A 64281-nucleotide genomic window follows, 5' to 3' on the forward strand; every position below is an offset into this window, starting at 1 on the left:
GAATACATTATCCAGAGGTGGCTGGATTATGCATGGACGGTAAGATTCTTCGGATAGCTAACCAACGACAGCTTGTGTGGTCCCACTGTTTGTGCATGGATAGTATTAGCCAAGTCAAAGTAAAAGATGAAAGGAGGCCCCTTCACATGGGCTATGCTCACAGAGGAAGCTGCTGTGAAACCCCTTCTCAGGCAGGACAGAGAAGTCACCAGCTCCAATTCTGACAGCAATATTTTTTGATACATATGCATCTGACACAAAATTTCCGTTTCTACCCCAGCATCATGAGGGGCTCTAGGCATTTTGTTGTACTGTGGAACACAGAGGCGCAGCAGAGGACAGTGGCACAGGGCTGACTTCAAGTTCTAAGCCCAGTAGTCACCAAAATTGGTGCCAAAACTTCACCTATCTTGAGAAACAGCAGAGTCTGGGCAAAGTCGAAGGCCTTTAGAAATCACTCCACCCATTATTTTTATATGTAAGAATAATACACAGGCTCTAATGTAGACTTTCCTAGTATTACATCTCACAGTCGTCTGTGGGCTTTAGGGCAGGCACAGGGAGGCTGGCGAATGCAAATGCTCTCACTTTACACGAAGAAAGCTCTACACAGTGATAAACCCAGGCTAATTTGTCAGCTACACAAGTATGCAGTCAGCAACATACCAGAGGAATGGTCTTTCCTGAAAGTTTTGGTGGGAGCTCAGAGGTACTGTGAGCTGCACTCTCACCTGTCAGGACACGAGTTGTGCCTGAATTTTCCGGCATGGGCCCTTGAGCTTGCGACTAAAGCTACATGGAGCCAATCTGCAGGTACCGTTAGGCACACAAGGTCTTCAAATGCAGACTCTGCCAAGGCAAGTACAGATTTCTGTGGAGCAAATACAGCTACAGCAGAGCCAAAAAGGGTAGCTAGATCCAAGTCTGTTCTTCCTTCCCCCTCGCATCCTATAGCATAATTAAACAAATATTCCCTCCTGTAAAGAGAAGAGAATAATTGGAGTCAAAGAGCATGAAGGGAGAGATCAGTATGAAAGGATACCCAGATGACACCAAGGGGTTTGGCTTATCCCTTTGGCTTTATCCCCCTTTTCTCATCCTGTCTGTATTAATGTGGTGCTAAAACCTTATTGTGTGACTGCATTATTATTAATGGCAACTGGTACCCCAGAGGTCAGGGTGGCACTGCAGCTTGCCATTCACTTTAATTATCGATGCACATCACCAGCTTCATAAATAAGAAGAGATAAGGTGAGGATTATTGAGTCCCATCTTATGCTGTGTCTTATCGTACACTCTACATCCTGATCAGTTCCTATCAGCTTTTCTCAGCTCACTGAGGGAAAGGAGGGGGAAGCAAGAAGGTTTTCCCTTTATATTTTAATTTTGCCCACATCTTTACAAATCTGGCCAAAACAAATTCTGACCATCACATTAATGGCTACATCTGCTCAGTGACTTGGCTTGTGGCCATGATATTTAGATCTTTAGATATCCAAATATGAAGGTATTTAGCTCTTTAGAAACCCCGATATTTAGATATCTCTGCAGGAGTTGTTGGTGTGCTTCTGGACTTTCACTGAGATAGATCATGTTACAAGTTCATGGCTTAGTCTCATTTGGTAGGACCAGATCAGACTAAAGAGAACTTAGAGATGTAGATAAAATTCACCATTCGCTGATAAAAAGTGCCATTCACTGTCATTTTACCCAGACTCAACACTGAACTAAGCAAGATGAATAAAGACAGGGAAAGGGATGGATTTTCTAATCAACTAAAAAAATTAGTAAGATCTCAAGTGCATGAAGTATTTTCCCAGCAGAGTCCTCCCAACCTGAAGATCAACATCTTACATGGCATATTCAATGAGAGAGAGAATTGTTGAGTGGAAAAAAAAACTAACAGATTCTCTGCATCTGCAGAGAGTCCCCTCCATATAGTGGGCATTCCATTAAAATAATATTAATATATTACTTATGGAAATGTATACAAAAGCCAAACAAGAGAAGCTATCCATATGCACTTAGCACCCATGCTAGTTTTGAAATGCAACTGAGAAAAAATGGTTGGCTCTTATCTATCCTGTCATTTACAAGCCATGTAACTCAGCTCTCAAGTTCCAATATGTGCACACTCCCAAACGGAACTCATCATGTTTGTTGGTGATAAAACGAGATTAGGAGAAAGGAGGATTTTAATAAAGCTTTCTGTGGGCAACACTGCCCACACCATTACATGGCTTCTCCCCATTTTCATGCAAGGCACACGTACCTTGTTAGCATTTCTTTTAATATTTCCAATTACGATCAAGGTGCAGGTAGGCTTGCCACATGAGTCAAAGCAAAGGTCTTTGACAACGCCCTTTCTGAACTGAAGCAATGAAATATATATATATATATAGATCCAAACTCTTTGCTCCCTTTTTAAAGCTTGTGATTACCTCTTACAGATGCAATGACAAGAGGCCCCTTTGGCAATCCCACGGTCCCCTTCTCCTTCTGACAACTGGCAGAATGAAGGGGAAGAAAAGCCCAGAAGCCTTTTTTAGCCTCCTTATTTTTCTTTGTCACATCATTAAGGGTTCAATGAATCTCCAATTAAATTTCCCTGACTGCTGTCACCATTTTGATTGATAGGTGTCCTTGGATCAACCTCAGTAGGGCATGTTGTTGCACCGAACCCCCCTTTCCACTCACCATCCATTATCAGCCCCTTGTCATCATTACCTTCACATGTCAGTTCATTTACCACAGAAACGGTGTCACCAACTGATAGAGGCAATAGAAAAACATTTGTTACAAATAAGGAAGAACTCTAATAAATCAGGTTGTGCTTCAGTCAGAAACTCATGGAGAAACAGTATTTCTCCAGCATGTTTGTTCACCAGTCGCCCTCTAAAATATTTTTTCCTGTCCTTATATAAAACTCTAAACAAAACACACATGCACATATACTCGTTCTTAGAAGGAACAACCAAACAGAGCAGAGCTATGTGCAGATAAAACAGGTTTTACAGCTTTGGACTTTCTTCATTCTAACCCCCCCCAAAAATATGAACTTCAAGACCCTGACATGCTAACAATATTTAAGCTACTGAAGATAAGAGTCCTTGCTACTGACTCTGTCTGGAGATTTTCTACCAAAACAGTTTTTCATCAGAAAGCAAACAGTTAAAATTAAAGCCATTTTTATGAAAGGGTCATTTGTGACCTTGATTGCAAAAAAAAATCAGGAAGAAGGGAGCAGGATATTTTAAGCTTCTTGAAATCTCAAATTTTTTCATTTCATGTTTTGAAAATTTATTATAAAAATGTATAGTTAAAAATTGAAATGTACAAAGCACAATATAAAATTTTAAGTTTATCCAAAATAAGTATTTAAATTTATTTAATCTGATTCAAAATTTACATAAAACATTCCTTCTGACTTTTGGCTTTATTTGGGAATTCCTTTGAAACTCAGAAAATCTACGTGGGGTGGGAGAACCATTACACATTTGGCACTAATTTAAGGAGCAGTGCACAAGACTTCAGGTTACGTGTGTACTATCCCAGTAACCTAGCCAGGACAATAGCCAGGTTTTTGCTTGCTATTTGTTCAGCATCTTGTGGAGAAGGAATCTGTCTGTGACAGACTTGCCTGTCCCTGCAGTGATTTATCATATAAAAAGGTCTTTATACATTTCACACCAAGGACTGTATCCCCAAGGACTGACACAGAACCACTGCTGCAATCCCTTTTTTTTTTTCCTCTGATCACCATGAAAGCATGGAAACACCCTTACGTGCCTGACAATTGACAACCCAGCAGGGGAGATCTGCCCTTCAAAAATAAATAAGCCCAGAACAGCCTTGCTAAATTGTTTGCAAATGAAACCTAACTGCAAGTGTGCTGCAGCACACCATTATCCCCATCCCAAAAGCAACTCCTGGTATGGGAGGAGGTCCGCACACATTGCCCTGAAGCCTTTAGAGATGAGAGAGCCACAGCTGCCTCTCATATGAATGAGTTTCATCCTTTGCTAGAGGTTTATCCATGACAGTAAGAGATAGATGTGTCAGTGCAACATCCTGGACAATTTTATTCAATCTCCAGTCCGGTCCTTACCCCTAGTTCCCATAAACTCCATCTATTCCAAGGGAGACAGCCAACCTCATGAAGGGGGAAGACTAGCTTTTTCCTTAGGGAATGTTTGGAAGACCATCTAAGCAATTAAAAAGCTTCGCTGCTGTTGAAATTAAGAGGATTAATGCTCTTAAGCCCCAGGGATCCTTGGTTCATCAATCCACCAGCACACACTTTTTCCTATCTGCTGGTAGCTGGTTTTAGCTGATGCATTCAGCAGCAGCAGGACAGAAAGTTCACACGGGGCAGCGAGTTCTTAGTGAGCAGAGACTGCAGGTTTGCAAAGGCCGCTCCAGAGCACCACAACATTGTGCAATTTGCACTGATTTATTATGCAATTAGCAATGGGTGCATCTCAGTGCACTAAGAGAGACAACACTGGCAGAGCTCATGTTTAAAGCTGACTTTGTACTCAGACACCTAAATAATCACCCTGATTCTCTTCACCAATTTCAACCAGAATTTTGCCTGAAAAGGAAGGTAACTTCTACAGGTTTTCAGTGCTGAAAATCTCAATCAAAGACCACAAAACTATGAACCATGATTTTAAATGAATGACTTTCATGTAGCCTTATTGGATGCTACACAGACACAGAGCAGAGACTTAGCTTACTCTAAGACCACAGTGCAAATGCTTACTATAGAATGAAGATGCATAGACAAATCAGAGACAAGGAATTCCTGTGGCAAATCAAGTCATATTGTAGCTAAAAAGCAGAGGCACATGAAGAAGGTTCTCAACACATACACATGGACCATGACAAACACTAGGCAAGCTAGGGCTGGGTGGATCCCATATGGCTCCATCTCATACCCAGACCACACCATCAGGTGGCAAAAAATGGGGTGAACGTAACCTTGCAAAGGTCAATGTGATTTCAACTGCCCAATTTTCTTTGTAGCTTGCTCTTGTTCAGTTGAAATCCTCTGTTTGCGTCAAAACTCTGAATTTCTGGGGCCCTTACAAGATGGATCAGAAACATGATAAAGTTACCCACTGCATTTCTATTGAATATTTGTTCCAGCGACTGCCACTTGCTTGGTGGATAAAGGGAGATTGGGCAAGATAATTAACTTGGAGGTTTTTTGGATGGGTATTCTGAGGTCTCTGAGCATGCCACAGCTCCCATAGCCTATTGAAGGTGCCCTCAAGGCAGCTTCCATTCCCTCTGCCAGTCACAGCAGTATCCCTGTTTTAATTCTTCCATGCACTGTTGAAAGCCTCTAACCCAGCAAATATTTTTTTAGGGTAGGATCACTCCCCTTTGACTAAAAAAAATTTCTCCCGGTCCTCATAGAAACACTGGCAAAACACAGGTGCAGAGAAAGGAAAAAATTAAATTAATCCTGAAAGAGAGTGTCCAGAGGTGAACAAGAGCCCTTTACTGCCAAGAATCGGATGTGATGCTGCTCTTCCTATCACAGGGAAAAGCTCTGCTCCCATAATATGTCTTTTTCCAGTATTTGTACATTTCTTCCTTTCCTTGCTAGCAAACTGAGAAGATTAAGATACAGAAATGCCAAGCCACTAAGAGGGCCAGACCAGACATTAGAGAAATAACAGTGAAATAAAACCTGACTGCACAAACCTTTTAGTGATACTGTTTGAAGGAGATTCCTGAATTGCAGGTATAAAAGTAGGAAGAAGCACCAAAGGGATAGCAGAGCCATCCATGGCACTGCAGGCCTTGAGCAAACTGGGGCTGTCCTAGGGGATCAGGTGCTACATACATTTTCCTCTTGCTTTTTCTTAAGTTACCAGTTTGACCACATGAAAAAAAAAAAATAAATAATTCAGCCTTTTTAAGAAAAAAAAATTAAAAATCAATTATAATTCATGGTCTTAAGAACAAATTTGTCAAGAAAGATCAGCAAGCACTTCCTCTTCTAAAGCCAAGACTCCACACAACAGCCACACATGGGTCCCAGGGACAAATGACCTGAAACAAGAAGGCTTGAAGGAGAATCTCAGCTTCTGGAGGACATTTTTGGCCAAAACTATCTGGAAAAGTGGCACGTTTGCACTGTCCTCCCACCACCATGTGCCTGTGGCTCAGTGCCGATGCCAGGTGCCTGCCTGAGAAGTGGAGTGGCCAGTTGAGTTCTGATGGCAGCCCCACAGCCGGGCACTGCACAGCCCCTTGGCTGTGCCTCAGGGAAAAACACATTCAAGAAAGGGCAAAAAGAGTGAGGGGGGAAAGTTTGAAAAACAGCCCCACAAGCACTGAGGGGAGAGCAAAAGGAGGAAGGGGAGGAGGTGATCCCCACGCAGCTTGTGGAGAAAAAGCCTCATATATACCCCTGAGCTGAGAGGTATTTCCTGAAGTTGTGATTTATTTAAATTAATCATAGTTAAATTATCATTTTTGAGTGATAGGAAACAAAAGATTATTCCTGATGACTAAGCAAGCCTAAGTGCCATGAAAATGGGTTGTTCAGCATCATCACTGCCAAAAATGAACTTCACTTTGGATGTGAAGTATGTCTGATGAGCATGATTAACAAAAATGGAGGATTATTTATGGAAGTGAATAAAATAAGAATTTTCTGACTATCCAGTAGCCATTTAATAGGGTATCTGCTATCAAATTAAGAAGTGTAAAGGGGGGTAAATCCAGAGAGAGAAGAGGAGTTGCCAAGCACAGCATAGTTCAGCTTTCCTGGACCTCACTCACCTTAGCACAGCTCAAACCATGAAGAGAAACCATTAGGAACGACAAAAAAAAAAAAAAAAAAAGGAAAAAAAGTATTACAAAGGTCTTCTGAAACTACTTTACTGTGTTAGATTGAAAGGAGATTTTGTATTTTTTCCTGACTCAGACCCCAAACTGAAGCTCAGTCAGGAAGAAATTTAAGGGTTTGAAAGCTACAAGCAGTGAGTAGGGAACTTCTTACCCAGCCATGCCTGCAGCTGGGCTGGAAACTTTTAGTCTGAGTCCTAATACACGTTTGAGAGAACACAGCTTTGCTGTAAAAACTTAAGGCAAAAGGACATGCACCACATCTTGGTGAGCACTCATTGTTAAGATCTGCCTTTTGTTTCGTAGCCTTCAGCTTTCAGCCTTCAGATCTCATCACACCCTTGTGTGCTCAACTGAAGAGCTCTTTAGCTAGAGAAAACATGGCTATATTCAGTCTTTTATCAAATCACTTTTCGGTTTGCTCTTTGTCTAGCTGAACGGGCAGAGCTTCTAGGCAGCTCCCACGTATTTCATTTTGAAGGGCAATCACGGAAAATGCAAGGTGTTATTCCAGAAGCAGCCTCATAGGTGCTTGATACAGACCTTACCCTCTTGGCTCTACCTCTTTTAAAAGACCATCATATTTACACAACAGTAACTTTTTGAGGGCAAATAATTATACTGAAAGGAAGAAGCTGGGCATTCGCCCATAATGGCACAAGATGCCAGCTATTTCATGCTCTGCATCTTACAGCATTCAGGGCAGCTCGCACACTGATCAGAAGGAGATTAACAGAGACCAAAAAATCTTACTTGGTTGCCCCTCCATCCATCCTGATACATTAAAAGAATAAAAATTATCAAAAACAAGAGGAAAAGAAAGAACAGTACATCAATGTGGGGAAAGAAAGCCAGCATATCAACTACTAAAAAAAAACCCTCACAAGTGAAAGGTTTGTCCTGAAGTGTTCGCCCGCTACATGTTTCCAAAGTCATGGATTGGTTAGCACTGTTTTTACAGGGGCTGAGAAAACCAAAAGTTGGTGAAGGCTGCTAAAGTGCCTTTCAGTGACAGAGGAAGCAGGAGCTTGGGCTGGGTGTGCTTGGCACATCCATGTTGGTCCCTGCCTTCTGCACCAGTAGATGAATAGATAACAGTACTGGAAGAAGAGACCAAACAAATAAAAATATTCAAATACACAACACAGAGAATTCCATTAACTTTAAAGCACTGCTTCATTTAGTGTCTGACTCCTTGGGTTTTTGAACATTAATCTTAACCCACTAACTCATTAGTATTTTCCTTCAAAAAATAACTAAAATAAAGGGTTCCCTCCTAGCTGAGGGTATGAAGGAAGGGACAGACTGGAATTGTTTGATGTCTATTTCACTGCAATAGGTGACAAAAAACAGAGATAAAAGTAAATGATGAAAAATTAACACCATTAACGCACTCTGTCATCATGCAAGTGTGCTGGTGGGTATACTGTTTATATTTTTTAATATCCATATATGAATACAATGTATACACATACACACACACACAAACTTGAATATAACCACTCCCAGACAGCAGATTCTTCAGGACAGAGTATCTCTCTTCGCTCTGCAAATGTAGTACCACAGTCCCAACTCTCTTGAAGCCTCTGGCTGCCCTTATAATATACCCATCAATGCTTAAGGGAGACAACAGATGCAAAGCAACCTGCAGCTTCCAGCCTCTTCAGTCCTCTGAGGGGTCAAAAGGGCTCCATAAGGTGACATCAGATCCAGAGACTTCTCTTTATAAGCATAAAAATAATGGTTTCAATACATGATATCCAGATCCTCCAGGGAAAGGCCTTCTGTTTTATTCTACTCCCATGATGTCCTGCAGCTGTGCCTTTGAACTAGACGTTTCTTTTTCCATCATTAAAGAGTTGTGACATTTTCTTCATTTAGCACTTGAGGTTTTATTTAAAAATACGAACCACGAAATTTGTAAATCTTAACCAGCAACAAGAACCATCTGCGCATATTTATAAAGTACTCTGGCTGGATATATGTTAATGATAGAATACAGCACACATGCATATTCCTGCTTGGGATATTTTTTTAAATGCTTTTTTTCTCCAGAGGAGGCAAATGACTAATTGCTTCTGTTGTTTAGGTGCTTGAAGTGGAAAATGGTATTTCTGCTGTCCTTCCTCCATTTCTAGGTGCTAAGCTCACACATGTACAATAAAAATAAAGCAATCCATGAATGTTTGGACCTTGGCAAAAAATCCCTCCCTGCCCCCTTGCCCCTAGGCTAGGGGCTGCCTGCATGTGTATGTCAAACTGTCCCAGCTGTTTTATGATTTACTGTTGCAAAATAAAAATCGATTTAGAAACATATGAATGAATCCAAGGTTAATCACACTTCTGCTACTGACTCCAACTTCTCTGCCTCACACCTTCAAAAGTAGGGATACTGCCCATGTTTTGTCCTCATCCAAACCCAAATTTAGCTGATTAAAGAGTTACCTGTTTGGAATTTAAAAGACCAAATTCTAATCATGATCCTGAAAAAACACCATACAGCTGTTGCCTACACAAAGGCACCATGCTAGACTGCCAGAAAGTTTCCAGGTGCTCCAATCCTGCTCTGCATGCTGGTAAAATCGAGGCCAAGCCACTGAATTTCTGCTCACACACAATCCTAACAATAGCCTCAAATCAAGGGGTACTCCACCCATTTCCCTTGGGCTAGATCTGAGACCCTCGTATCCTGGGATTTTGTGCCAAGAACAATGGGAGCTGTTGTTGAGAGAGAAATGCAGTTATAGTCCTTGTCCTCTTGTGATGGATCTGGACCCCACTGAGCAATCCCAACACCAGGAAAGAGCATTGCTGACTCTCCTTCCAAACAGTATAGCTGTGCTGGAAGAAATTAAAGATGTCTTTGGCCAGGCAGGTAACCAGAAAAATGTTTTGTTCCCCTTTCTATTTCATAAATAAATGTATGCATTGAAAAATAATGCACGGTTGGACTGATCCTTCCCAGCCCATTGGCTGCAGAAGAGTATTTTGAAAATTACTTTATTACATTTTTACTCAATGGACTGGAATTATTCGCTTTGGCACATGAATATGCCTTATTAAAAGCTGCCTACGTACAGGTTACTCAACCCAGCCCATTTTTTCAACTCTCCAAGACACATATGAAATACTTTGTTCCTTACATGTAAGTCTGGGGGACCTGTTATTTCTCTTATCTTCTGCTAGAGAAAAGGGAGTGCCTTAAAAAGAGCAGAATAAAAATGGTTACAAGGAGGGCGGCAACGGTATGAATTGGCTGAAGAAAGTCTGTCTATAACTGAAGCTGAGGGATCACAGAATCACAGAATATGCTGAGTTGGAAGGGACCCACAAGGATCGAGTCCAACTCCCAGCCCTGCACAGGACCATCTCCAGGAGTCACATCATGTGCCTGAGAGTGTCACCCAAATGCTTCTTGAACTCTGTCAGGCTTGGTGCTGTGACCACTTCTCTGGGGAGCCTGTTCCAGTGCCTAACTACTCTCTGGATGAAGAACCTTTTTCTATTATCGAACCTAAACTTCCCCTGACACAACTTCAGGCCATTCATTCGAGTTCTGTCACTGGTCACCACAGAGAACAGATCAGTGCCTGCCCCTCCTCTTCCCCCCACAAGGAAGTTGTAGACTGCAATGAGGTCTCCCCTCAGTCTTCTCCAGGCTGAACAGACCAAGCGACCTCAGTTGCTCCTTATACGGCTTCCCTCAAGGCCCTTTTCACCATCTTCATTGTCCTCCCTTGGATGGTCTCTAAGAGCTTAATATCTTTCTTATGTTGTAGCGCCCAAAACTGCACACAATATTCAAGGTGAGGCTGCAGCAGTGCAGAGCAGAGCAGGACAATCCTCTGCCTAGACCGGCTGGCGATGCTTTCCCTGATGTCCCCCCCCAGACACGGTTGGCCCTCCTGGCTGCCAGGGCACAATGAGTCATATTCAATTTGCCATCGACCAGGACCCCCAGGTCCCTTTCCATGACACTGCTTTCCAGCTTCTCATTCCCCAGTCTGTATGTACATCTGGGATTGCCTCATCCCAGTTGCAGAATCCAGCACTTCCCCTTGTTGAACTTCATATGGTCGGTGACTGCTCAGTCCTCTGATTTGTCGAGGTCTCTCTGCAGGGCCTCTCTGTCCTCGAGGGAGTCAACAACTCCTCCCAGTTTTGTGTCATCTGCAAGCTTGCTTAGTATCCCTTCCAGTCCTGCGTCCAAGTAATTTATGATGTTAAAGAGAACAGGGCCTAAGATGGATGAGCTGGCCTAGGGTGGCAAGTTTTTAGCAGGGTCTGTTCTGATAGGATAAAGGACAAACTGAAGGAAGGCAGACTCAGATTAGAAATAAGGAAGACATTTTTTACAAGGAGGGTGGTGAAACACTGGCACAGGTTGCCCAGAGAGGTGGTAGGTGCCCCATCCCTGGGAACATTTAAGGTCAGGTTGGACAGGGTTTTGAGCAACCTGATGTATTTGAAGATGTCCCAGCTCATTGCAGGGAGGTTGGACTAGATGGCCTGTAAAGGTCCCTTTCAACTCAAAATATTCTATGATTCTATGAACCTATGATTCATCCCACACTCCATATAAAGCTTTCTTCAGAGGGTGCAGCCCCCCAGGGTGCAGAGACCTTTTGCAACATGTTCCAAAAAGGCTCATTTTTCAGTGGGATAAGAAAACCTTTCCATTATCCTCATCCTTTGTGACAGGTCAGCCCACCTGCTACATGAGCCTGCATCGCTTTACATGTTGGGGCCAAGTAGCACCCGAGCAGCCTCAGAGAAAAGTGCCTTAATTGCTGGTAATGCAATAGCTCCACTTAGCACCCACAAAGCAATTAAAAAATGGAATCAAACATTTTCTGGATACACATTTAGGGAGCAGCAGGCTGTATTGGCATGTTACTCCATTACTTAACCACTGGTTCATATATCTGTGACTACAGATGGCTTTTACATCCGCACCTCTTAAGCAGCATCTGATACCATGACCAAACACTGGCCCAAGGGGAGGGATGCATTCATTCTGACCAGAAAGACTTTTTCCTTTAAATTAAACACCATCTCAGGCAAGGCATCAAAAGGTTTTCCTGCAGCCCCATTAGACCCATGGAAGCAACCTTTCTTATCTCCAGCATGGGAAGCATTACCCATCTGCAATTCAGCTGCAGCTCTGCCTTGTGAAGTCCAAGGATTGGCAAGTAAAGTGACTTTTCCCCATCAATCTCTCACCAGCACCCCAGGACACCCACACTGTTTCCCATGGAGTACTGCTAGGGATACTTCTTAATGATATTTTTCCTCCAACACCCCTTCACGTGAGTCTTTTCTTCCAGGCATCTCCAAGGAACCCACAGCCTCCGTGGGTGGCTGCAAAAACATCATCATGCAAGTATTTGCAGTGAAAATCTGCTGGACTTAATGCTGACATGGTTACAGCTGCTTAGCTGTTGGCTGCACAAGGAAGATAACACAGAAGATCAGCAAAAAGTGCTTTGGTCTACCCGAGCCAATGTACCAGCAAAGTCAGTGATAGCGCAAAATAAGAAAGAGAATCATCTTACAGTCAGATCCACGGGGAATCAACTTGCCAAGTATCAATAAGAAAGTATTCACATTATGGATCCTGCTGTGTACCAGGCACTCTGTGGTACAGAGAAGAAATGGTGCAGACCGTAAACTCATGGCCCCTGGGTTATTGTACTTAGGCTTCGACAAGTGCCTTGGTGAACACCTGTGAGCTCTCATCCCCATCCTCAACCAGAAGATAGGTATCCAAATGCCCCAGCTTTACAAGAACTACTCACTTGATTGAATATTTTGATGCTTATGGTAATACAGTGAAGGATTGTAGGATTGTTTTGTTCAAGGAAAACAATGATGGGTGAAAATTGCATAAAGCTCCTCACGACGTTTTTCCTTATTTGCATGCTTCCCATGCAAAAGAAGTCACATGCAGTGTGGCTTATTTTCCAAAATCTATTCCACTTGTAGAATAATCCAAGAATTATTCCATGTTATTAAGGACTCATGATGTATAAAATAAGATGTGAGCAGTATTTTATGACACACTTCAGGTTAACCAAAACAATTTGTTTTACTTCAAAATGAAACTTTTCATTCCATATTTGAGGACAGGATTTTCATATTGCTGAAAGCGATTGCTCCCAGCATTAAAAACCTGGGGCATTTCTTCCTGATTTCTCAATTTTCACCATGTTTCCATACAATTCTTGAAAATATCTGTCCTTTTTTTCACCCAAAACTGCTTCCAAAGCTCAGGACTCACTTGGAAATAAAACACCAGCTCAAACTGCATTTTTATAGCAAACATAGCCCTCACTCTAGTACACATACTAGACGTGACACACACATAAGGAGGGTTTTGCTTCCTTCCCATACAAATATTTAACTGGCTCAGACCCAATCTGCCTGGAGCGTCAAGCCTTTTCATTGATTAATTTGTTAATTTCTTAGTGCTGAAGATCATCTCCATATCTTTAGAAAGAAAGTTGGAATAACATTGGAAATGGAGAAGTGTTTACTGGAGAGAAAGAGGTGCGAGGCTTCACTGCTGGGAACAAAATAGGTTTGAAATCTTCAGTCTAAAGCAGGATGGAAAATAGGGAAGTTCCTGGGATTTTTTTATAGTTCCCTAACAAACATTTTTTCCTGTGGTTTCCTGAAACTATGAAGTGGGTTACCTCTCTCTTCAGTAATAGATCCACACACACAAAAAAAAGGGAAAGACTTAAGATGATGCAGTTTGTTTTCAGGGTAGGAAACAGAGCAGCAGTTAGCTTTAGAAAGTTAACTCTTGTTAGGTGCTATACAAATCTGTCCTTTAAGTGCTGCCATGTACCAAGCACTTTGTCCTTTACATGTCCCTTTCAGTGCTGTGCCCATGGGATCACATATTGTACGATCGCTTGCTGAGATTTTGCAAAAACATACACAGGACTTGGTGTCCCAAATCCCAAGGCAGAGAAATTTCTGAAGAGTCAGCTCTGTTTTGGGATGTTTCTTCAAAAAGAAGTCATTTTGGCTCAACACTATATGCTGATCCTTCCCCATGGTCAAAGTCAGAACTGTGACAATATGCCAGCTGAAGATGGACATAGGTAATATATTCTTAGCATGAATTCAGGGGCTCAGAGAGGCATGATAGGATGGACACAGCTCCAAACTGCTGATGAAAACAGAAATTTTCTTTTCACTGCATCCACCTCCATCCTTAAATAGGTGTTTTTCTCCAAAGCATCAACCTTTTTCATCTTACAACCTTGCAGAGCTTAAGCTTGGCATTTGGTATATTTCTTTGGGTCTTAAAAATTCATCATAGTTTGCAAGAACTGTAGAGAAAAGATGGGTAGACACTTCACATTATAGTTAAGATAGTTTGGCTCAAAATAACACATTGTTTCTCTCAGTGCATGCTGTGTGTAGGTAGTAAACCCTAAATCAAAAAAATGAACAATTTAATTTCTAAAATATGAAAAAATTCCTTCTATAAGATTAAAAAGCAGGTAAGAAATTCATCTGGGAGGGAAAAAAAACACAGCTCTGAAACAACCCTTAAGGGCTTTAGAAGGAAGGGTTGATCTTAGGTGACACATGTGGTCCTGCCTGAGGAGAGGGCGCTGGATGACTTATCTGGGGCTCACACAAAAATCCTTGGTCACCAATATCCTCAGTGCCAGCAAGCATGAGTTGGAGCCATGCTTTAATCGAGAGCTTGGATAAAGAGCATGTTTTACACTGGGGAGTTTGGGTGGTATAAATCTGTACTTTTAACAGGTTTGTGTCTCAAGGTCAGGCATGCTCCCATTGTGAGCACTTTTCCTAGGGGTAGATAACAGCCTCCCATAAATAAAGCTTTGGAATCTTCCAGGAGAGGTTAGCAATACAAATTTGGGCACGTGAAGCTCAGCGTAAGCAATCATTCCACAGATTTTTACCAGAAAGTAGATATATGGGAGCAGCAATGCATGATAAATCAACGTATCTGCCTCCTTACTGGCTTTTATGATAGGCATTAGCAGTAGTGACTGTCACAGAGATCATAATGCCTTTATTTCAACCATCTCTGTAAGACAAAGTCAAATACAAGCAGTTGACATTATTTTTTAAGTACGAAGTCTTTTCTCCTGCATTGAATGATGGAAAAAATGTCCCTAGTAAACATCAAAATTCAGGGGAGGAAAGAAGGGTGGAAGGAAGGAAGGCAGGAGAGAAAGAAGGTGGGAGGGAGGGAGGAAGGAAGGAAGGGAGGGAGGAAGGGAGGAAGGAAGGAAGAAGGGAAGGAAGGAAGGCAGGAAAGAAAGAAGGTGGGTGGGAGGGAGGAAGGAAGGAAGGAAGGAAGGAAGGAAGGAAACAGTGCTTCAGTGCTTTCATTTGGTTTTTTTTGGTAGGGTTTCCTTGGAACCTTGGAGGCAGCTGACATGCCTTGTCCAGTGCACCAGGGCACAGCCACCGTAGTGTCTCCCTGCCAAACAGGGTGTTTTGGGGCTGCTGATGGACATACAGGGACCTGCTGACCTCTCCTTTAGGGTTCTGGAGTGAGTTTTGCTCTTGCAATGCTGATATCACCAGCAAAACACAATGTTAAATCTTTCTCTGTTGTCTCCTTGAATAAATCAGCTTATATGTAATCTGATTATGCACATAATATAGACACATAAAGTAGATAATTAGTAAATACAGCTTTGCCAACAAAATTATTTTAATACAGGGTTAGAGAGGCTGTACTGTCTTAAAAATGTATCTCTCTTTCTAGGGTAGGATTTAAAAGACAATTGAAAGAGTTTTACACACAAACCTAGATCTGTAAAAGTCCATAACTGCTATTGACTTAAATAGACTTGTGGGAAACCAGGCATTTGGTTCTGACTGGGAACTCCCCAGAGCCCTCTATAAGCTTCAGAAAGAGAAGGCTCTTTTGTTGTATCAGAGTAATGTGTCCTTGCACCCTTCAGCTGCTCGCTCAACATGTACCATGCAGCGGACAACTTGGTGAGTTGAATGCCAAATAGACGCTTTATTTTGGAGCTACCCTTTTTGAATTCATGTTGTAGGCAAGACTGGAAGCAGTGCCATGTAAGACAGTAGCAGTACACAAGGTGAACAGTTTTATTCGCTGCTTTGTCTTCCATGGCCACATTCATTGCAATCCCACCTCTTTCAGACTCACTAGCTTTCCATAAAACAACCCATGGCTACCCTGGAGAATAATCAGACACATAATTGCAATCTTCCTCCTTTGTGGTTACTCTTGGTCCATATGTTGCTGCTGACACCACAGAAATGATGCTGCGGATTAATTACAGCAGGGGACACTTGGAGGGGGGAGTTTCATGTGCGTTTCTCTCCCACGAGGTGCACAGTTGCAAAGCAACCTGACACATCTGTGAGGGCTGTCTAAGAAACTATTAGCCAGTTGCTACCTCCTGTGCTCAAGAGCTGCAGGCAATTTCACAGTAATAGTTTCTAGGCTTCTTTCACGCAGGCAACCGTGGTGCTGGGATACTGACTTAAATATGTATCACGGAATGGCATCCTTAATAGAGGCTTTACAGGAACAAAATGTATATGGGTGATCTGCAAAGGCTGGTTGCAACTGACAGCTTTGTTATTGCTCTGAAGATGCACGGCAGGCACCACAGGCCAGGAGCAGGAAGCAGCCACAGGAATGGACAGCTTTGATTCATGGCCCAGGAATGATTCCTCAGTCCACCTAAATGGACTCAGGGGTAAAATCAGAAGCAACTACGTAGGGAATCCTAAAAAGTGTTATGTTATTGCATGCATTGCGTTTGTGTGGCCAGGTTGGGGGTGGGGGATGTGTGCTACAGGGGTGGCCTCTGTGAGAAGCAGTTAGGAGCTTCCCTGCTGTCCAACAGAACCTGTGCCAGTCAGCCCCAAGACAGACCCATTGCTGGCCACGGCCAAGCCCATCAGTGATGAAGGTAGCACCTCTGGGAAAACAGATTTAGGAAGGCAGAAAAAGTTACTGCTCAAGAGCAACTGCAGCCAGAGGCAGGAGTAAGAATACATGAGAGAAACAGCCCTGCAGACACCCAGGTCAGTGAAGAAGAAGGGGGAGAAGGTGCCTCAGGGCATCAGAGCAGAGATTCCCCTCTAGCCCATGGTGAAGACCATGGTGAGGCAGCTGTGCCCCTGCAATCCATGGAGGTCCATGGTAGAGCAGATAATCACCTGTTTTCTGTGGAGGACACTATGCCAGAGCAGGTGGATGCTCAAAAGAGGCTGTGGTCTGCAGGCAGCCCATGCTGGAGCAGGCACCTTGTAGGGACCTGCGGACCCATGTAAAGAAGAGCCCACACTGGAGCAGGTTTGCTGTCAGGACTTGTGATTCCTCTGCTGCTGAACAACTGCATCTCACGGAAGGGACCCATGCTGGAGCAGTTCATGAAGAACTCCAGCCTGGGGGAAAGACACATGCTGGAGAAGTTCATGGAAGACTGTCCCACGCTGGAGCAGGGGAGGAGTGCGAGGAGTCCTCACTCTGAGGAGGAAGGAGCAGCAGAGACAACATGTGATGAACTGACCACAGTCCCATCCCCCTGCGCCACTGGGGGTAGAAGATAGGGAATTTGGAGTAAAGTTAAGCCTAGAAAGAATGGAAGGTGGGGAAGGTTTTTTAAGATTTAGCTTTTATTTTCATTACCCTACTCTGATTTGACTAAATTTTTCTCCAAGTTACATCTGTTTTGCCTGTGATGGTAATTGCTGAGTGATCTCTCCCTGTTCTTATTTCAACTCATGAGCCTTTCAATATATTTCTTCTCCCCTGTCCAGCTGTAGAGGGGCCTGATAGAACGGCTTTGATGGACACCTGGCATCCAGCTGTAGAGAAGCAGAAGAGAGTTTCTGGAAACCTGGAGCACTCTGGCTTGCAGAAAGGACCACGAGCCAGTCTCTTCTGCAAACACAGACAGAAGGGAGACTTCTACACAGCAAAGCTGGGCCAAATATGGAAGCTATCTAGTATGGTCTGGCATAAAAATGAATGATTTACCTTTTTGCTTTTTTACTAAGAGGAAAACTTAACTTGAAAGCACAGGCAGTTTGGGTATGTGAATGTGCAGAAGTAGGTTTAAGGCTCATTGCAGGTGAATGAGGTAGATCATTCTGCTACACGTTGAGAAGTTGATTTAAAGCATCTGAAAGCTTAAATGACACTTAGTGCCTTCTGAAAACTACCTGAATCCCAGAGCAAGGGCAAGCTCTAAATTTTGACAACGCTGCCAAGATGCGTATTCAGTGCCCAGAGACATCTCCTCCTGCTTCACAGCTTCTCCTTCACAGTATTCCCTGCCCAAATGAAGGCAAAAAACCTCCCAAAACAGTAAAGGACTGGGCCCTGGAGAGATGCATTAGCCAGTGTTATTTTCTCCGTCGTCAAGTTTCAGCGATTCAGAACAAGTAGCGATGCCTCTCTGTATGGCTTTAATGACGTTTGCTGTCAGAGACGTGAGCCACAGGAAAGGACAGGGCTGTAACTTTATTTTAAGCCGGATAGGCTATAGCTAAATCTCCTGAATCCCTTTCAGCTTTGGAAATGGCTTTCTGCTATCTCTGCCTTCTACCTGGTGCCTTCACATTGTTTGTGCTAAAAGGGGAATGATACTCTTAATCTTGAAAATGCCTTTGGAGCTTTGGAGTGGATCATTCTAAAGTCAACAGGGTTTAAAGCACATTAATGAGGGTATTCACCATAGAACAGTTTTATTTCTGTGCGTAACTGATAAACACGAACGTGACTGAATATAGGGGAAAAGAGGTGGGAAAACAGTCGGGCTTGGAAAAGCAAACAAATTGTAGATCCAAGGTAAAAAGGTATCAGATTGTTACAACACTAAAGCCGGTTGTGAATCTTCCGGTGAAACATCTTTTATTTAATTTTTTTTTTTCCCATGGGAGAACACTCATTTGTCTCAGCTGGAACCAAATATCCTCAAAGGTTTTAATGACATTTTGCTGGAAACCAGGCAAGCTTTGTGACAGAGCATCCACCTATATCCTGAGTGATCTTCCAGAGCTGAGTGACAGCACCATCCTCTCCCTGGGATGCTGGTTGCCCTCCTTCCACTTGCTGCTCCCAGATTCCTGTTTCTCACTTTTAGGCAATGTCAGAGGAGAAGTACAGAGAAAAGTTTGTAAGAAAAAGTGGTAATAGAGTTTCTTTCTGGGTATACTTTAAAAATTTTCATTAAGTGGGGAAAACTGAAAGAGAGTAGGGTTTAGATTAGATATTAGGAAGAAATTCTTGACTGTGATGGTAGTGAGACACTGGAACAGGTTGTCCAGAGAAGTAGTGGGTGCCCTATCCCTGCCAGTGTTCCATACCAGGCTGGATAGGGCTCTGAGCAACCTGGTTCAATGGAAATGTGACCCTGCCCATGGCAGGGGAGTTTGAACTAGAAGATCTTTAAGGTCCTTTCCAATGCAAACCATTCTGTGATTCTATGAGAAAACAAGTTTCTGCCTAGATCTTTATGGTGACAATTTTGTGGCAGGTGGCATATGCTTTTTTTAAAATTATGTTTTCCTACCTAACAATTTTGGGTGTAAGTTCACGGCCCAGCTCTTTACTTGGTGTTTGGAGAATGATGAGTAGTCAGACTACACCACAAGAATAACATTATCTTATTGTATAAATTTTTTAAAACAAAAATAGTAGCTGATGCTCATCATCATGGCTTATTCCTGTGCCCACACAGGTAGTGCAAAATAGATGAGGGCAATAGCAAACAGGACTGGGTTTTTTTAGCAGGTAGAAAAATTAAAGAAAAATATTAAAGTTGTTTAAAAATTAAGAAAAAAAGCAGGTCAGGTTGGTTCTCAGGCATCATCCCCTTATGCTTTGACATTTGCCTCTATCAGGGTAGAAGACCTGAAAGCCCAAATGTAAATTTCATGTCTCTTAATGGCAATAAGTAAGTGCTACCCACCTTTGCTAAAACATACTGGACAGGAAAAAAAAATCAAGCAACTCATTTAAATTGGGCACTTGTTTGGCTCTTAAAGATGTACAATACGATTATCAAACAAATCAATAAGCTTTCAGACTTTCTGAATGTCATCACAAATGATTAGGTTACATGAATGGCTCTGAGCTCACCCTGCTCTGACCCCAGGGAAATCCAAAGTGCCATATTTGGACCAAATGGGGTGCACCTGGCTCAGAGATGTGAATTTTTGTCATCGTTGCTGTCCCCCAAAGGATGCTTATTAAGAGAAAAAGTATATATCATTCCATTCTCACTACCTACTTTTTTATCACCTTGCTACAGGTAGATAATAATGGCCAGTCTTCGCGAACGAAGATTTTGGGAAAGGTCTTTTACCTTTCCAGCCTGCGCAACGGATTTTTTAGGTGAGACACAGCCTGTGCTGAACTGAGCCCACACTTTAATCCTAAGGTTCATCAGCCGGGGCCAAGAGAGCTTGGACAATGGCAGTGAGGTCCTCAGGACGTAGGTTTGTTTAGAGTGACCTTCTCATAGATGGATGGCCTCACAGGGCTAACGAGCTCCATCTGCCCGGGGGACTGGGAATCGAACCTGGGTCGCAGCGGTGAGAGTCCCGCAGCTGTAACACATATCACCATAGTGATGTTCTTCTTTCAACATGGGTAGAAATCAGATTCTAAGAGCATAAAGATGCACATGAAAATGTGTTGGCTCTAGTGGGCATTCCTGTGGATTTTGGGGCTTGTGTAAATGGCATCCCACAGCAGGCACACTGCAAAAGGGAGCCATGTTCACCCTTGCAGCTGACTTCAGAAGTGCTTGTCATACTCACGTAGATACTTAAACCTTAAAGGCACTGTAGAAACACTCATCATGAGTGGCAGGATCTGACAAAAGTTGCTGTCTTCTTGTAGATCTGGCTTTGATCATGTGAGTCTCCACCACCTGGGCCCACCGCAGCTACTCATGCCTGTGCAAGGCCAGTTGGTTTTAGCAGGGAGAAAGCCCACTTCCCTCTATCCTGGTAGTTGCTCTGTCACAGAACAAAAGCAGAGAACAGTCTTAGATGGGGATGAAGCACAACTCTGACCAAAAAGTAATTAGCATTAGCTAATAATCAGACAGCCTGCATGTCCAGATTTTCTAGATCCCAGGCAAGGAGAGCCCACAGAAAAACAAAGCCCAGTATGAACTTCTCAAAAGCGGAGGTCCTAAGGCAGCAAAGACAGTCCACCTTCACCATCATTTCAATTTGCCTTAGGATATCAGTGATGTAAACAACCTCCTTAGAGGAGTTACTTGAAGTATACCAGAAAAATCAGCCCTACTTAAAGAAAAAGCGGTAGAAATAATTGTCCTCAAATGAGGGCAGAAGATTATTTCTTACATCTTCCACTTATTTCCTCATGAAAAATATTCAGAATAAATTTGGCCACATTTTCTTATTCTCTGAAATCACACAAACACAATATTGACCCCTGGAGGATTTAGGGCTTCAAAACTTTATATTTAACCTCTGCCTCTCCAAACATTTTGAGCTTTTTTTTTTCCTCTCCTGAATCTATTCAGACTATACTTGTCCAAACTACAGTTTAGCAAATCCATCTGCTTTAATTTTCATCTTAAAAAGAACACAGGAGCTATTTGGGTTGCAGTTACTACAACAGTCTTTTGGTGGACGGTAAGGAAGAGCTGGATTCTGCAGTTTCTCCTCCACCAGCCTACCCTGAAACACTGACAGGCCCCATTGAACCTGACCCAACCAAACCTTGAACCCTGAAGTAAAGCACAGCTGTGTGCACAATGCAGGCATGAATGATCCTCCTGTTGCAGAGCCAGGGCTGATATCAGGCCAGTGTCAGTCACTACAAGGGCCAAGTGGAAGAGGAGAGACCAAATCCCAGCTGAGATCTGACCTTTTTTCACAGATTTCCAGACCAATATCATATTTTGATGAGAAAGCGCAAAGAGGAGAACTGGGTGAATGTGCCATCTTGTCTCTTTAAATAGAAAAGACAAAACTTCTAATCAACCTCACACAAAAAAATAGACACCAAATAAACCTTGAGGGCATCAAGAATGAGATGTATTTACTCAATAACCCCAGCAGAATGATGTCCTGGTGTCATTGAACTCAGCATGCCTTTTGCTATTGACTGTGATGAGATCCTGAGCTTTCTCGTTATCATTTTAACCACAGTTTTCTGGGGCTGGCTTTGGAGAATCACTGAAATATTATAGTTAGGTGAAGAGCGAATTCTTGTGTATCTCCCTTGTGGAAAAAAAAATTGAAAGTTTAAAAAAAAGAATAACTATTCCACTTCAGCTCTCCAAACCAAAATGAAAACCAGTTTAAATTCAGGGGGGTTTGTATATATTTGTCAAAACCACTTTATATGGGGAAGGGGGGGGGGAATAGAAAGAACCACCAACAGCTTCTCCGAGACAAATTCTCATTTTTTATTAAATCTATTTCTGATGTGCTCAAGAATGAAACATATCAAGTCTAGGAAATAAATGTGTGAGCAACTTCAAAGAGTAATCAGGATTTACAATGACCTTTTATTCTAGGCAAGCAATGGCAAGCGCTATGATGGATACAGAAAAAAAATTAGTGAGAAACAAGGAAATTTGCATCCAGGACCAGCAGGAGCAAAGGGGCCACTGAATTGTGCTCGCTTTACACAGAGGGTTACAGTGCCCTGTTATTGCAGACAAATGAAGGGCTTGCATTAAAAATGCATAGTTTAATCAAGAGAAAAACTTCTAATCAGATCAAAATATGCAGACCCGATATTGGGGTTTTAATATTAGTGTTATTAAATTCCGCTATAGTTAAATGTGAATTAATATAAAGAGAAACAGCTAACAAAATTACAGGCCCAGATCAAACATTGCTGCTCATTTGCAAGCATCCTGCTGACTTGCGATATTGGGGATGGCATAAAAGGATTAGTATAAAATACTACCTGTGCTGATCTAATGGTACTTTCCCACATCAGAGCAGCTTAAAATGCACCCTGACACAGTTGTTGGCTCTAGTTGAATGGGAGCTGAGGACTGGTGCCAGCCTAAGTCTCTGCCTCTGCCCAACACAGAGCTGCCACCTCCACATGCCGTAACCTGAGCATGCCCAGGGGCTGCCAGCTCCACCCAAAGTCGGCCCATGCTATAAGAAGGAACCCTGGACATAATCAGCCTCTAGAATTAATGCCTGCCCCAAGAAAATAGGGCTGAACATTCCTCTAATTTAACATATTAAAAAGCATTAAAAATATCCTCCATTAGTGCACACACAGATGATGTGACAGTCATTGCCTCTGCTCAGTGTCTCTTGGACTTGTGGCACCTGCTTTTACCTAGGGTACTTCCATCAGTGGTGCTGAAGTGTGAGTTTACAAATTGCCCATTTCACATGAGGGTGAACAGCAGGGCAGAAAGGTACTGTCACTTGCCAAGGGAAATAGCACCTTGGACTTTAAGCTAGGAGAATATCCCAAGCCCCTTTTCTCATTTGAACATTTCTGATGTGGCAAATCTCAGCAGAGAGATGTGCTTGTTTTGAAACTCCACCAAGAAACTGGGTGCTCACATTTCTGACTATGCATCTTTACTCCGCTCTAGTTACAGCAAGGAAGTCACCCTGTAACATCATTCTTCAGAAAATGAAAAATTATTATTAATTATTATTAATGAAATATTATTAATATAAACTAATAATAAGAGTGCCTAGAGGCCCTGGTCCCTATGTTTCAAGGAGTGTAGAAACACCAGAAAAATTACACTTATGATTTTTCCCCCTTGTCAATTAGAACATAAACTGTAGAATACAGATTCTTTCTTTTCGTTTGCACAGCACCTTGTACCATAAGGTCGTAGTCTTTCAGGTACATCTCAATACAGACAAAGTGGCTCACCAATCCACTTCTATCATTTACCATCCTCATTAACCAGGGAGGTCCCAGTTGACTAGAGGCTAGCAAATGAGATGCCCACCTACAAGAAGGGTGAGAAGGAGGATTTGGGAAACTACAGGCCTGTCAGCCTGACCTCAGTGCCAGGGAATTTTAAAGAGATCATCTTGAATGCCATGACACAGCACATACAGGACAACCAGGGGCTCTGGCTCAGCCAGTATGGGTTTATGAAAGGCAGGTCCTGCTTGACCTATCTCATCTCCTTCTGTGACAAGGTGACCTGCTTAGTGGATGAGGAAAAGGCTCATCGATGACCTTAGAGATCTTTTCCAAACTTAACAATTCTATAATTCTGTTATAAAACAGGTACTGAGCATTTAACGTTAACACTGATATCCACTGACACTGTATTTGATATCCACTTATGAGAGAAAGAAAAGATGCACAGCAGGAAAGCAAAGGAAATTAAACAGCATGTGTGACCAGTAATACACAAAACTGCTCATTTTGCAAGAATAGCTGTAGACTTTTTTAGACTGAAAGCTGACATGTCAGTCTCACTTCCTACTTATTTTTCATTTTATGCTTTATATTGTATGAGTGTTTCTGACATTAGTCACACCAGGGGATAAATAAAGCCAAGCTAGATTCCCTCTGCTTCCTTTTTTCCCCCATTTTTGCCAGCTGCTACCTCTCCCTGATCGTAGGTCCTGCATGAACATAATACCATAGTATGGCACACACACAGCCATCGGCAGCATCAGGTAACAGCCAGGAAGCTGCTGCTTCTCTCAATTCCCTGCTGCGTTACACCAGTGTTAATGAGGAGTAAATAATAATAATAAATCAGCTTTCTTCAGTTGACAGTAAGGTGTTCAATATTCACTGAAGCCACTGGCAACCCAGGGTTGGTTTCCAGAGGCCTCTGTCTAGCAAATGGTGCAATAGTGAAAACACCATTTATTTTGGAAGAGCCAGGTACCATATCCTGTGGTATAAACTTCAAAGCAGCCCATCCTGCCAGATTAGTAAATCCTTCGCAGATGGCAGTAGAATGAAGTTGGAGGGGACAAACCCCCTCACAGATTACAGCCTGTCTCATGCAGCATGTGCCTGGGCTTGACCTCACCTCTCTAACAAAAGAAGTGGTGCAGCAGAGCCCTTCTGGCTTGCAGGGTGTATCAGGGGCTTGCACATGCTGGTAGATCTTTGGGGGCTCGTGGATGTGTCCTAGCTCAAAGAGTTGCATTAAGCCATGACACCATGCGATTAGAGCTGGCTCAGGCAACCCTCTGAGCTGCAATCCCACTTTAGTTTTGCTTCCTACCACAGCAGCATACCCTTCAAAAGGAGAAGCCCAACTTCCTCTTACGTCAGGTTTTCCGCAACCCCCGGAGAAATCTCTTGGGTCCAGGAGCAGCAGCCAAAGCACAGTGCTATAGCCAGGCCCAGCAGTGCAGCGTTGGAGGGAGCTTCCACATACGTGCCACTCACATGAGATGCCTGCCAGGCAGCAGAATCCTAGACAATCCTCCAAGCTAATGCACCAAGCAGTGCCTTCATCTTGCTGTAAACCTTTCTGGTTTTAATCAACATGTTAGGCAGCGTTATTCTTCACTGTCTTCAAACAGAAAGCATGGTCTAGTTCCCAGGTCAACAAACATTATCCCAGATGGCTTCTCTTGTTTGTGACACAGAGCTGGCACCACCTTCCTCATAGTTAAGGACTTGTGCTGTTCTGGCCCTCCTAATATCTGTGTAATAGGACAGTGCTATTACCCAGGATTGAGATATGACAGGAGGAATCAGGAGGCAAAGGCACTCAGGCAGAACAATGTCAGAGTGGGGACAGGACCCTGTCCCTCAGCAGGATGTCATTGGCTTGGTCACTGTAAGCACAAAATTTAGGAGGCTCTCCAGTAAAATGTAGTAGCTAAAGACATATCGTTTCCTGAAATTCTTAAAAGTCCAAAGCACTTGTATTACCCACTGTTTCCATCGCTTTTTTGATGTCTCCTTTATTCCATGGAGGTTGCTATACAGCTAACAGCTAGGAATTGGAAATGTGGAAGGAATACATACCAGCAAATCAAGAGGAGAATTCTTTACCTTCTTGAAGGTTTTGGAAAAAAACACTGGAAGGAAGACAGCAAGTGAATTCCACTTCATTAGAGGGAGAACCATTTCTAAAAGAAGAAATAATCATCGAGATGGAAATACAACAGTTCAGCAACAGGTCTGGAAGGGAAAAAAAGACGGGGCTTTCTGCTGAAAACTTTGCAGCAGCCTTGTCCTGCACTTCATTGGCCTCTAGTGGAAAACAGAAGCTATGTCTTGTGATCACAAAACTTCATTTACAGAGTATGGGGGAAATATACTGCTCCCCATACAGAGCTTGAATAACATACCTGATGAAAGAATGCAAGGCATGCAATGAGAAAGGATGACTATTCTGCATCAGTGACATACAGAGCCTTGGTTTTGCTATTATTCAGAGAAGAAATTGAGTTAAATTGACCCTCTTAATTGTCAGCCATAAAAAAAATAATATTTCACCTGCAGAGGGTCTAAGTTTGTTGACATTTGATCTAGAAGCTCAGCACCATTGTATATGCTCCACTAACCTTGCAGCACCCAGACTGCAGCAGTTTGGCTATAAAGAAGACTCTAAAACAAAGATTTCAGTTGCTACCTTTTGTAAACACAGGCTCTCAAATAAAAACATACGCCCGTATGGAGCAGGCACCGACTGCAATAGCAGTTCTGCCTAGGTATAAATTTAGTGATTCAAAACCCATGGCTCCAGTTTCCATGGATATAAACAGGATGACACCTCTCCTCAATTAATGAAAAATACAAACCACAATCAAAAGAAAGCACTATACAGGATTACAGGAACAAACCTCTGAAAAGGTAAGTCAAAGTAGGGCAGTAGGCTCAGCACAGAGATACTGGATAACAGAAAAGAGTAAGACATCTGTTGGGCATAACAGAGACCCCAAAACCAGAGCCAGCTAAAAAGCAAACACTGCCCACAGCAGAACTGTGTGCACCAGCAATGAGCAGGTACCTCCTGAGCAGAGCAGGGATGCAGGGTGCTGGCAGATGCTGGCCTCCTCCGGCTGAGTATAAATCTCTGTGCATCCCTTCAACAACTGTAAGCTTGGCTTGGTTTCCTCCCTCCTCCAACACCAGCCTTCCAGAGCCCAGTGTGACACAGCAAGGTTTGCTCCCCAGGAAACAGCATCCGTCACATCGGCCTGGAGATGGTGGAAGGCAGATGGCACCACCATCCTTGGAACAGGCCACTTGGCTGGCCTTCAGCAGAGGCAAAGTCCTGCAGCCAGCTCCAAGGATGTGCCTTCGATCCTCTGCAGAAGCTTGGCCCTTGGGAGCCACAGCACACAAGAAAAAGGAAAAGAGCAACAGGCATTCTTAAACCTGAGAAAAAACTTCTTCAAAACATATTTTCAGCATATTTTGACTGGTTTTTGTGTCCTTTTGTTCCTGCATTTATTTTAGCAGCTTCTGTGCTAGCCAAGGAGTGCAGGGGCATGGCATTACAAGCTTCTTTGGAGGCTGAACCACCAACAAAAGTGCCAATAAATCCCATGCCAAAACAACACAGCATTCATTCATTCAGAGCAAGGTGATGTCAGCCACATAACAAATCTGAAAAAAACCACGCTTGAAAGCCAAGTGCAGTCTTCTGACTTGTTTGTTTTGGTCAAATTGCCTCCATTCTCTTCAAGGAGAGAAGGGAAAAAACATCAGTGTCCAAAAGCCACCATGTTAATACTTTTCTGAGTTCAGAAGTGTTCAGACGCCCCACCTGGTGTGTCTGTGAGCATGAGGGAGAAATGTGACCAACAGCAGGGAAACTCTAAGCAGTAAATACCAGGCTACCCCCTGCTTGAGTTTCCTTGGCTCAGTGCTGTTCCAAGTCCCTTTTTTTCCTGCAACATTTAGCAGAGTAACCTAAAGCAGCCTGATTTTAATGCCATAAATGTAAAATAATCAAGCACAGGACTTCAAGCTCATGATTCTCAGGGCTGGTTGAACTCTCACTTGTAAATCCTACAGATTAGTTAGACTTACTTCATTTAGAAAGAAAAAAAAAAATAAACGAAAAATATTACGTACAATCAGCCTGAGCTGGAAATGGGCTTCTCTCTGCTTCTTGCACAGCTTGGGATCTCAGAGCAGCAGAAAGCAGATATGATGGCAGCAGGACTGGTGCACAGCAGAGCTCCACCAAGCTGGGGCAGCGCCTGAAGCACAGCAAGGATACTATGGCACAGGAAAGCTTTCCCCAAAGAGGCAGCTGGGAGAGCTTTCTGCACTTCGTCCACTTTCATCTTATTTCCTTAGGCTGCAAACTATTTGGCACTGGTTTGATATATATATTCTTTCAGTTAAGCGTGTGTATGGATAATACTGAGTTCAAAACAGAAAAGCAGAAAAAAAAAAAATAAAAATCATAGGATCCTTAACAGACAAGTTAAACCTGCTTATCTGCAGAGAAATGAAAGTCTTTTTTTAGTAACAGCTGAATCCCATGAGAAAGCAGTTGTGCACCAGCAGACCACATACCAGTGTGACCAAGTGGCTTCCTGCAGGAGAGGAACTGTTTAACTCGAGATACTGAAAATACACAAGGGACTCAAATAGTAAAACCAACACTGAGCTTCCAAAGACATGTAATAAATGTGACTTTTAATAATCTCTTCTGCCACCACTGGACAATGTGAAGTGTGCCTAGCTGCTCTCAAGTCCCAGGTACAAGCATTTGCCTTTGTGTTGAATGCATCTCAAGGCACAAATAAGCACACGAGCTCAGGACTGGCTTGGTAATTCCCAAGCAGCAATTCTCTGGCTTGTGGCACATGCCATGCCGGCAACTGGGCTACAGTATAACCACCAGCACCTTTGATTGGTATAGGCTACGGGATAACCTACCGCCTCCTGCCGTGCAGTGGAGAAAACCAGATGACTTGGACAATTTTTAAGACCAGTACTTTTTATCCTCCAAGATACAAAGATTTAAGTTGAATTTCTTTTACATGCAAGAAAAATTCAGCCTCAGCTTCTGTTGTGGCCCTTATGAACTGTGCACTTTGCTGGTTTATCACTTCTTACAGCTCCTCAAACTTTTTAGACCTTCCAGTGACATGACAAGCTTCAAACAGTACAGCCATGTAACAGACAAAGCTCCTTACTTCTGAAAAGTTAATACTGGGTCACCGTGCAGATTTTACTGGAACTGCCCTCCTTCTGTGAAGTTATGACTGAGACTAATTGGCATAGGAAGGGCAAATGTTCTGATTCTTCCAGGTTAAGGCAGGCAAAAGAAAAAGATGTATTAACAATCTTCCTGACTATCAAAATACAGCTCATGATCTATGTGATTATTCCTGTTTCTGTTCAATGCATTGGTTTGAGCCAATTAACAAGAAACTGTGACAGACTATTCTGGATGAAACACTGAAAAGAAGAAAAGCAGTAACCATTCCTGATTCCTCATGTCTGACCGCGAGAGACAAGAGAGCACGACCCTGTCTGAACAAGTAAGGGTGAGGAAAAAGAGACCCCGGATCCAGGTCCTGCTCAAGGGACCCTACAAAGCAACCTATGCAGCCGCTGACCAGAACAGAACAGTGCTCAAGGCACATCAGGTTTGGGCTCTCTTGGTGACAGCACTGCCCTCCCCTTCCCATTTTGCACAGCTCAAGGACACAAGTAACACAGACACAAGGTGTGCACTTACCCAGCATGCAGAAGAGGCCACAGGCAGCTGAGCTGCAGAGCCAGATTCTCTGCTACTTCAAATAATGGTAAATACTTACTGGGATCAAGTTAGGGCTTCAAGAACCACAAGAACTGCAGGTGGAAATGTTGCCCTTCAGCAAAGCTATCACCGGTAAAATGCTAACCAGTGCTCCTTGGGCACGGCTGACAGGGAATGAATGTTATAAACAGAGCTCCCAGAACCTTCCAGGAGTAGAAAACCCTGTCTTGCTCCCTTTCTCTGCAATGTTTACATAACTTAATACACTATCATTCGTAGTATAATATGCCGTTATTCACAGGACTTTTCCTCAACCTTTCACCTCCAAGAACTGTTTTAATACTGATCCAGACTCCCAAGCTTTAAATGCTGAACAACCCTACAACACTTACAACAAAAACAGGGATACTTGAGTTTAATTTGGATATTAGGGAATTCCTGGGGAGACCTACTTTTACCTCTCACTGTAAAGGTTTTTGAGAAAATGAGCTCATTGCTGTGGAATTAATAATAAATCTATGCAGATTGATATTCCCAGGAGAAAGAGGGAAACGGAAAAATATTAAAAACTGATGCTCCAGGCAAATGAAAAACTAATGGACCGTATTTTCCTGAAGGGATGGGAGGTGTTCTTATTTTATTTCACTCTGATGACTATGCAAGACCTGTTCTCAGGGAGCACCATCTCCAGCTAAATGGAAACACCTTGAAAATTTCATAGAAAATGTGGAGGAGAGAGTAAGTCATCACATATGAAGAGTACTGAATGATCGCAGTGCTGTAGCAGAATGTGGCTCTTTAGATTTACTTGAAACCAAAAGAATTCTGCACCTACCAGAAGCTTCTGTATAAGTTTGGCAGGAATACCAGGGATTCAAACCGCAACCAAAATCCCCATCAACTAGGAACATTGTTTTTTCACATCTCATCTGCACTGGTATCAGAGGTTCAACAAGGCCAAGGGCTCCGAGGAGACCACCTCGCTCTCTTCAACTACCAGAAAGGAGGTTGCAGCCAAGTGGTGCTTGGTCTCTTCTCCCAAGTAACAAGTGACAGGACAAGAGCAAACAGGCTCAAGTTACACCAGGAGAGGTTTAGATTGGATATTAGGAAAAATTTCTTCACTGAAAGGGTGGTCAGACATTGGAACAGACTGGTCAGGAAAGTGGTGGAATTAGCTTCCCTGGAGGTATCTAAAAGACATGTAGATGTGGCACTTAGGGACATGGTTTAGCGATGGACTTGGTAGTGTTGGGTTAATCGTTGGACTTGACGGTCTTAAAGGTCTTTTCCAATCTTAATGATTCTATGATTCTTTCCAATGGAAACTATTTTACTTTCCAACCCCTTTTGAAAGTTTAAACAACTCCAAAGAAACAGCTGAAAAATTTCAGTTGGTGGCATCTTTGAAGCCACTCAAGATAACTCACATTATCTATAAATATTTACAAGTCAAACTCACTACAACTATCTGCATTTTCAAAACCACATGGAAAGCTAGAAAATCAATTCTAAAGTTATTTAAAACCAAAGAGATCAAAACTGATTTGCATTACTTAATATTTATTGATACAGAGGAAAAAATATTTTGCAACAAGCTATGTATTTACTATTTACACAGAAGAAAGATCTTTAGGATCAATGAAACAACCTGCCCCTAAAACTGGTGTCAGATGAAAACCTTCAGTGTTCTTTAGAACTCCTTTGCATTAGATGATCTTCGATTTGCAGGTAAAGTTATGGGGAAGAGGTATCCAACAACATATTTCTTTTGGTCTAAATTATAAAAAGAACAGAAATTAGTTCAAATTAACACAGTTAAAAATAGGCCTATCTGTGCCATAATATTGGGGAATTACCAGACAGTAAAGTGGAACAACAGCAAATAGTACTTACAGCAGCAAGGACATCAGAGCATTCACCTACTCCGGTGCCAAATCAATAAAAATATTAGTATAATTTCAATTATGCTCAAAAGAGCACATTAGCCTAATTTAATTTAACTAACAGCAGTCTCTGACAAATGTGTTCATCTGTGTAAAATTTGAAGCTGTCAAAATCACACCTGGTTGCGGCACTGACACTTGCTCTGCATGTATTTTCTTATGCTATTTCTAATTTGAAAAGCTGTATTCTGTGAAGGACTTAGAGGTCTCAGTATTTAGCATGCATGTGAGTTTCATGTTATTTTTATAAAATCTTGTGCATATTTTAATTCATTTAAACTCAGGTTTACACAAACGGTCCCCAATCTCTGGTCCACAGACCCAAAGGTCACACAAAACTGCTTTACAGTAGGGAAATTATCCAAGAATTAAAACTGTTGCTGAGAGAATAACATCTGACGCAACTCACCACACCAAGTCACAGCTGAGGACTGCTACTCCACATATAGAGTTACATGGGAAAAGCAGCCACTTGATAGCCTGGACTGCACAAGATGCCAAATTTCAAGCTGGTTTAAAGCCCACACAGAATGAAGACTGCTGTTAAGAATTTTAAGTGGAAATAACACTATCAAAATAACATTTTTGTAAAATGTTACGTGCAGAAGATTGTTAGCTAATTCGCCCAAACTGAGCAGTGGACTTCTCATCAAATCCAGGTACGTGTCTGCCTTAGAGGGACTCCTCAGGGCAAAGACCAGAAAGGGGAAGTCAAAGCTGACAGCTGCGGCACAACTCAGCATGCATGTTTTGTCCTTTACTGTGGAGAAATGGATAGCAGTGGCCATTCACCAGCAGCCAAGTGCTCTGGCACACCCCACACTCTGGTTGCCACATGGATGGCCTGCTGTGCGACATGGAAAAGGCCGCTTTCCAGTTGAGGTGTACAGCACCAGGGTCCTCCCAACACAAGCATGAACTGTACTTCTAGAAAAGCAGCTTCCACAGCATGGGAGTCTCCGACTTCACAGGATGGCTGAGATTGGAGAGAACCCCTGGAAGGCATTTGGTCCAACACTTTGCTCAAGCAGGACCACCTATATCCACTTGCACTGGATACAGGTAAGCTCTCTTTTGCCACATATGAGCTTCTGTCTCCTGATCTCTTCTGCACCTCTTGACCTCTCCACAGCTACCACAACAATGAGGATGCCAAGTGTGTACACAAATACTCTAACATGCTTTAGAAATACACACTCCCACCCATGGCACTGGGTAGGACAGAACAGAGATAAAAGGTTCTGAACTATGTAGACAGAGCAGTTCCACATGGAAGGATATATCAAATGAGCTTGGCAGGTCTCAGCTCCATCTCCAAGAGAAGTGTATGAAGCTGATCCTGAGGGGCCACCCAAGCCTTACAGCTCATTCAGTCTAGACTCCCTCTTAGACACCACAGAAACATCAAAGCTCAGGAAGATTACTTTGTCCTGGCATTGACCAGAATAGTCAAGCAGCAACAGGGTGTGAAAGGGCACTTACATCCACACCCACATCTGCAGCAGTGGACATGTGCTGCCATGCTAGACCTCTGTGCCAAAACCAGCTGGTGCCAAATGGCATTCCCACTGGCAAGAGGAATGAAGATGTAAGAGCAGGTGAATGCCTGGACTAGCCTGCCAATACAAAATCAGGGTATGGCATGGTGCCTAAGTGATGGCAGAGCCATGGCAAGATTGTGCCAAGGCAAAGGAAGTCACCAGCACGCTGAATTAGTGCTACAAGAGGAGCAAAAAGCACAGTGTTACGAGGCTCTGGGATAAGTCTGGCCACGGGGAACAGTGCTGGGATGGATTCTTTCAGCACTACAGAGTCAGCCTCAACAGATGGATGAGGTTCAAGGGCAACCACATAGGCCTGAAGCAGTCTCAGTTCTGCTTCTGCAGCCAGGAAAACAGCAGATGATGACAACAGCAAACACCTTGCCAGTGACATCCTAAGATGACCTTCTTGGGATTAAAACTACACAAAAGCCTTACAAAGAATGGAGGCCAAAGAAAGCTTTGCATCACTTCTCTGAGAGTGAAAATTGGGAGCTTTGCCACGCCCTGTACAAACTTGTAGGAGAGGTAGCAAAGGAACCTTCAGGTACAAGAACACCTCTGAAATAATTCAAATACCTGGAACTGAGTTTAAAAAAATTATTCAATCCCTGCAAGCGGCAAAAAGACAAAAAAGAAATCTTTGGTAAGGGAAATGCATCCAAATAGGGCAAGAAATTAGTTTAAGCAGCAAGACAAAAAATGAAGGAGCAGATTGAAACTTGATACAGCAGCTGAGCTGAAACAGTCGCAGGTGAATGCCTCATTCCACAGCCTGTTCCAAGGAGAAGGAAGAAGAAAAAAGGAGACAAAAGTACACCTTGGGCAGATACTTCAAGTACACAACTGCCAACTTTTATAGAAGGATACAGTGCATCACAGCAGCAGCACGTACACATGGAATTTCATGAAGAAAAGGAAATTACTATCAACATTTTTATTAATATTTGAGGACACAATCCTTCATCGTAATTTCTGAAATAATTCAAGTTCCAGATAAGTGCCAAAAAAAAAAGAGTGGACATTTAAGCAAATTTTTAGCCCATGCTAAGCCAAATTAATTAAGAGAGGTGTTGTACTACATTAGCATCACAGTTCAATGGAAATGACCAGAGGGACACAGGAGGTCTGGGGCATGCACCTCATTTGCAGCCCTCAGCATCTCACCACAGATTAACTTTGCAAGCTTAAGTAGTCCTTCAGAAGAGAATCTAAATCATTTTCAGTAAAAACAGTTCTCCTATTCTCCTAGTCCCTCCTCCTTTTTTCCATCAAAAACTACAAGTATGTCATGCAGCATTGTGTGCAGGACTGTGGTGGGTTGACCCCTGGCTGGATGCCAGGTGCCCACCAAAGCTGCTCAGACGGATGGCGGGGGTGGGGGGGGGGGGAACATAACAAAAGGCTCCTGGGATGAGATGAGGACAGGGAGAGATCACTCACTCAATTACGGTCACAGGATACAGGGGAATGTCAAGCTCCAGTGCTGGGAACACCTCCTCCCTCTCCTGCACTGAACCTGGGTGTCTGCAGGGCTGTTTTTCTCACATATTCTCACTCCTCTCTTCTCTGTCCATAATTACTTCTGCACAGTACCTTTTTTTCTTTCTTAAATGATATCACAGAGGCGCTACCACCCTCTCTGACTGCCTTGGCCTTGGCCAGTGGCGGGTCTGCACTGGGGACAGTTGGCATTGTCTCTGCTGGACATGAGGGAAGCTTCTGGCAGTTTCTCACAGAAGCCCCCCCAGTAGCACCCCCACCACCACCTCCAAACTACCTGGCCATGCAAACCCAATACAAGGAATGTAAGCAACAGAACCATTTCATGACAAAGTAATGATTTTTGTGAACTTCAGTGGGGTGAGCAAATGAACAAAATGAAGCTATTCTAAATTCTGATAGTTCACTCAATGTAATTTTTTTGAAAATTGTGTTTGAAAAGTTAACCAGGATGTTAACATGGACTCAGTATGCCACAAAATGAAAAGGCAAACAAAGAAAACATTTGAAGTAAGTTTATCTGTAAAACACAGCGGGGTTTTTTCACTACCTAAAATACTGTTCAAGTATGGGAGCTGTGTTCTAATTTGTTCCTGCAGCGACCTCTCTACTTTACCTCAGAATTACCTTAAAAGTGCACAGTAAAGCTTAGTTGCTCATCAGGCAAATGTCTGCTTCTACTAATAAGAAAAATCAGCCATAATAAAAGGCAGACAGCATTTGCTGGATGCAAAAATTTCTCTGCAATTATCACTTAATTGTCCTTCATGGGCCAGTGCTGGGAGTCTCATACTTTCCCCTTAAGGTTGCTCCCTTCTTCAGCACTTTTCTTAACTGTCTACTTAATTACTCTTCTTTCCTGGACTTAATTGTAAATTTGTTTTGATTAATTAGCCTCTGAGCTGACTTGGCACTAACTGAAATATAGGAGAACTACTCAGTTTCTTCAGTGTATAGGCTACTGCATCCTAGGGGAGCTCCCTCTTCGTCAGCAATAAAATTTCAAGTTCAGATTGTGTTTGAAAAAAACTTTTTCATAATTAACTTTCATTTCTTGGAATTACTCCCACTGTACTACAACACAAAAATGTTGCTAATGTAAAGAAAGGATAAACTTCAGTAAGTTCAGGCCTCTTTTTCAGTGGATTATACATCATGTTCATTAGCTGAATGCTGTAATTTTAGAGAAGATGACATAATGATCTTAAACCAAACTAATCATATCACTATTAGAATTCCAAACCAAGAGTGTAGGTTACCAGTACAGACAGCTGTGTCCTCATGGCACCAACACCAGAAACCCTTACCCATACCCATCTCTTTCCAAAGTTATTGAGTTTCATTGAAAACCCTTTGCATAACCTAGTCTGCAAGACTTTTGGACACTAATACAGCTCTTCATTATGTTTACACCTCTCATATCACTCCTTTCCTCTCCCTCTTTATGGCATGTTGATTCCAGTAGATACCCACACAGCATTATCATGCATCTGCCATCTTGATCAATTCTCATTTCAGTTACTGTTACTGAAAACTCAGGAAAAGGCAACTTTAAACACCAGGACAATGAAAAAATTTAATAAGATAAATGAAATAATGTGTGTTAACAGCTATTGCAGCCACTTAACAAACTTCCTAAATACTAGTCAAGAGTACTGGAATTCTTCAGTTTTCAAATTTAAAAGTCCTTAGCTATCAAGATGCAAAGAGAAGTTAAAAGTCTTATTCTGGACATTAATATTTTTTCCTGTGAATATTTTCAGATTTGTATCTCAACTGAACAGTTAGACTGACAAAGCAAACACTTGCTTCTTCCAGCTCCTTGTTTCAATCATTGTTCCTCTTGTGTTCCACACAAGAGACGACTGCAGAAGTGCAAAGTACATGTGGTTTTACAACCTTTGTGTGCACCTTTACTTAGGCACAAAAGTTTAACTGAAGCAGATCGGAACAGGAGCTTTGTGGGTGGGCTTAAGGACATAGGGCAGCTCTGGAGGCACATCTTTTAATGTATTCCTTCCCTAATAATCTGCAGCTGACTGTTTTGACTGATGATCAACCACTGCTTTCATTGTAGAATTGACCCATAGGAATCACTTTGGTTGTCAAATCCTAAATGGAGCTCGTCCATGCAATCTGAGAAAACTTTGGCTTTGAGATCTCTTCTGAATGCATTTGTGAACATCCATGAAGTGACAGGATATTCTGTAAAGGAAATGTACCAGCTTGGAAAGATTAAGATATTCAATTACAACAGCTGTCAATACCACTAAAGAGGCATGGTCCATGCTTTTCAGTTAGATGTATTATCTGCAATCAATCACCACTTAAAGTAAATCCTGTATTACAAAAGACATCATGCAGAGTCTATACATCAGTAAAAATGTAAGAAATATTCCTTCGTGCTGAAATGCCTTTTCAGCTGTTATGAAATGAGGAAATAGCTCTTTAGGTTTATTGTATTCTCCAAATGTTAATTTAAAATCATCTGCAGATAACCAATTTAGCTGTGCACTTGAAAAACAGAAGAAGATGTATATGTGCCTCAACAGTTTGTTTTATTGGTCCTGTTCATTTTTTTCTGTAATTACTCAGCTCACAATCTCCTATTTTATGTTTACAGAGTTGTACAAATATGGATGTGCATACATATCTGACATTTCTGCAATCATTCTTCTGCTGCTTTAAGATGCAAAAAGCTTTGTTTAGTAAAACAGGAACAGCCTTCTAACCAAACGGAACTACAAAAAGATAGATCTGCAAAAGAACATACTAACCTGTAATTTTTTCAAAGGGAGCCAAAGCCTTCAAAACTCTGATGTTTTATTGTGGTGGGACTTCTCAGTTAAGCATCTTAAAACAAGTCTCTGGATGTTACCACAGTACCTACTACAGAACACATGTACCTACTAACATGAAGCTGAAATATGTGACTTGGCTTTTGTTTCCAGCTCTCTCAATTACTGTTGACAGAAAGCAATGAATTAATATACTAAAACAGGGATATCCTCCAGGATATTACTATGCATCCTCCAGGAACAGTGTGTATATCTCACAGTTAGCAGAAAAGGCTATGTCTCTTACACAACAATGCTCCCAACTTCACTCCACCACAGGTAACACTGGCTAACCAATGTCAGCCTAGCTCAACAAAAACCCGGCTAAACCACAGTAGACAGTGGAAGTGAGATTACTCAGCAGAGTAGAAAATATGCTTGTAAAAAGAATCACACATAAGCAGGAAGAAGAATGCGAACTTCTCACGTTTTGGAAAAGGCTTTTTTATTTACAATATCCAATTTGGCCTGATGTACACAAAAATGGAGCCAAAACAAGACCAGGCAGAGGTGAAACATCAGCTGCTGCTTCTGACTAGCAACTGATTACTGATTGACATGCTGCAGAGCTCAGCAGCCATAGAAGTCCTGGAACTCTGAAGATCCTCTTGCACCTCCCCACACTATATTCAGGCTAATGACACAGAAGTAAATTTCATACAAGTGTCCAGTTGAAGAAAAAAAATTAAAATGTAATCCAGGTCAACAGCAAACAACCTAGCTCAACTCAACAACTCCTGCAGTGCACTAATGATTTAAAAAACAATTTTGAGAAAGTGGCTGCAACTAGTACAACATCCATGCTAACAGAATGAACCTAGCAACATTTAGTACCAAGTCCTACTGTTAATGGCAACTGATTTACATCTCCTTGCAACAGAATTCAACTGAATTTATCTCCACCTGTAACACACTTCTTCCTCCCTTTCAAAAACCAGACCCCGATGGAACACAGAGGCCAGCAAAGGACAAACAACTGTGCTTGAAGCCCCATCTACTGACGAACAGTAGAAGTGTTGCTAAGCTACAGCAATATTTCAGAGAACATCCCTTGGCACAACTGGTATTGCTTCTTAAAAAAGAAGTAAAACACAAACAATTTGAGATGTGATCCAACTACAAAATGTTCTCTTCGAATCACACAGGACATCTCTCCCAAGAAACCAACTAGTCAGAAAGCAACAAACCCATCCAGACTAAAAAGTGACATACTTTACGAAATCCACCCTATTCTGTTGACACTCCTAGATACAGAATCAGGAAAACACAAACAGGCATGCTGACCTCAAACCTGCATTTGAACACCTGCACTTTCCAGCCTGTGTCAGGAAAAGGTCTGCACATTACTTCTGCCTAAGGAAGCATCCCAAGGGACATATTTCTCACCATTTACTCTTGACCCAAAAGAAAATCGACTCAAAACCTTGCTGCAGAGTGCCAGTACAGTGCAGTGGGGTAGGATACATCACTGCCTGATATGAGAAGGGTAACGTATCACTTCTCATCTGAGTCCACAAAATGAAAACACATCACTGGCAAGCAACAGTCTGCTGAGTTCTGTCACAGTATCATCCATGCTTTCCTTTAGGGCCATGAGCTCCCTAGTCCATACACGTTCACTAAACCCTTAACAAAGTATCTATCCTTCTGCTACTCAATCTGCAGACAGGTAACACTGAAGAAAACTCGCAGAATATTTTCATTCTAAACTCCCTGGCCTTTAACACAACTGCAAAGTTTTCTTGTTCTGACTTTCAACTGGAATCAATGAGCTGCTGGGATGAGAGACCATCACATCCATGGCCTGACTATGGGGAGACGTGCTTGGGTTAGAAGCAGAGACTTGGGTTTAATGCTGGTCCTCTACTCGTTTTCCAAGTGGCAAAGTCCCAGACCTCTGCAGGCCTGAGGAGTTGAAAGATTTAAAAACTAAATATTTTAGTGGGTGGGATCCCTTAAAGCAGTGGAGACAGCATATATGCCCGTCTGGTAGCTGGTATGGCTCCAACACAGAAAGGACAGTATTTGAATCTTTCTGACCTTGAAGAGACCATCTCAAGTGCAAAATTCAGAAAAGCTGTCAACATCAAACTCGTATTTAGTAACTAAATTTTTTTTTTTATTTTAACTCAAACTGCTTACAAAAGTTGAAGCTGGGAAAAAAGTTCCTTCTGTGTAGTCTGAACTCTGATACAAACAGTTCATATCAAGACAGAGGCAGAACTAAATGGCAAAAGGCATGTTCCTATTTCATCTTCCCAGTTACATGTGACCCAGCCATGAATGAAAAGATGTCACATAACCTCAACCAAGTATTTCCACTGTCAGTATGCCCTAGCTATAGGAACTACTCCTTGAAAGAGAATGACAAAAACTATTATCTCAAACTTCCCAATCTAAAGGATCTTTCACAGAAGCATGGCAACTTTGGTGTCCAAGCCCTTTCACAGACACACAAAGTTAGCTGGCAGCTGAAAGCCAATTCATTTTTCCTACTTTAATGTATACTCTAGATTTAGCATAAAGATCATGGCCAAAATCGTTTATGAGGTCAATAGTCAATCCTCAAATCCTTAAAAGTTCTCGATTCCAATTCAATTTTCCTTATCTCCTTCTCTTTGAGGATAACAGTGACCAGAGAGAGAAAGCACTCTCTCAGAATAGCTGTAGTTTGTCTTCAGCCAGAAGGAACCTTGAAGAGCTTGGGAGACAAATGCTATGTATACCATCTGCTGTCTAGACTTGGCTTCTGGAGTATACAGTATAATCACAGCTTTCCCAAAGGTCCTTATTACTATCCCGGAACACAGCAAGGAAATCAAAAGGAGCTATTAAAGTAATATATTTGGCAATGACCTATCACTGTTACACAAAATAAAGCTATCAACAATGTTCAGAGCTAATCAGGCCACAGCTTCCACACAAAAGACATAACTGATAAGCTCCTACTTAAAAGCTCCTGCTTTACTATTGGAACCGGAGGCACTAATCATACAGCTGCCAGACAAGGAACAAATGCCTGTCATTAGCATATTTAGAAGGCGGCTGGACCCCAGCACACAAACATTTTAGCAGCCCATCTCCCAGACAACAATTACTGGAATGCAAACAGCAGGTTCATCATTTAAATAGAGATTATTCTAAGCAGTTTGTACCAGGCAGTTGTTAAGACTATCTATCAGATGTTAGCTGAAGATGTCAACATTTTTTCAAGTGCTAAGCATCTTTAGAGAGATTAAGCATATTGATACAATTTGGAACAATAAATATACCCACACATTTTATACTTGTATCTTTCTGTCACTGGATGGCACAAGAACAGTAACTGATGCAAAGTGAGGCCCTTCAGTATCTCATTTTAGTTTGAAAGCAAACTACTGAGGTTCTTTTGGTTTTGTTCCCAACTCTTCTTATGTTGACTTCACCTGCTCTGTTTTAATCTGTAATGTTAAGGTGGGCACACACAAACATTTTTTGTACGTAAAAAGAACTCCAGAACATACAAAAGCTTGACGAGTGTTTCAGCAAACTTCTCTGCAGAAGGTTCTTCACCTGACTTTAAGTTGCGTGAAGAGAAGAATACTTTCTTCATTCAGAAGATTACGTATGTTATATCCATTTCCTACAAATAAAAAGAGTAAGTTTTCTTTAGGAGCCACTAGCAATTTTTCAAGTTCTGTCCTATCTTCAGCCAAGTGTATTTTTATTTCATATATTTTAACAGAAGAAAAATTAGCTTCTAATCTAGGATGCCACTCTTACAGACAGGTCATTTGTCATGGTTTGAAAAGGCCCAAATCCAATTCTGATTCCTAGCCCCCCTCCCACATCTCAACCCCATGTGAGATGGGTTTTCCAGACAAAAACACAAGACTCAATATGGGGGGAAAGGAATATATTACAATGACTATACACATAAATAAATACTTATACTATAATACATTACATATTATCTTAACTCTATTACTCTCTACCATGACAATAATATTTACAATGGGCCAAATCTCTTCTCCCTCCAAATAAAAGTCCAGGAGAGAAGAAGAAGAAAAGACCCCTTCCAGTCTCTCAGCAGCAGGTCTCTCTCTAGGCAGCAGGTTCTCTTCTTCTCTTCCAGGCAGTTGCAGCTGGATCCTTGCCAATGCACACGAGGGAGGCCTCCAAGCCTCTTTCAGCCCTCCGTCCTCAAAACGGGGGTCTTTCCGTGGACTGCTTGACCCCAGACACGGTTGCATCACCACGGTCATATCACGAAGCACAAGGGTCTTCGTGACGGTCTGGTATCCTCAGGGGAAATCAAGCCCCTGTGCAGAGCTCCCATGCTCTGACTCAAAGATGGCTGCCAGTTTCTCTGAAGCTGGAGCAGGGGGGGCCAAGGTCACCCCACACACACACATTCCTTTGGCCGTCCTGGCTTTATCTCTCAGGAGGCCATGAGCTTCTTAGCTCCTCTCTGTAGTGCATACTGCACTCCAAGACTCTTCAAGTGAGTCCAATCATCCTCCTCTCTCATCAGAGGAGTCTCCAAGGGAGTTTGGGGGTTTTGTTTATTCAGTTCTTACCCCCTGAAACTCTGTCTCTGCTGCTGGGTCTTTTCTCTTCCTGCTGCTGCTTTTCCTTTTCCTCAGACACGTCTGTGTCTTCCATGCAGCATACCGGTTTCTGCTGCTTCTTCTGGTTCTTATCTGTTGGCTCTTTGCCACTGCTCTCGGATGCTGCTGTCCCTGCTGCTCCGTCTGCCCACTCGCAGTGGAGAAAACTCCTCCAACTTCTCAGCCACAGGCACCTAGCTCAGTTCAACACCATTCCAAGTCCCCATAGCCCCCCAGCCGGGGCTGGGGAGGGGGCAAAGCCCCCAGGGGCCCTGAGCCCCTTCTTCGTGGCTTCTACAACATGGCCACCCTTCTTCTCCAAGCAGTACCACTGCTTCTCTTCCGGTCTCCAGAGATATGTTTATATTTTGCAGGAGCATTGATTGGGTCAAACCCCAAGGGTCACCACCCCCTGGGGGTTACCACTTTCTTGGCTTCAGGGGGAAAACCTGGTTCAAACCACTACATTTCAAAGAGATGACAGGGAATACAGCTAGTGTCACCTATTTTAATCTGTGGTAAGAATAAAGTGCATCTTCGCTTAGAAAATTTTTACTGAAAAGAATGTAACAGGCTTGAGCTCTCAGCTCTCAAAACCCACAATAAAACTTTAAGGTGACTGAGTTTAATTTATTCCTATAGAAACTATCAATAAAATCTGCATAATAAACTATCAATAAAATGGAAACTTACCTGCAGATCTTCACTTGAGATTTGCTTATTAACGTGACCACAAAATAGAATCATCTAATAGGCTTTGTGAATGACCAACATCCTAACATTCATATAGAGCCACACAGTGACTTACAGAGATCACCTGCCACAAACACTGCATTGCCCATCCAGTCATACTAAGACCAGCCAGGAAAAAGTAGGGAGGAATGGAGATGAACTATATATCCTTATGGTCCTATGAAACTTCCAGCATTTTATATAATCCACTTTCCCAAAAAGCAAAAAATTGCATCTGCAGATGCCCTAAACTTTTAAGAATAAACACCAAAAAAAAAAAAGCTTTAAAGCATCAAGCATTAATTGAACAATGACTTAATCAGGACATCATGCTGAAAAGTTAACAGAAAAAAAGGGCTAATTTGTCATTTTCTAAAACAGCCTCTTCACAAGAAAGCTATACAAAAGCTTTCTACAGCTTCATGAACAGCCTGCTTTACAAGTACTACAAAATCTTCTGATTAGTATCTTAACCCACTGATGGACAGCTTCCCATACGGAATTCATGTTACTTTTACATTAGAAGGAAAAATCAGGTCTTTAAATGCTCAACAACTCATACAAAGTTACGACCCATTCAACAAGACATTTTGCACCTTCCATACATCAAGCACAAAGCACAAAATGTGGAGAACTGACCCAAATGGATTTTCATAATTTTACATAGAAGAAAACAGCAAGCACATGATGACCAAAACAATTATATTAGCTACCACTATATTAAGCTGTCTGTGATGTTTCCCCAGCATTATAGCTAGTGACAGAACCAGAATACCAAGAGAAATTTACTCTTAGAACTTGGTAGTGTCATCAAAACTCGGAGGCCAACTCACACAAACAAGCAGTATGTGAGTCACTGCATTCAACAATTAGACTATCGACCCATGTCCAGTGTTGTGTCACATTCCGTTCTCCATAACCCTATACCTTCCCACTCTCTATTCCATCTCTCTTTCAGTCATTAAGTTTGGTTTTGATTCCTAGCACGCTAATTCAGTCTCAACCACCTCCAACAAATCGGTTTTAGACACATGCACTCACCTGGAGGAACATAGAAGGAGTCTCCTGTAGTCAGATAATACGATGTCTTATGTAATGTAACAATAATTTTGCCGTGGATAATATGGAAAGCCTTAATGAAAGCCAAAGGATTCTAAGATTAGCAATGCTTCCTTTGCAAACATTTAAGAAAGTTATCCCGGAAAACATTTGTACACATGTTGTAACAAAGATAAAAAACAAAATAAGCTGGGAGAACTGCAATCCGTTTTTTTCCCCCACACTGCTGAAAAATAAGATGCACGACTCAAAAGGGGGATGGGGTCATCTTATTTATTTGATACTGCTGTCTTGCCTGCAAGATCTAGACAGTAAGTGCACACAGACATACAGACTTAGTATGACACAGAGGGCAATGTGCATGCAAAGTACCTCTAGCAAATGATTCACTAACGTTTACGTGCATTAAGGGAGGGAAAACCCCTGAAAAACCCGTCAGCTTCATATGTTACTTCCAACCACACTAAGATTTCCCGTTTACACAGTCAGTTTTATAAAAATAAGAAAAAAGCACACTTACTATTGTATCCATGTGGACAAACTGGTGTCCCTTTTCTTTAAGTGGTTTCAAAATCAATCTACCAGTTGCAAAAACAGATGTATTCAGATTTTTGTATATTTCTACCGCTTCGTCTTTGAAGGAGCAAGCGTGACTGCTTTCAGTGTTAACGCATTCTACAAAAAAGTCCGGGAGATTGGCATTAATGCTATCACATAATTAGTCTTGTTACTTGCTCAGTGCATTACATATTGTTTCAGTGCAACGCCTTCAAAAGCTATACTCGATATTTAGCTGAAAAATCAAGACACTTTTTGTTTTCCTCAGAACTTTCTCCAGAAGAGCAATGAATATTTCAATAGCTCACCTTTTTATGCCCAATGTGGCATGAACAATTTTTTTTCTTATCAGTCTAAACACAGCTTATATAATTCACAAAGTCCCTTGGCCACATCCTTCAACTCACCTAGAACTACCTCCTCATTTGTTTCTGGGTCCAGTACAATGGTTGGCTTAGAAGTATCAGCTAGGTTGTGATCCAAACTTGCAGGTATCTCTCTTCTATCTGAGGAAACAAAGAAACCAAAACAAAAGCAGAAAAATTATCACTATGCATTTTAAAAACTTATTTAACTACAACTTTTCCACAATTCCAATGTCACATGTTAAGTACTTAAACTTGTTTTAATAAGTGAACTAAACAGACTGAATACACTTCATTTAAATAAAAGGAAACCATCCGTAACAATTCCTTGAAAATGTAATTTTCATTGAAATCATTTCTATGTGTAATAGATGAAGGCTCTCTAAATCCTAAGAAATTTCCCAGGGGAATGCCAAGTATTTATCCTGTGCTATTAACAACAGTATTTATTCAAAAGTATCTGTATTTTCAGAGAAGTGCTTTTCTAGCAACAGATGCTGAGAGGATATGAAATACAGGATGAAGTATGAAGACCAAGTTGTTTTGCTTTTACCTATTGCTGATAAAGGAAACTTAAGAGATAAAGCATTCTAAAGACTAAGCACATGTCCAATTTTCCTTTTCTCAAGAAATACCATTACACGAATCTCACTGTATGTTGTAAATCTGAGAACTATTTCTATAATAAAAAGGATACAATAAAAAGGATTTTTCCAGAGCAGGAAATATCCTAAGAATCGATGACAACTCTACACTTTTCAAACAGAAAATAGATGCTGGAAAATGTTCACAACAGAATATCCCAAAGCTCTCTTGCAGAATTCTCATAAGCAGACAATTTTAGCTCTACAGTGCACAGGAAATTTCTTTAAATGTAACCAGAAGCAGCATGTTAAAGGCAAGCTGTTGCACTTTGTAGGCACTCATGGCTGCTTAAATACTCTTACACCAAGACAGTCAGAGGTAGGAAGAAAGTTGTTGTGTTTGAACAGCTCTGTTCCAACATAACCATCTCTATATAAAGAGAAGCAGCATCAGGTGTAACTCTATAGCTATAACAACAGAAGTTTTATTGTATCAATAAGATTTGAGAATTTGTGCTAGAAATTTTACTCAGCTGACAGTCCCTATATGCATCACTAAAACCGAAGGATGTGAGCAAAGGATCTCTGAGGATGGATGTCCGTTAGAGAGGAAATCAACCACTTCTGGAAGACAGTTCAAATGCACCCAAAGCAACCAACAGCTCTTGTAAGATACAACATAAACAGTCACTACCAGCTCAGGTTCACATGCACTGCAAATTATTTATATTACAACATAAACTGTACTTGATTGATCTAGACCAAGATCCTGTCTCCCATCAGTGGCCAAAAGCAGGTACTCCTTCCATCCCCAAAAATGTCATAACAGAGCAATGGCACTTCCATGGAATATTTCCCACCTTTAACCTGGAGCTCACAAATATTTAGAGCTGTTAACAGTTAAGTCTCCTGTTAATGTATCTAGATCTCGTCTTGAATCTACACAAATATTTTTATCCACAACATTATGGGACAGGAAGCACACAGTGAGAATGGCCACCTTATTCAGCTAAAGAACCCAGTTCTCCATATCTTCCTGCCACACCTTCTAGTTCTTGTGTTTAAAAAAAAAACATACAAAAAAAAGCCAATAAAACAATTTATTTCTATTTTCCTTCTCCACACCACTTGCGATTTTACAGGTCTTTCTCAGGCCGCCACAGAACTCTCCTGAGGGCTGAGGAGTCTTCACTACATAGTTGCTTCTGCACAGAAGTCCTTTCATGTTTTTGATGAGCTTTCCCTGAACCTTCTCTAGTCCTACCACTTTCTTCTTGAGTAAAGGGATAAAATTCACATGAAACACTCTAGAAAATCAGATATTTTTACCAACAGTGACCATTTTCTTCCTTCTTTCTCTGATTATTATTTCAGCCCTGATTTGTTTTAGAACTGTGTTAGGACCATATGGCATTATCCATTCTTATTAGCATTTGTTTTATTAGTTCTATAACTTCACAGAGAAATGTTTCAGTTTCAAACAACAGTTCTAGACAGTCCCACAAAGAAAGGCTCTTCAGCATTGAAACATCTTCCAGACAGCACAGCAAAAATAATTTGGCATTTGAATTTTCACTCTCTTTTCTGAACACTACCTAAATATTTATTATCTTCTGGCCACAGAGGCTCTAGCTAAGCTTCCTTTTCCTGTTTGTTTAAACACAGATTTATTGCCCACTTTGAACCATTTTATGCACTGTTCTTAAAGCTCCCTCTTCACCTACCATGTTGTGGTTTTGTATTTAACCTACAAAAGCTTGAGACTCTACTAACATCATATACTGCCTTTTTAGATGCGATATTACAGGCATCAGTAAAACGACCACAAGATTTTATATCTTAACTGTGCTCATTAGCATCATGATCTGAACACAAACAGGAGTACAGTTTATTTTTTTTCTACCCCTGCTTTAAAGGCACAACAATACTTCTGGGTATGTTCTGTATTTCTTCCTTTCTTCTGAAATTTTTACAACAAGAATATACAGCATTGCTACAGATAAAGTAAGAACAGGTTTTTCCACATCATATTAATAGATTTTGTTATAAAATTATTTTCACCCACAGAGAGAATCAAGCGTTACAAGAGGAAAATCTTACAGCAATAGAGTATTTGATTACAGATAACTTTGTTTTTAAGTATCAAAAGGAAAAAAGTCTGTGTTCATACTTGTTTTGTTGGCTTTCCGCTTGTGACGATCCTTCCTCTGTTTATTCTTACTACGAGATTGTGGTTTTGGATGCTCTAATCCACTAATCACAAGCCCTCCTGAAACAAAAGGAAGTTAAACAAAGTTCGCTAACTCACAGTAACTTTAAAAGAATGCAAACTTACATAACCAACAAGCATTTTAACTGAGATATACTTCCTTGATGCTGAAATTTTCAGACAGCTTTAGAAAGCCAGAACAAACCAAAAAGCTTTTCATTATTAAGTATTTTGGAGTGCAAGGCAACTTGAGATATTTTGAAAATAATATTTATCAAATTTCAGTCACAGAGCATTTCAGAAAGCCATGATATGGAAGCAATTTTTTAAGAAAAAATATCAATTTTAGGAACACAAAGAAATACTATTCTCAAGCAAATTAATTAATTAAGAAAGGACGAAATATTAGGCTGCATTGATCAGAAAAAAATCCAAGAGAACAAGATATATTTGTTCACTCAGGGAATTTAACACTAAGACTGGATAAAATATTATAATATCTGCTCTGGAAAACAATCCTCACACAAAGAGAAATGCTCCAATGAATGATCCAGCAGATTGTCTCTTTTTCCAGTATCATACACAATCTCTCATGTAATAAACCTACTAGTATAGAGAAACTGTTCTGTTCTTCTCTAAACAGTGAAGGCAAGGTAACTTAACATACTCTCCTGATGCTATTTTCAGCTGACAAGGGAATATCAGGAAAGAAAAGGACTACATGGAAAGATGACTAAATAGCTAGTGACCATAAATAATATTTAAAAAAAAAAATACCCAAAAGTAAGCATCTCAAAGTCCTCATGGCACAAGATCAACCCACAGATTTTTCTTTACTGCCCCATCAGAAGGAAGTAAATAGGTATTTTGGAACTAATACCTGAAGAGTTCACAGTATAGTTTATGCGCTCGCCTCTCCAATATTCCAGAGGTCTCAGTCGTATCCTTTTTGTTCGACGAACGTTAGGTGTGTTGGAAGGCATTACTAATTTGAAGGATGACATAATTCACATTAAGCATGAAAGGAAAATTCAGAGATGGAAAATATTAAGCGTCCTTTCCTGTTTTGCTGTATCACAAGGGGGGGTCAGCACTTCCCAGCTGATATTTATATCACATTGCTATCATGACAGGAAAACGGGATCCAAATATTGACAAAAGCCCTCTTTTGCATACATCACTATTTCACTCTCCTTTTTCTAAAACAATCACCACACTGACTTTACGTTATACTTAGTTTTATGTATCTTAGTGAATCACTGAGACGTGGACCTTAGGAGCTCAAGCACAAGGACAGAAAACATGCTACAACTGTGAAGACAAAGCCCTCGACAAAGACTAAGGACCCTGCCTAAATCTGAGGGATTTCATTAGCAACAGTGAAAAGGCACTGCCTTAGTTATGGCAAGGGGAGAGTAAGAGACTGCATAAGCAGCTCCTCCTCTTCCAGATTCGCAAGTCCCATTTCTGAGGTCCAGAACAATGGCACTTCTGCCAACAGAAACTCCCCGCATTTCCAAGATTTCTCAGATATTTATCTTCAGATGTACTTATTACATAGTCTCAACTTTCAAGTTGTCTAAGCTGCCATATATGAATACAGCAAGATATATTTTAGTATTTGTAAGGAAGAATAAAAGCCCTTTAAGAGCTAAGAGCAAATCAGTCAAGATATTTAAATGTTAAAAATGGTAAATATAAAAAACTTGATGAAATAGTTTTTGAAGGTAGACAACTAAAGTGTTGTGCATAAAATAATAATGAAGGTCATAAAAAAAACCCAATATAAAACAGACAAGCACGGGACTGCAATCGACTGCACGTGCATTGTTCCATCCTATCCAGACCCAGACCACCACAGAAGGCAGGTTATTTGCACCGTCAGTTATACTGTGTAAAACTAATACAAATTCTTACTGTTCTCACTGAACTGTAAGTTTGTCTTGACTCAGTCGTTTAGGAATACATTCAGTGCAGGCAGCTCAGTGTGCAGCTGCATGCCAGTCTCCTTCAGCATAGTTTACATCAAGTTTGAAATACATTTGTATTTACACACTTACATTATAATATTTTAAATAATCTTACCTATTTTATGTCTTGGTATGTTGTCTGACAAGGGATCTCTTACTTTGTAATTCAAGTCATCAAAATTCTCTGTAAACACATTCAAAAAACCACCACCATAGGCATTTACTATTCCTGACTTTTATTCAATATACCCACTAAAAGCAACCAAGGGTAGTACAAGTCCCAGTGATAGTGTTCCCTCTTGCTATAAACATGTATGAAACCCAATGTAGATAAGCAGTATATGCAATGAGTAAGCTTGAAAATGACATGAAAACTATATATTCAAGTAAATATTCCTCAGATCTATCCCTCTTGATAAAACAAACGTTGGCAAATTATGACAAAGTGCAAGGTCATTCAGCTTTATATCACTCAAACCTAGCTTTAGAATAAACTTCTTACCAGAACACACACAAAATTAGGTCTCTGAAGAAAGCACTGCATGAACTAATAACATTTGCATATTCACTTTTGGCTCTAAAACACTAACAAAATGACTTTTTATCTCCAGGGCTCATGTTCATTATGACAACATGTGCAACTCGTGTTGTGAAACTTAAAATCCAAACCAAACAAATAAAACTTCAAAAAAACCCCAGACACCACAAACCAAACCAACCAAACAAAACACCCCAAACCAAAATATTCTTGGGTGAACAGGCCATCAGGTTGTACAGTTTGGTCCAGGGTGGCCTGAAGTGATTGTATTTAGTACCATCACATGGCAACACATCAAACTGGTACAAACAGAGCCTGAAAAATGTGTTCAAAATATTTTGGAGGGATAACTTTATCCTGGTAGGCTTGATGCCAAACCCTGGAGGGCTTGTTCTTCCAAAGCTAACACAACATAAAGCTGGCATAGTGTACCACATACTTGGACAGAAATGTAACCACAGCCAATAAAATCCGCATTTGTTCTGGACAAGCTGAATACAACAGAAATTACTGAACCATCAGTTACAGTTTATAAGAAGCTTATACATAAAATGCAAGAAAATATCGACTTTAAACATTACCTGAAGATGTATCATACTGTTCAGAAGACTTAGTGTTGGAAGCAAATTTATCACAATGTTCTAGAACAGGCCCACTTCAAAAGAATAAAAAATAAACCTGCTTAAAGATGTTAAATGTCAAAGGAACATTACAGCACTACCATATATATAAAATTTAAGTTTTTTTCAGATCATATGGTCTGGATTTTATTTTTCTTTTAAACATCTGTCTACAGTGATTAGACACTAAAGCAAATGACTGCTAGTTAGAAATCATAGGTCTGAAATTCAACTGCTCCTCTACTCAGTCACCAGACAGAAAAATTAGTGTTCACACCTCCTCTCTAAACAGGTTTCTTAAACTTCTTTTTTTCTCCCTTCCAGAATAAAGATGTCTTCTTCTGTAGCATGACCTTTCAAACAATTTTCCATATACTGTGATTATGGAACTGCTTTAAAGAAATGTTTTGCATACTATAAGGAATGGACAGTAAAATAGTTTGTATTTGTAATGAGTATTCTGTCATGAAATCTCCCCCATAACATGACAATTTATGTGTGACTCCACCAGAGATTCTTTAGCAATCAAATCACTTCTAACAGGACCTCTCTTACAGCCTTAGCATCAGTACCCTTCACCTTCCTTCTTCCTCCATCTGTGGCTGTGCTTCACTGCTTTTACTGTGCCAATGAAGTTCAGCTGTTATCCACCTAAACTCCAAAAGATGCATTTATATTATCTAAATTAGCAAACCTACACTACAAATTCATCCAAGTAAGTCTGCAGTAGTCTCCCTCATAATTAAAAACCCCCAATTTTTCTGCAGAATGACTGCTTAAGAATTCAATAAATTCACAGACTGCCACTCCTGTTTGCTTTGTCATTAAGTTCCCATCTCATGAAGGGGAAGATACATGCCTATCTACATGCAAAAAGTTTGGATCATAGATACAGCTCTATACCCCACTTAACAGCAACTTTATTAGTACAGCTGCTATTAGTTCTAGGAGCACTGGTATTTCTGTTCCAAAATCACACACTAACGTGGAAGCAAGCCTCAAAGGAAAAAAATCCCCTAAGGCAAGAAACCTACTATGACCCCTTATTTATGACAGGAAGAAAAATTTTACTAGTTTATTAACTGTATTAATGCAGTATTTAAAATCCTCAAGCGTGAATTACAATTCTTTTCTACTAGGTGCTTCACTAGTAGAGCACAGAATGGGGTAGTAGTACCAAACTGTTCTGTCTCAATGGGGCAGAAGTGAGATTAAATTCAAGGTTTTCAGACAACTCAAGAAATTACCTTTCATAGTTCACAGCCTTCTCAGCCACAAAGGAATTTCTAGAAGAGAAAAAATTATTTAGTACATTTTAGTGTTGAGTCAATTTTACTTAATGAAAGAAACCTGTAGGTCAATAATTTTATATCCTGAACAAAACCATAAAAAAGACATTAAAAAAAATTTAAAAACAATGCAAAGAACAACTATTATAAACTGATTTTAGACTCCTTAAACTTCCGTCTTTAGATTGCCTATGACTAGAAAGTTACATCCACAAAAATATATACAATAGCCGAAGAATTAAATGCTGTACTTTCTAAATTTCATTTAAAAATACAACAAGCCTGACAGTGAAGTTACTCTGTGGTGGTAGGATTGTATTAAACTGGATCTACTACACAAGTCTCATGAGAACAGTTTAACCAGCACAAGCTTCCTCATGTAAAGACACTAGATTTGGCACCCACATTTGAGAATAGGATGTTGACTACTCCACTTGGTTTCTCTATTAACTATTTGACACCTCAAACTATCTCGTAGTTCAATTGGGCCATCACTGCTTAAAAGTTAACAAGGTGTGTTTAATTATCTACCAAGTTATACCACGCTTGTAAGGAATCACATAAAAAGCTTACTGTGGTCCGTGTTGCCTGTTACGTTTTCTTTTGTTATTTTTTATTTTTTCATCTGATAACTTCTGTTTTTTCCTTGCCATGTTCTGTACAGAAGAGCTGTCAGAATCTGTTTGAGACTCAGTGTCCTCAGGGTTTGAATAAACAGCTTTATTGGTTCTGCAAGGAATCTTTCTGGGTATCTTCCCTGAATACTTGGCTGGCAACTGTTTCTTTTCAGAATTCTTCACACTGTCCATGAGATGCTGTAGTGCTTTCACAGGAGTTTGGTTATTTGCACCACCAGGTGAGTCCAATGTGTGCAATACATTTCTAGGCTTTTCAGACACAGCCAATTTCTGAATCACGGGAGTCTCTAATTTCTGACGCAAGGGTGTGGTACACACATCTTTCAAATCTACAGGCTCTCTTTCATGCTCTTCTTCACTAAGTTCACTGTCAGAACTCTTCTCTCTTTGCAACTGAGGCTTTTTATTACTACTTTTCTGGACAGATTTTTTAAGGTCCTTCCTTGGACTTAATGCCACTTTCTTAGCTATTTTAACCTTAGGAAGTTTCTGCTTAGCAGTTTGTTTCCTCTTATGTAAATGCTGAGAAGCTTTAGAAGCTGACTGCAGATTCTTGGAAGACTTGAGAGACTTTTTTGGAGACACAGTCTGTTCTTGCTGATGCCCAGATGAGGGCATAGGCAAATCTTCACTTGGCAGCACCCTTGTTTTACATTTTTCTGCATCAGATGCTTCAGTTTCCAATCCAGACCATGACAATATCAGTTCTTCAGCTTCTGGTTTCCAGGATGTGTTCTTTTTCTGGTTTGGAGAGTCTTGCCTAAGTGCATCCTTTTTAGTCTTTCCTATCAATACACAAAACATTTGGACATTAATACCTTTTTACATTAAACAGATACATGTGGACATCTGAATGCCTAAAAATAAACCAAAAAATGAAAATGGGAAAACAAACAAAAGGTATCACAAAACCAGGTTTGTCCCTGAAGGCTAAAAGAAGGCCTTCTCTAAACTGTAGTGTATAAAAACCTTTTTAGTGTATTTCTAGTATTTCCTAACAGAAAAAAAGGGAGCAGAAATGTTACATTTAGCTTGTTATCCAGTTTTCAGTGTTTCCTGCTACAAACCTTTTCACAAACAATTCCTAAAACTCAATCCCCTTCAGTTTGAAGCATGTGTCTTAACCTCCTTTCTACAGAGAGGAGCAAAAGTTTGTGGGTACCTACCTTCTACACCTGCTCATAAGGAAAGACAACACCACTAAATTAATTTTTAACATCCTAATAGGAAGGGCAAAGAGGCTGGGAAAAGTGAAGACACTCTGTCTCTGCCTCATACACATCCAAATCTAACTGTGCAACTGAAACATCAAAAAGGAATCCATTAATGTCTCTCATCTATTTTATTATAATTTCCTAATAAACCACCACAAAATAATCCAGTAATATGACCTGGAAGGAAAAGTTTAAGGAGCTGTTAAAGAACTTACCTGTATGAGTACTCTTTTGGCTTTGAGATCTAAGGACATTTCCTTCACTGTTAGAGATTGGATCCGATTTTGACATTCTTTTGAAGTCAAAGGCTCCAACATCCAGGTTATTCAGTTTCTGTTTAGTAAGTGCTTCAACCTGTGCTTTCCTGTTCTTGCCTTTCTTACTCTGTGTCCTCTTCTGTTCAGAGGGCTGAGATTTAGAAACAGGAGTTGCAGAGCCATCTTTTTTTGATTTTCTGTTCTTACTGGGTATTGAAATCCAAGAAGCAAATGATGCACCACCTGATTCATCAATTAAAAATTCACATTCATTTTCGATTTCAATATCTTGATCTTTCACAGGAGGAGGTGACGGGGGTGATATCGAGGCTGAATATCTACAGAAAGGAGTGACAATGACAAATCATTTTGGGCGGTGGGGTAAATTGACTAATAATCTTTCAGACCTAGTGGTGACTCCAGAACACCTAAACACAGTACAGAACATTCTTCAGAATGCATTCATTCATTGCCTTCCAAAAAGAGCACAAGGCCTGCTTCTTCTTGCTTTGGACAGATGCTGAACAGTCAACTTCCTATGTAACCAGTCAGATCCAGACTAGCTCTGAAAAAAGACTGCTTGCTCACTGTAAACTTCAAAATCACATAAGGCTTTCCTAAATCCTCTAGGCTACCTATCAAAACATCTCAGGCTCTATCTGAAACACTATTCAACAGACATTATTCAACACACTATTTTACTCGCAGACAAAACCAAGAGCACTGTTAAATCCTACACAAAATTTTGAAACAACCATTCAAACCCTTTCTCAAGTGGCATTTTTACGTAATGTTCGACTATCCCAAAACATGCTCCCAGACTTTGTTTATAGATAAAAGGATGTTGTTCCGATATTCAGACCAGAGTTATTTTAATAGCAAATTATGTTCCACATTAAGCCTCAAAACAAACCTCTGTCGAAGTGTTCCTGTTGCTACAGCTGCTAAGAGAGCTGAAGAGAAAGTCTTCTCTTTCTGTACAGAAGATGTAGCAACAGGTTCTGTTCCTTGCACAAGAACAACCTGCTCATCTCTCTCAGTCTGAGGTCCTTCCAAATTTTCAACTTCTCCACAGCTCTTTGCTGTAGCAGGTGTATTCCAGCCATCAAGACACAATCTATGAAAAACAGCATTCAGATATATTGCTATACATCTTGTGAGTGCACAATAAAGTATTGTGAGGAAGAACAGATGTTCCTGCTGACAGTGTCTCACTTCTTATGAATGAGTTTCCCCTTGTTAATTTGCTGAAACACAGCCTAGCTGTAGTACTTCCCAGCACAGCAGCATGTGTCCAAAGCAACACAGAGTCTGCTGGTGACTCTTGATCAAAGTAAAGGCTGCTCAGTAAGACAAATTCCTAATTTGTCCTAACGTGCTTCAGAAATTGTAAGGTTTCCTAGACTGTAGGTACACTGTCTTCCCAATCTCACTCCATCAATGGGAATCAATGGGATCAGCGACAGTCCATCTCTATGATCTACCCTACAGGCTCAGCCCTCCAGGAAAGTAGAACTGTGGTAAGGACCACTGGCCAATATTGCAGTTGGGCTTCAAATTTTCCAGTGGGGAGATAGAGATCACAACTTGAGTTTTTCTATTTTGTATAAAAAACTTGTCTATTCAGAGTGAGAGGAATGATGACTGCTCATTTCTACTTTAACAAATTCTTGTTAACTTCTAAGGTCAATACTGTCAATAGGATTCACTGAAAAAGTCTGGACTACTTAAGAAGCTGATGCTTTGGTGAACTTTTCTGCAAAGAGTTCAAGTCTATTCTGACACGCTTCCTACACTTGGGTGCTGCACTTATCACCAGAATATTTAATAAAAAATAATTCTGTCCTTTCTAAAAACAGATATGGAAATTTTCTAAAAAGTTTGGAATTATTTTTTATGAGTTCACAATCTGAACTTATAAACGATCGAAACCACTGTGTTGATTTACCCTAAGGTGGAGGGCACACAGGGGATGTAACACCACAGTCATGTTCAGCTCTACTTACTCAAGCACAGGAGAACTTTTCCCTTTCTCCACAGGAAAAGGTGATCCAACAGACCCGTGATCATCCTCAGGGTCCAAAAACATGGCAGGACTTCGGCACAGCACTTCAACATCTTGTAATGTATTTTTTTTGCTTTTAGACACAGGAGACTCTGGTTTTTTAGAAACAGCTACATAATCATGTATTGCAGGCTTCAAGGGTGATTCACATGACTGTCCTGCCATATATATAGAACAGGCTTAATTCCTCTACTCAAAATCTTACCAAAAAAACCGAAAAAAACTTAATTCAGTAATAGTGGGACCAACCTCTGCTGCTGACTGGTTTTAGCAGTGTTATAGGTGAGCATCCTGGAGAATTACAGGCTCTTTTCACAGAGTTGGGTGATCTTGCCTTTGGCTGTCATAGTTGGTAACAAATAATGTGACAAAGTAAAATATTTGATAAAGCAACAGTATTTTGACAGGAATACAAATTTCTACAGAACATGATACACTTTCCTTCCCTTAAATCACACTCATGTGAATCACAGTTCTATATTAACTAAACACTTCAACTTTCTATCAAGTAAGACTTTTTAGAAGTAACTATAAATTTCAAATAACAGGAAAAACAGTGTGTACAGCAAAAATCAATACGCAGCTTTAAATAGGCATCCTGTTAGTCTCCAGGCAAGCTACTCTTTTCATTAGAATAAATTATTTTAAACAATTTAATTCACCTTTCTTAAGACAGGCTGAGGTTTTGCAAGAAATTATTTGACATTATATGGTATTCTAACATCAAACTAAAGTAAACAAACACCATTATAAAGGATGCCTGTTCTCAACCCTGCCATTAATGGAATATCCTATTTAAAAAAAAAAAGAATCAAAACATTAAAATTAACTATACAAACTAGATTATTGGCATTATTTTCCCAGCACGCTAACAAGGCCTTCAACTTGTTTCCACTCTTCAAGAAAGATACATATATATAAAGTTATTGTACAGATAACTATTTATCAGGAGTTAACGAGCTTTTGTACAAGCATCACCTTTCAACTCTACTGTTCACCATTTAGCTAAGAACTGTGTCCATATATCTGCAAAGTGGCCAAAACCAACTCCAATGGAGTCCAAGACAGCCACACTCACCAGCAGTAATAAGGCAGCATGCTCCAACCTGAGACCATAAAAAATTTAAGTGTCCTGGACAAAAAGCTGAAAAAGCTTTCACTAGAAAAAACCTGGGAAAAAAGCTATTAAATAAATCTAATTACAGAATATTTACTGTTAGAGCATAACAAACTAAGAAAAAAACCATTATCAACAGTTATTACAGATGGTTAAATTGTAGCCTATATACTGTTACAAGTGGTATATGGAGCTTCTTCAATGCTCATACAGAACTAAATTTGTACCCCAGTGAAACTGTACCCAAAGCTACACTGTGACATTGCCATAACTAACATACCCTTAGGCTCTGCATTGAAGTCGTCTTCTCATTTTTGACAACAGGAGCTGAGCAAAGGGTTGCATTTGGAGAGTTTATTGTAAGGTCACTGCTGCAACCTACGAAGAAAACGCTGTAAGTATGGGGATCTTGGAATTGTCCAGGTCTCATTTATTTTAACAAGTTGTTTGCTACAGCTGTTAAGGTCACGTAAATCCAAACAAGAAAGGAATCAGCTACTCAGGAAAGATTACATTTACAAGACAGCTAAGACACAGTTTTAAGCAGCTGGGAAGGGGGTGCTTTTCAAGACCCTGAGAAAAACTTTATTTTTATCCATTTTATCTCTAATTTTTATTTCTATTTACTTACCACTAAATATAATATAAAGAAGAAATTATTTCTTCTTTTACCAGCAAATTGAGTAAAACACCAAATAAGAGCTTACTTTCAAAACAATCCTGTATGAGTTTCAGTACGTTTTGACCTGGCTGTACATCAATCTTACTTCTAGAAAGAAGAGGGAAAAAAAATATTTTAAATCAAAAATATCAAATGTTCCTATACCAGCAATATTACAGCAGCAAAGTTCTTACTTCTCAATATTTTAAATTATTATTTCCTCTAGTCTCAGCTTCAATATACTTTTACCTAGCATTTCCACACATCGATATCTGCAAAGAAACTTGTCGAAATAAGAATTCCAGGGAAAAAAAGCCTCACTGCCACAGATTATGATGAGAACGAAGAATTCTCTCTACATAAAAGAAAACACACAACTACACCCTGAGATAAAAGAGCTTTGGGATGAAGAAAATATCTCTTGAAATAAATATTTTTTGGGCAGAAGTGAGTGATTCACCAGCCAGACAATGTTGATCAAAACCAAAATAACTCTAGAAAAGACATGGAGTATTACTCCCATAATGATCATTATACACCTTTAAAAACAGCTGATTTGGTAGATTTGGTAAGCTTGTGAAACGCAAGTCTAAAAATGGATTCCAGTAACAAGAACCTCACAGGCTTCTGACTTGCCTTTAAAGAAAGCTACAGCACTACAAATACTCCAATTCATCTCCAGCATTTATCAGCAAGGTCCAAATATGCTGGAGCTCTGTGTGGGCTTCATTTCTCTACTTCCTAAAAGGCAAAATGTCTGCACAGATTACTCCTTCCATCCTCAGGCAGCCTAGTTAGGAGCACCTTAGGTATAGCAACACCATAGTTTGCTGCCTCAGCAAACAAAACAAAGGAAAACCTTGGGGCTTTGTCCCCCAGCACTGTTTGCTCCTCACACCACTAAGAAATACAAGAAATTTGGGAAACATCGTATGATCAGTTTAATAGGATACACCATACAGCTTTGACATTATGCTCTCGGATAAAAATCCACATAAGTTTTCCAGAATCTAAGAATAAAACTTTAAATGCAAATTACCCTCCTCCATGGCAGAATCTTGCTCTGTAGTCTTTTTTTAAATGATTCTGTGAAGAAATAAGAATAAGTTCTTACTAGGCATAATGACACTTGACAGGAAAACAAGTAAGCAAATATCAAGCATTCTCCATCCATCGTAAACTAGTGGGAGAGTGGGAGTTACTGCAGCCCTCTTTTCCTTAGAATGCCACAGCAGTTACAACCCCTGTAACAACTGCCAGAAATTCAGCTTTCCACAAGAATCATCAAAGCATCTGTTGCAATTGAAGTCAGAGAGTCTTATAGGAGACTTACGTGACAGAAATCACAGAGAATGTAAGGATTTGGTTACCATTTACTCAACTGTGATGATTAATCTTTAAAGTAAGGAAGAGGAAAGCAAGCCAGGACATAACCAAACATCCGCTACTGTGTGTTAACTGCTCACGTGATGGTTCTTACCCTGTTTGCCACAGGCACGACCACACTGACAGGCAGTGAGATCACATTGCTGTGCCTTGGCAAAACTACAGCCTCAGTTAAGTCCCAGTGCCACCTCACACACTTGAAACCCGAATATAATCAAAGTCATTCAAATAGAAAACACGACTCCAGTCATCTACTACCACAACTGGAGCAGTAATACTTCAAACGGCAACATATTATCAGTGTTACCGTCTACACCAACAAATGAAATAAAGCCGCTGACCTGGAAACAGGCAAAGAATATTGAGGATACAAATGGGAAGAAAGCTCTAGCAAAATTGAAGTGCTAAGCAGAGTACAGTTTTTCACAGATGTGATAGGAAAACATCTCAAAAAATGTAAATGTTTAGCTGAAAAACAACTATGACCTCTTATTCATTTGTGTAAATTTAAAAAGTATGTGCAGCTTGGAGATTATCTAGTCCTAACACAACAGAATTCAGCTCATTTTTCTGAATTTTGCTATACTGACAGTACTTTGCACTTCTTTATGATTCCTCTTTGGATATTACTTCTGGTAACAAAAATAACCAACACCACATATGGATTGATTGCACTAGAAACTTTCAATATCAGCCTTAAGTGGCAGAAGGAAACTCTAGGTCACACGGGAAAACAACTGACCCAAAGGTACCCCTTCAGAAACTGTGCAGAACCACACCAGTCAATCTGACACCCGGCCTTAAACCTCTTCCCCTTGCAGCAGAGTGTAGCACAATCCACTGGCACGCAGCCTTTCGCACTAAAGAGACTGAAAACCTCCTGTAACGGACCTAAAAGTGCTTTGAACAGTTCATTTATGAGTGTGTTCGCATTGCCCTACACATGAAGAGTTTTAAAACTCAAGATGAGCACGATTGTGGCGTGCCTGGACAAGTGTCCGGCTCTGTACGCTCTCACTCGCCCATGGAAGGCGGCTCTCCAGAGGCAGCCTGAGGGAAACGGGGCTCCCGACAGACTAGTCCTCAGAGCACAAGTGTCTGTGCCAGAGGCCCGGACCCGGAGGGCTCGGTGCGCCAACCCCGGCCTCGCTCTCCTCAGGGAGAAGCGGAAGACCCCAGGGTGAGGCGGAAGAACGACCCCGCCCCTCCCCCAGGAACGCGCCGGGGGCCGCATCTCCGGCTCTCCGGAAGGGACCGGCCGCTGCCCACAACACAGCGCACAGACAGACCGACAGGCAGGCGGACAGACCGACAGGCGGACAGACCGACAGGCGGACAGACCCCCGCCGTCCCCCCACTCTCTCACCAAGGCCTCCGCCATCCCGGACCGGGGCTCGCGCGCGCCCCGCGCGCCGCCTTCGAACCTGCGCGCCTTTCCCGCCGCGCGTGCGCCCACCGCCGGCGGAGACGGCGGCGCCCCGGCCACGCCCCCCCGCCCCCGCCTCATTGGTCGGCGGCCGCCGCGCGCCAGCCAGGGACGCTACTTTTGGCGCGCGCGTTGTGGCGCCTGTGCAGGAGCGGGGGTTGTCCCCGCCCTCAGCTTCCCTACCTTGAGGGCACCTGTACGGTAACGGGTCCCGTCTCTTTGTCCCCTCCTGGGAAACGCCAGTTCAAATTCTCGGGTTTCCAAATAGCCACTGTCACTGCGGGGCGCTGCAGTTTTTTCTTTAAAACGTTAGTGAAGAACTTAACACTGAGCAAAAAACAAGTGCTTGATAACGTGAGGGCGCAGTGCCTTACAGTGCCCGCGAAACGCTGCCCAAAAATATAGTTTTAAGTGAGGGTTTTTATTGCACACTTGTGACTAGTACACCATCCCTGTTCTTTCTGACCACTATGGGGAAGGCCCACTGTTTTTATGAAAGTACAACATAACATGAGAAGTTCGTGCTTTCTTTTCATGAAAATACTTAAGGTCACTGTGTGAACCCGGTGCTGCTCCATGTACATGAGGTTAGAGTTGCAGCTTTTCCTCACTGTGAAATTGAAACTTGCGTGTTGCTGGGAGAAGTGGGAACTTAAATACTTCTTTGCTGGATCTCACTTTTGCCGTGCAAAATTACTGACTAGCAAGACAGTTTTGCTGGTATTAATGCTGTAACTCACGACAGTTTTAAGCTTGAGCCTCAATAAGCTTTCTGCACCATGGATAAACACCCACATTAGCTACTTCAACAACCACACAAAAGATACATTTAAATTAAAATAAATGCTCAAAAGCTGTCTGGTCGAAATTTATTTGCACCACAGGAGATAATTAACTGGGATTGATAAACCTTTCAAGCTAATGTCAGCTTCCTTTCTTCAAACAACTGGCCTACAGCCACGTTGTTTCAAAGACACAAGGAAAAATTAACCACCTTTGCTCGTGTTTGATAACTCAGACCTCAAACTCACATTAATTCAGGATGTTAGATGCCATGATGAGGGTGACCGGGTTTCTGCATTCGCAAAGACCCAAATAGTGCCAAAGTTATTCTTTCTATGTAGTCACTATTCTTGAATAGCTTTTTGGTTTGTTTTGTTGCCTTTTTTTTAGTAAACATTTGCATATTTATCCTACATAGGAAAAGGGTGGGAAAATAAGATGGAAACATCTACTTTTTACTCGTGATATATGTAAATCCATCAGATACACCAAAGGAGTCTTGGTAACAGCAGCAAGACCTTCACAAAGAATCCTCACTACTCCTAACATTAAAGAAACACCTTGACTAACCACAGAGAATAGCTGAGAGGGGTGCTAAGTGCCTCGTGCTTTGCATGCACAAACATTTCTGCATCTATATTAAGAATGCTAAAAATTCAGGGAAAGTTAGTGTAAATATGAGCAAACTGTTCAAGAAAGCATTTGAGTAAGAAAGCTCTTCAATGCTGATATAAAACACCCCTGAAAATGAACTATTCCTTCAAAGAGTAACATTATGAAAGAAAGCTATTCAAAGTGTTCTAGTGGAAAGACAGTTCTTCAATGTTGCAGGAAGAAAGCTAGCTCTAGCTGCTCCTCAAGAATAAAGCATCAAATGGTCCTAGACAAACACAGTCTTTCATTACAATGAAGAAAAAACAAAACAAAACCACAAAAAACGTCACAAACAAACACAAAAAAAACCAAAGCAAAACAAAAACACACCAAAGAGAAAAAGCAGTTCTCAGATTCCGGGTAGTGCTACAAGCCTGTAGCTTGGTAGCACTGGTAGTGACAACGCTGAAGATCTGGAAGACCAGCACCCCAAAATTCACTTTCCCAGTTTGATTGAACCCTTTGTGTCATCATGCTGAGCATCTGCTGAGACTTTTGATTAAAAAGCAGGAACAGATTGAGAAACGGGCTGTATCAAATACAAATTCACACAGAATCAGCCCACTCCACTGCAAAACCTTCAATATAAATACATTCGCTCTCTGCATCAGCAGTTCAAAAAGGTTTAAAACATAAAAAGTTTAAATGAGCCACTTGACATGCACATTTCTCCTATATAAAGTCCTCTTGAAGTTATTAAAGATTTTACCTAGATAATTTATATCCAAAAATTTTAAAGGTCTGCTAATTACTATCTAGAGACATTGTGCATTGTCAATTTTTCCACAAGCAGCTTTTTAACTGAGGAGAACCCATTCATAGAACAGACACTCATCCAATAGATACACACAATAAGAGCAGCACAGAGATACAGCCATTTCTGTAAATTCTGGCTGTGATCCCAGCCAGCCTTGACCTGCACTTCTTGACAAGGGTCTCAAAGCTGTATACATTGTCACTAATCAAAGCCACTCTATTAATTATATCTGAAAGTTTACTTTAAACCCTGAAGACAGTCATATGGCATTCTAAAAATGTACAGAGACTTCACTATTTTTATGTGCTGCTTATTTCAAAAGCATAAGCATGATGTTAATACCACACTAACATACCAGAGTATACTTACTCAAAGGTTCATTTGTTTCTCAGCCTCCAAGCATGAGAGGTGACGGTGCTTTCAACTTGATCTAAACCTTTAAGTGATCCTTAGCACTAAATAGTGACTTCAGGTAAGAGTTCAGATTCTAATACTGCCACAGTGAAACACATTTTAGTTGTTATTTAGAAGTGGAAACTTACTGTCTGCTTGTGCTTCCTCTGCACTCTAAATCTAGCCACCTTTTCTCTAGTTTCAAAAAGTTTCTCTAAAAGAAGTTCATAAAAAAATGAAGTTAGATAGTTTAGAAAGCAGTATTATTAATCTAGAAAATTATATCTATAAAGTAGACTGACTGTAAAATTATACACACCTTCCAGAAGACATCACACATGCAAGACTGAGTCCAAAATATTGAAACAATTATACTGATTCCAGATATTCAGTTCCATACATCTTGATGTACAAGTTCCAGTTTACAGGTTTGTATTCTAACCTTGCCTCACTCTACCATGGTGGTGAGAAATAACTACCAGCTCAAGTTTCTGGTGTTTAAATGATAGTTAAGTGATGACATTTCTGTACCACACCTCTGCCTCACTGCAACAAATCTAGTCCCTAATGATTTCCAGATAAACAGGATCTTTACACTTCAACATCCCAGAAACTGACTGATGATGATAAAAACCTGTGTTCAGTGCAAGTCAGACTTGGGCTATGGACATGTGTACAGCAGAACCACTCACTATAAGGAAATGGTTAACAAAAGGAGTTTGGTATGACAAACATAGGGACCCCTGGTGGCCTAGTGGTTAGCGTGCAGGACTTTCACTGCTGCGACCACGGGTTCAATTCCCAGTCCCTCCCGGGCAGATGGAACCCGTTAGCCCTGTGTGGCCATCCATCTATGAGAAGGACACTCTAAACAAACCTACGTCCTGAGGACCTCACTGCCATTGTCCAAGCTTGCTTGGCCCCGGCAGATGAACCTTAGGATTAAAGGGTGGGCTCAGTTCAGCGCAGGCTGTGTCTCACCTAAAAAATCCATTGCGCAGGCTGGAAAGGTAAAAAAGACCTTTCCCCAAA

The 64281-nt window shown here is 41.0% G+C and overlaps 1 protein-coding gene across 6 annotated transcripts; it reads right to left on the bottom strand.

The window, feature by feature from the left end:
• Positions 1-31105: 31105 nt before the first annotated feature.
• Positions 31106-60668, bottom strand: CENPC (centromere protein C). Of its 6 annotated transcripts, none has more exons than XM_027676982.1 (20): positions 60603-60668; positions 58890-58936; positions 57897-57958; positions 57470-57567; positions 56322-56412; positions 56014-56230; positions 54921-55124; positions 53966-54345; positions 52472-53321; positions 51857-51895; positions 51189-51260; positions 50571-50644; positions 49567-49635; positions 48362-48466; positions 47443-47541; positions 44731-44829; positions 44286-44440; positions 43748-43838; positions 40889-41007; positions 31106-31334 (listed from the first exon to the last, which is right to left on the bottom strand). In XM_027676982.1, exons 1-19 carry the CDS (start codon positions 60615-60617, stop codon positions 40934-40936), a joined length of 2841 nt encoding a protein of 946 aa, XP_027532783.1. In that variant the 5' UTR covers positions 60618-60668; the 3' UTR covers positions 31106-31334; positions 40889-40933. The 6 variants fall into 6 exon arrangements, with proteins under 6 accessions (XP_027532783.1, XP_027532784.1, XP_027532785.1 ...); XM_027676983.1 differs by lacking the exon at positions 31106-31334 and adding an exon at positions 35434-36753; XM_027676984.1 differs by lacking the exon at positions 31106-31334 and having other exon boundaries at positions 37088-41007; positions 47443-47538.
• Positions 60669-64281: the final 3613 nt, after the last annotated feature.

The sequence above is a fragment of the Neopelma chrysocephalum genome, unplaced genomic scaffold, assembly GCF_003984885.1.
Source record: "Neopelma chrysocephalum unplaced genomic scaffold, ASM398488v2 Primary Assembly neopelma1_42b, whole genome shotgun sequence".
Lineage (NCBI taxonomy): Eukaryota > Metazoa > Chordata > Aves > Passeriformes > Pipridae > Neopelma > Neopelma chrysocephalum.

Bases quoted from the DNA above. Each gene is read 5' to 3' on its own strand.
- CENPC (XM_027676982.1), bottom strand. The intron at 51,896-52,471 runs GTAAGCTTTTTA...TTTCTCTTCTAG, and splicing joins AACAGGCAACACGGACCACA to AAATTCCTTTGTGGCTGAGA. The intron at 50,645-51,188 runs GTGAAGGGTACT...ATTCTTTTGAAG, and splicing joins CAGATGGAGGAAGAAGGAAG to TGGGCCTGTTCTAGAACATT.